Source organism: Mchenga conophoros, linkage group LG7 (genome assembly GCF_057382185.1).
Source record: "Mchenga conophoros isolate Kocher_MC1m ecotype Shallow Benthic linkage group LG7, M_conophoros_male_GT1.1, whole genome shotgun sequence".
NCBI classification, from domain to species: domain Eukaryota; kingdom Metazoa; phylum Chordata; class Actinopteri; order Cichliformes; family Cichlidae; genus Mchenga; species Mchenga conophoros.
Genome location: NC_140532.1, coordinates 63,322,829 through 63,376,802, shown reverse-complemented (window position 1 = coordinate 63,376,802; position 53,974 = coordinate 63,322,829). Strand labels below are relative to the sequence as shown.

The 53,974-nt window shown below is 41.6% G+C and overlaps 1 protein-coding gene across 1 annotated transcript; it reads left to right on the top strand.

Moving 5' to 3' along the window:
* The first annotated feature begins 4,626 nt into the window (after nt 1–4,626).
* On the top strand, nt 4,627–53,380 carry tead1a (TEA domain family member 1a). The gene is made up of 12 exons (XM_085280706.1): nt 4,627–4,982; nt 24,324–24,789; nt 31,130–31,194; nt 34,179–34,241; nt 36,651–36,782; nt 36,991–37,040; nt 38,437–38,498; nt 40,699–40,826; nt 42,486–42,659; nt 46,607–46,747; nt 47,136–47,288; nt 48,580–53,380. The coding sequence occupies exons 2-12, from the start codon at nt 24,585–24,587 to the stop codon at nt 48,691–48,693; spliced, it is 1,287 nt and encodes a 428-aa protein (XP_085136832.1). The 5' UTR covers nt 4,627–4,982; nt 24,324–24,584; the 3' UTR covers nt 48,694–53,380.
* Nucleotides 53,381–53,974: the final 594 nt, after the last annotated feature.

Below are 53,974 nucleotides of genomic sequence, written 5' to 3'. Positions count from 1 at the left end.
AATAATAATAAAAATAATAATAATAATGGATTGGATTTATATAGCGCTTTTCAAGGCACCCAAAGCGCTTTACAATGCCACTATTCATTCACTCTGGCATTCACACACTGGTGGATACAATGCATCGGTTTAAAGATTAATAAAAGTTCAATCTGCCTTTTTTAAAAAGATTCGATTTGTTCTGTTAAATAACTTATTTTGTGATCAAAGCATACAAAGCTTATCGTATCTCTTTTAGGACAAGTTTTGCTTTTTTCAATCTACTGTACTTTTGGGTATAATATGAACAAATTGTAAGGATTGTTTTCTTTTTCCCAGAGCAGAAAATGTATTGTTATGTTTCTCAGATGAAAGAGACTTTGGCTTTTCTGTTCCAATAGGAAGGTTAACTTGAACCCAGAGCCGGTTACCGTGATAACAGACTCTGAACCTAACTTGCTATCCTGGCAGGTCTTCAAGCTTCTTCAATAAACTCTGACTCCTCCCCTCTTGAACACCTGAACCAGCTGTCTGATACTCTGTTTCATTTCCTCATTCATATAGTTAATAGCGTAGTAAATATCGAGGCGCATGCATTTGCAAAAGTTTACGTCTTTTAAAACAATGAAATACCATTTACATGTCAGTTCATTAGTTTTTATACTCATAGAGAGACAGGAATCACTGGACAGCGCGACTCTGTAGACATGAAGGCACCTGCCAGGTTGTCTGCCAGCTCCCCTGCATTGAAACAATTACCCTGTTTTAACCTCAGCATCTGTCACACTGCAAATCCCCCAAATAAGTCTCACTAGGCCTAAAATCGCCCAGGTAAACAGTCGCTTATCTGTCTGATCCACATTTTTATCATCGCATAAGTTTTGTCCCTGCCAGCTTAAGATTTGATTTAAATACAAAACACTAAATTTTGTGCAAGCCTATACCTTTTGATAAGCTTTTTCTTCTCTTTTCTCTTTTAAATGTGAACTGGATTCCAGTCAACTTGATTAAAAAGGAATTGCCAACCTCAGAGTTTAAGGTTACACCCTGAATTTCTTTAACCTGCTTTCTGGAACAAGCTGCTGCGTTAGGAAACAGCAGAGGAGACTCAGGAACAAGGCGTAGAAACAACTAACAAAGACTGAGAGAGAAGATTAAATACACACCAAATAGATAATAAACTCAATCGACACAATAATTGTAAAGGGAAAAAACAGGAAGCCACACGTGGATCTAACCTTCAAAATAAGGTCAAGAATAAACTGTGAGGCAGAGACAGGGGTCATGAAAGCCGTTAAAAATGGATTAGTGGAAGTTTCATGGATGTAGATGAGGTGGAACCCACCTTACATATACCTGAGACTCCACACCTTTATTGTTTACGCTGCTACCCACAGACCACAAATGGGGCTCTTGCATCTTTTAGAGCTGTGGCTGCAATCAGTCTTTATTTTCTTGCTGTCATTTCGAGTGCAGAGAAAACCAAAAATAGAGACAGGTTTATTCACATGGATGCTCAGTTCAGGATTAACAGACACCTCGAGATGCTTTAAAGTGTGAGGTAAAAACCCTGCAGTATTCAGGGGGAAAAAACTACAATCAAGTAACTCCCTATAAGCAATCACTTTGCAATTGTGGGAAGAAAAAACTCTTTTAACAGGAAGAAACCTCTGGCAGGACCAGGCTCAGGGAGGCGCAGCCATCTGCTGCGACTGGTTGGAGAGGTTAAGAGGTAAAAACACAGAGCATATGAAGGCAGACTAAGGGAGAGAGAAGACAAGAATGTAATGACATGTTGCTGTGGTGAATAAACCTGCGTGGACTGAAAAAAGCCGAGTGGAGAAGTGTTTAGTACACAACGTGAAGCCTGGCAGCAGTCTGAGCCTATAGCTGCGTAACTAAGGGATGGTTCAGGGTCATCACCTGTAAGCCTGCAGTCTGAGAGTCTGGTGCTCTGTTAGCATAACATGGTACTGATGAGGTCTCTAAAATATGATGGGACTTATTCAAGAATTTTTATGTGAGACGAAGGATTTGAGTTTCAATTCTGGATTCAACAGTGAGCCAGTGAAGAGAATCTAACATGGAGAAAGAAAGACACGCTCTGTCTTTCTTGTCACTGTTAGCGCTCTCACAGCAGGATTCTGGATTAACTCGAGGCTTTTGAGGGAGCTTTTAGAACAAGCTGATAAAAAATGAATTACAGTAGTCAAGATTACAAGCAATTAATACATGAACTAGTTTTTAGCATCACTCTGAGACACAATGTTTCCAGATTTATTGATACTGTGAGAATGTAAAAAAAAAGCAGTCCGACATGTTAGTTTCATGTGTGCGTTGGAGGACATATTTTAAAATGACTCCCAGGTTCTTCACAGTGTTGCTGGAAGCTACAGTAAAGCCATCCAGAGCACATATCTGGTTAGACACAATGTTTCTAAGATTTTTAGGCCCAAGTATAACAATGTCGTGAATTTAGAAGCAAATTGTGGGCTATCCAGGCCTTTATGTCTTTCAGACGTGCCATTCTGTCATTTGGCTTTATAGATATATATAACTGGGTATTATTTTCTAATAATACTGCCTAAGGGAAGCTGGTATAATGTATATCGTGTTGGTCCAAGCACAGAACCCTGTGGAACTCTGTGTCTAACTTTTCTGTGTACAGATTCAAACCATTACAGAGCATTTACTTTAATAAAAAAAGGTAAATGTTATGATGAAGAGTATCCAGTGTTGCACCGAAGCCTAAAGGACAAGCACAGAGAGAGCTCCAGTTCGATCTGTGCTGCTCAAAGTACAGCGAGCGGGACCAATTTGCCTCTCCACAAAATTATTTTTAGCACCTCAAAGCAAGTTTCTAGGGAGTGGCACCATGATCTATTCGGATTTTCTGGTTGACAAGATCTGAGCTGTGATTTTAATCTTTTGATGAGAGAAGAAGCAGCTCCGTGCATATTATTATGTGTTCTTTAAATAACAAATGTGCAGCAGACCGTCACTTCTGTACGCAGGCGTGAAGAAGATGCAGGACTCCGGGCACACAGAGCGTTAATAAAACATCAGGAAACCAGGTGAGGTCAGATCAGAGGTCAGACGGTTGACCTTTAGGTCACCGAGCTGAATGGTTTTACTAGCTGCTCCTGTGTTTGCATTGTTCTGAGTCTGGGAACGAGCCACGCACGCCTCCTCTAAGATGTCTCAGAAACACACTGTGTACGGTCCACATGTGAATCAGCTGTGTGGCTGGGTGTGTATGGGAGAATTTGTTCCTGTGCACACAAACACAGACATGCTGCCATGTGGAATGCTTGTCTGCTGGCTTGCCTGGCTTGGCCGTGGTGTCGGGTTGCAGTAGGTGTTCCGGAGGCTGCGACCCTGGCATATCTGTGTTTGTTTTATGTCACAGCCCCTCCCTCTAGGGAGATGACAGTCCAGCAGAGCCCGAGGGGATGAAACCTGAGATAGGCAGAGCTTAGTAGTAAACAACAACTCCTTTATGAGGCAGAGGCGGCTGTCTGCCGCATTCGAAGATCTCATAGAGACACAAAGATTTTTTTTTTCTGGTTAGGGCAGTGGCTCCTAAAAGTGAGGTCAGGATAAGCCCTCTGGGGCTTTGTGCATAATAGAAAGCCAAAGAAGTTTAATCCCAATACTTGTTCTTTTAAAGTTATGAAGATTTAGAGTGACTAGCCTTCATAAATCCTGCTCCATTCGGTCTGTAACGTTAAACCAACACAAAGCAGCATTAACTTCAAGCCTCTGATAATGTTAAATTAGCCTAAATGTCAAGCCTGTGCTTGCTTGTCTTTTTAGTGGTTTGCCCCAGCTGTTGCTGTTCCTGCATGGAGTCCATCAATCTGTCAAGCATTTCCCCTTCAGTTCGCTAGCATTAATGGCACAGATGTAGCATTACTAAAAATGTGTAACAGGTTGTTCTTTCGGGGTTTTTAAAAAACACAACCCGTGCAACTACATATTATGTTTTATTATATGTGGACACCTCATTTGTAAATGACTAAGTGGGAAAAGGTTGTTAATCATCTTACAAATATATGTGTCAGTCTCTGCTCTGTGGTGCAAGAGCTGTGCGTCTTGATTTATAGTGTTTTTATTAGAATTTTACTTAGCATTGATTAGCAATTATGGGTATTTGTGCATTATAGCTGTACGTGGATTTTAAGGATGGCCCTAAGTTATAACTTTTCAAAATTCTTTGGTTCAAACATGTCCAAAAACACTACTTGCGTGATGGCTACATCCATCTTTTATTTACTGTGGACGCAGACTTTTGTAGTTGTGTGAGTACTCAGTCTGTTAGGTGAAATATTGCGTTTAAACTTAACTGCAGACCATTAAACACGAATACTCAAACCTAGGCTTGCATAACAGCAGACGAAAGTTACACACGTCACGTTTTTATTGATTATAAAAATATTTCTAGGTTGTGGTTGACTAACTTTTTGAGTCTCTGAATTCCTGCCACAAAGCTCCCATCCAGTGTTTTTCTCTTTCTTTTAGCGTCACCTTATCTGATTAGTTGTCAGCCCCGCACAGCAGACTGTGTTTTATCTCGACCCTCCTCCTCCTCTTCCTGAATAGAGTTTGGGCGCTCCACTCTTTTGTTGTTGAACGCAGCCTGTACAGTCCGGCCCCTTCCCCTTCCCCCTCGCTCTCTTTCTCTTTCTTTTTTTTTCTCTCTCTCCACCCATCCTCCCATCTCTCACTCACTCTATTTCATCCATCCAGGGTGACGCCAGTCCCTCTCACCCCGCCCCGTTCAACTCAGTCCGCTGCGTTCATTTCATTCCTGCTCCCATTCCGCGCATATTTCGCATCCTTGGAGAGACGCTGCGTATTTTACGCACTCAGCGCGCCCGATCCTTCCTCAAACCAAAACCGAGAGGAGACTCTGGAGTTGGCGGAGGGCTTCCCGCTGCTGTAGCGACTCCGATCCGGTGAAAAGTGTGGGAATTAATCCATAAAGAGGCGTATGAATCGAGGTAAGTTCCCTAGGAGGAGTCCCCCCCTCCCTCCCTTCGCTCTCTTCAGCCTGTAGCCTGAAAGCCCCCGGACGTTTCGCTTGTTTCTAAAATCCTGAAGTGGTCACTGAAGCTCAAATTAAAACAGTTTCGGCGACACTGGAATACAAATCGCCACAAATACACCTATTCTACACGCTGAACAAGTCTAACAAGCTTATTAATACTGCGCCGTGTTGAGCTTCAAAGCGAGGGATGTCGCTTTCACTACAGTTTTATTCCCCTTCCTTCCGACACCAGAAAACAAACCTTGTTTCCTAACACTTCTTTCTGTCGTAAGCTAAAAATCACGTGTTTTCTGTTTTTAAAAACGGGAATGTGTCCACGGGAGATTGAGAGATTGTGGATGAAAAGCTTTTCGCAGCAGCGCTGGGAGGCAGCTTAACAAAGCTGGGAGTGAATGGGGGACTTGTTGCATCGGCGGGGTTTTCTCTTTTCCTACACAGGCAGGCAGGCAGGCAGGCAGGCAGGCCCCAGTCACAGAAACAGGCCATAGGCTGATAACATGCACACAGCCAGTGTTTACCCAGTGGACAGAACACATTACACGCTCACTCTCAGCACCATCACACAGCCCGTTTGGGAGATCTGTTAACGCATTTACTTCTTATTCCACCTTTATAGAAAATGACTTTTATGAAGAGCTTTAAAGCTCTTCTTTATATATATATATATATATATATATATATATATATATATATATATATATATATATATATATATATATATATATATATAATGGAGATCTGTGATGCTGACACTCCTTCCACTCCACGCGTCTGTCAGTTTGGAGTAAAAGCTGCCTGCAAAAATTAAACACATCACAAATCACAAGTGTCCTTGTTCTCCAGCAGCTCCTCACATGAGCCTATGTAGTTGTGTTCTGTACTTCCTTTTTAATATTGATCAAAGGACTGCTCCTGTCCTCTATGGCTGGAGATGTGTGGCAAAGCAGGGCCAAACCACAATGTAATTATTGGAGAAAATTACAGCCTGTAGGATGAAACATAGTAGATGCATTAATTCTGTTACAGTAATCCTTCTGTTAGATGTCGGGAGGGCGATGTTGGATAAAAGGATTATATTTCAGAGAATATTAGTTTGGGCTTCTTTTTGAATAGAGTTGATGCGGCTAAATGAAATTGGGGATATTGGAGATGAATGTTTTGTTAATGTGAAGTTGTGCAACAAGTCCAGTAATTACAATGGAATCAGTGAGGAATGTAACTTGTAGCTGTTTCCATTATCAGTGTAATTTTCTAATTCTTGTCTCTTTTGTTTTTGTTTTTTTTAAAGATGTCTGGTGCTCTATTTCCCCACGTCACTGAATGTATCGTTTTGTTCATGAAATATATAAAAAACAAGGAGGGAAAGACTATTCTGCATATTCTGCCTTTTAAAATGGTCCAAATGATGAAGTAACACCTGACATTGTCGATCAAGCGGTGAATTTCATCACTGCCCCAGTTTCAGAACAGCCAGTGCCAAAAAAAGTGTGGGATGCATTTTAAAATGATCCGGAAAACAAAAGAGTTTTTCTGCAGAGGTATTCCAAATATTTCATTCCACCTTTTTAAAAGTGTGTGAACCATTACTTTGTTCAGGCTCTGTTTTGGCAGATGTGCAAATTATAACATTGGAATCATTAATGAAATGTGGATTTCTCCAAGTGGAGCAGGTTACTTTTAAAACCTGTCTTTAAGAGGGCGAATCTGAATGTGGATGCAAATTGCGTTTTCTATTCACGCTCATCCCCCCTTTAAAGTTTCCAACAGTGACAAATCAGGCCGGCCTGAATGTGTAACAGAGTAAGGTGTGTGTGTGTGTGTGTGTGTGTCATTGTCTTTGCCGTGTCTAGGCCCGCAAGTGTACAAAGCTTTGTCAGTCGCTCTGGGCAAACAGCCTCCACTTTCCTCCCCTCTCCCCCTCACTCACCCGTGCCTCTCCTTCTCCAGTCCGTTGACATCTGTTTTGAGTGCTCCGTGCACCTGTAGAGACCAGGGGTGTGTGTGTGTGTGTGTGAGTGAGGGGGAGAGGGAGGGGAGGAGGAGAATAAAGGGAGGTGCAGAATGCAAATCCAGGCGTTTGTTCGGGGCCTAAGCAACGCAGACTGACTGACTAACGACCATTTGGTGTGTGTGTGTGTGTGTGTGTGTACACACACATTTGTGGATGTGTGTGTTTGCCTCTTGCTGTCCAGGCCAGGCAGCCCCATTGTTGAAGCAGCAACAGGCGTTGGTGGATGAGGACGCACCATATGGCCTCTGTGTGCTTTAGTCACAACCGCTGTGTATGTGTGCATGTTTGTGTGTGTGTGTGTGTGTGTGTGTGTGTTTTCATCTACTTCACCAATGCTGCTGCAATATGGTGGAGTTTGGAGTGGCGCTGCTCGCTGCCGTCCTCCTTGTTGTTTCATCTGTCGACTCATTTCTAAACAGGAGGACAAAATCCGGCACACAGATTTTTGTGGAACTGGGATTAGGAGGAGTAATCTTCGTGGCAAATGAAATGATGTCTTGTGACGTCCCACTTGTTTCGTTTATAATTTCAAATGTAGTTGTAGTTCTTTTTTTTTTTGCCAGTGCAAGTTGTCATTTTGGCTGAATCAACAGGTGATACAGTAAATCCTGCAAATGAACGGATGCTGCTGGCTTGCAAGATGTTTGCTCTGCTCTTTTTTCTTTTTTTTTTTAAATTTCTCTTTAAAAAAAAAAAAAAGACACAATCTTCCTTTTAATTCTCACGATAAATTAATTCCTCCAGTGTCACTGCAGTCCAGTTTTTCAGCTTCCTGGTTTTTCATCGAGCAGTTTCTGTTGTTGTTGTAGTGCATTCTGTTCTGATGTCCCAATATTTAGCATGCAGCACGATACGCAAAGATAAACTCTGCCAAGAGGGGAAAAACTGTAAAAGAAAGAAGGGAAGGGGGGGGTGGCTGGGTGGGTGGGGGTCCGGGCTTGTATGTAATGAAATTTAGGGAGCTGAGCCGGTTTATTAGAGCAGCAAAGCTGTGTGTGTGTGTGAGTGTGTGTGCTGAGGGAGGGCAAAGGGGTTAGATGGGGAAAGAGAGGGTGGTTTTGGGGGTGAGGTTGTGAGGGTGCAGGCTTTGTTTAGGAGATGGGGGAACAATAGGCATCCTCCTGGGTGGGGTGGGGGAGTAGGGTGGAATAGGGGATGCTGGTGTGCAAGGGAGCCGGATGGGGGGTGGTGGTGGTGGCTGGATTGTGGCTGCAGGAGGCTGGCGGAGCCTGTGCTGGCTTGCCTGACTGCCCGAGCTCCTCGTCTTTCAGTGTGTCTCTCACATCCACACAGATGTGACTGTATCTGAAAATGTGTCTCTTTCGTTGTTTGTATCTGTGCCAATAATCACTTGAGTCACACAACAACACTGTTGTTGCACTTTGAAGATGATAAGAATGCTGTTACCGAACGTGTGATTCTGCAACATGTTGTAAGATACGGCAACATGTCTCTATTAGAAGCAAACAAGCAAAAATAAAACAAAATAGCCCATAAAAGCACATTCATACCCACAAGACGTGAAACCAGCTTTACATGGCTTTACTTTTTGCAGTATAATAAGCTAGTGATGCACTCATTGTGACATTCTGATGCTAATAACAGTTTTTTTCTTTTTACTTAAATTTAGTTTTTATTATTTGTAATTATCAATTTTTTCTATCTAAACTAATATAGCCCCATTTAAATGAAACAAAAAAACTATTTCACTGTTTTGATTCCTAAACATTTCACATCCCAAACCTGATGTGCCACAACAGCTAAATATTTCCCAGCAATATCAGTAAATGGTATGTCATTAGCTGATATTAGTCAACGATATCGTGTGATACATCGGGACACAGATACGTGATTTTGGGTCCTGTGCATTCTGGTGTATGCTTGAGTGGATCCTGAAAACATGGAGGTCAATTAACACCTTTGGGCTCTGTGCTGTTTTCCTTGAGTTTGTAGCTGAGCAGTTTTTTAAGCGATATGAGGCACACTGTCCTTCCAGAGGAGGGAAGAGTCACCGGGGAGTGTTGTTGCTATGGGGTCCTGTGTTTTCTCTCTAACATTGTTTAGGTGGTCATCAGCAAAACATCAAGATTTGCTGGCATTGCAATTTTCTGCAGTGCAATCACTTCACCTGTCATGGGCATAATTGCTGTGGCTGATCAGTGTACACTGATCATAATCCATGTACATTTTTTTTTACTGAACATACAAAGGCAGGCATGGATTAACCCTAATCCCTAACTTAAAAAACTCAATGAAGATCTCCACTGAAAAAAGTGACTTGGCTTAATCCTTGTCGCGGGAGCTGAGCCATTGTGTGAATAAACTGCAGAATGGAGCTCGTGTATAAAGACGCTGATGTCTTTGATATTCCCTTTGAGTCACGTGATCTTATTTTATTTGTAAAGCTTTTATGTTTTTGTTTTTCTTCTGCAAAAACGGAAATAAATAACTAGATAAAAATAGAATTTTTGCACATTACTTTTAAAGCTACATTTAACCTATACTGAAAATACCACCGAGAACAGTAAGTTCACATATTTTATTTCGAAAGTAAGAACAGAAATAAATACTGTAAGCAGGATCTCAGCCTTTCGGGGGTTTTGAGCACCAAGCAGAGGAATGGATGAGTCCAACCATCCCACTGTGGGAAGTCTGAATCAACCCTCACATTTCCTGACCTCAGCAGGAAGTGAAAAGGAAGTCTAGATTTCAACTACTACTTATGTATTTTCCCGGCTGGAAGAATTGACACGATAAACACTCCACAGAGTGGGCCAACTGCTCGCTCTGCTCTCTGAAAACTCCCACAGTGGAAAAATGTTTCCCTGCTGTTGTGCTCACGACCTCGGTTTTTGTGTTCAGCAGGCCTGATGGTGATTACTCACTGTTGTTTGTTCTGATAATTTCTTTTCACTCTGTGCAGAGTGTGATAAATTATTAAAAAATGATATATAATTACCTAATTGGAAACAAGTAAGTTTTCACAGAGTACGAAGTCTATTTCTCTTTTTCTTTGAACTTATATCCTTTTTATGGTAATTCAGCTAACACTGGTTTGTGTTTTAGATTTGCTATTAGCATTAGTGAACAGCAGCAGAAAATAGCACAAAAAAGAATCCTGTGGCCTTTTCATTTTTAAAAGATGAAATTATATTTTCTCCTCTTGCACATTTAAAGCTAAGCAATTTATAATTAAAACCTGGCTTTTAATTTTACTGTCTCAATATTTTTTTTATTTTTAGCCTTGACATGTAGCACCTAGCCAATTAGCCTAGCTAATGCTCGCAACCTCAAGCTAGATAATGCTAACGTTCAAATCATAAATTGAATTTGGAATGATCATCGACTTGAATTCCTTACTTGGAAAGTTGGAGAATCTCCAAGTTAAGAGTCCAAGATGGCGGCATTGAATTAGACTTCAGTAAAGCTATAAAACTTTTAGTTTGTACAGCCACTGTCATGTATTGTGACTCGCTAAATACTCCGTGACGCAGGCTTTATCTGACGTGCTGTAGCTGTGTTTTTCTGTGCAAAACAACAAGTTTCACGGTGTATTGTTAGCGAGACCTGAGTGGTGCGAACTCCATTTTTTACTTTTATGACATTTCTGCTGGAACGCGCTAACTCGGGAATAAAGTAATTTCCCAGTTCTGACTTCCAAGGGACACTTAGAAGTCATAGTATGACTACATGTAAATTTAATCTTTTTGTGCAGTTTATGTTATTATGTAAGTTTCAGTATAGCATTACATAGAAGTGGAAGGAGAGATAGGGAATGACATACAACAAACATCCATAAATAAAGCTACCAGCGCAAGGCTAGCTTACCTACCATGGGCTCTGAGCTTGTTACAGTAGCTCAGAAATGTCACAAATGAAGACTTTCAAACCAGTGCTTTGTTCTGCCTTACTTAATGTTGATCGCACAATGTCAGCTCTCCAGGCTGTATTTTGAAGCCTCAACATTAGAGATTTAGCTGCTGCTATGTTCCCATATTTGTATATAGTGAAATTAAGTGTAGCAGCAAGTCATAATAACAGTTGCCTCAAGGCGCATTATACTGTATAGTAAAGACACTTGGAGTATTAGAGGGGAAACGACAATCAGATGATTTCCTGTAAGCAGAACTTGGCAAGAGAAAAGAAACTTCTGGCACACCCAACCTCAGTGAAGGGCAAACACCTGCCATGACTGGTGTGGGGTGGAAAAAGGAAAGCGTAGGGAGACGATACAAAACCAAAACTAGTTTAAAACTCAGTTCGAGCAACAGAGACTATTGAAATGCTAGAATCTCAAATTTTACAAATTATTTTTTAGATCGTTCAAGTTGTCCTTAACTAGTTTTTTTGTTTACAAAGTTAAACTCTGGGAGGGACAGACGACCCTCTGAGAGCACAATAAAATGACAAAAATCATTCAAATAAAAGTTACCCTAAAAAATGATTGATGATTATACTTACTTTCAGAGATATGAGTTAATGGCACATTATAGTAGATTTTCAGTGAGTAAACAATTGAGCTGATTCAACATAAAGCAGCATTTTTTTAAAATTTAATTATTCCGCTGTTGATTTGTCCCCCGGATCACCTTAAAGACCATTTGTTCTGATCCTTTGTGGTCTGTGATAAAGTCCAGCTGGAGTTTCAGCTTAGGAGAGAGGAATCCAAAACAAACAAACAAATGAAACAGTGCTGACAAAGCACTATATTTAAATAAGGGGTGCGCAGCCGCCACAATCTCTGCCTCTTTACCTGCTACTGTCTAAATAAAGCAGTACCCAAGTTTTAATGGACCACAGATGGAAAACACAGTTCAGGGGCTAATTCGTTTTGTACGTGTGTTTTGAGGAGAGCGGAGCTCGTGTTGGCTTTAGAGGATGTAATCGTGGCAACGAGATGGGTAGATGGAGGTCACTGTACTCTTTTTCGCATCCATGCAGCCGTACGCTGTTCCTTTACTAGGTGTGGGTTAAGACTCACAGATGCACGCACATGCAGCACACGTGGTGTCTGCCTCGGCACAACGCTCCTGTGTTCACACTTATTAAACGGTGTTGTATTGCTGTAACCTCCCCAGGCCTCCCTTTCCTCTGGTGGAGGATATTGTCTCCTGCGTGTGTCTGTGTGACGTGTGACCCCACCCCCCTCATCCTCCAATTTCCCTCCACCCTCCCAAGGAAGAGACTGGATAATGACTCTGTCTGACTCAGCAAAAAAACCAACCTAAAGCTGGTGGATGAGGAATAACGGTAAGGACGGCGAGCAGAGAGGAGAGCTGCTAGCTGAACCTTTTACCGTCATATTTCAGGAGGAAATAAGCACTTCACTGTATCAGTGTGCAATCTGTGACCAATTACTGCGTGTGTGCATAAATGGTAATGCCTCCGTGAGAAGAGATGGTGAAATAATGAGGAGCGCATGCTGTGAATCACAGCCTCTTCACCACTCATAATGCAACTTTCTCTGTCTTACTCAAGTGCGTATTAGTGCCGAGAAAGAATAAAAGATGCTTTGCAGGTTTCTTTTCACTGATGCAGCTTTATTATTCAGCCTGATGAATATGTCTTTGTTTTGTTTTTTTTACAAAATGAAATCGGGTCAGAACTAATCAGAAGAACTGGAGACGTGGATAAAGGTTTTTTTTTTTCAGTCTGTCTTCAGCAGAATGAACTTATCAGTAATGGATTAATTGAAATCGTGACCAAATTATATCAAAAAGTCTGAACTCGGACACGTGCATCAATGCCAAGTCAAAAATCACATGTGACGGAGTAGAAAACTGATTAAAGTCTACATTAGAAATGGAACCAAGAATAATCGGCTTGGTCTGAATGGAAGGCATTTGTAGGGTCTCATATGGATTATCCATAAAAGTAGGTAGCCACTAGTGAAACCAAACAAAACACCTTTCCAGCTTCAGATCACGTGAGAAACGCTGCTGAATATTGTTAGTATAATGAATTTAATTAGTACGATACTGATTTCTGTTGATTGCTGTTCAATGCAGGGTATCTAATGCTGCCGTTCTTACAAATATCTTAGATGAAATTTTATATCCTGTCTTCTGCGCCGTGGTCATTTCAGCCGTTTGATATTTGGGTTTCGTTCACTACAACTTTCTTATTTGTGTCTTATGGGAGTGGACGAGCACAAAGGACAAGATCCCTATCAAAGCAGTCATACTGTGATATTGTCATACCAACGCATTCTCACCCTTGGGTGCTACAAAATACAGTTCTGGCAAGTAATGTCATTACACCTCTCTTTTGGTGTCGGTTCCTTGATGCACCAGCTACAGCTGTGTGTGTATGTATTTCTATAGATGTATAAAGGTGCTGCTTTTGTGACCTACAGAGGCTGTACTAAGAGGCTGTGCAGATGGGAGTTCGTCAACCATGAGTTTGCGGTTTGTGTCCTTATCTGACTCTTGTGTTTTTGCACTTTTTTTCCCCCACTCGCTGATTATTTTTTCAGTTTATTTTTTTTTTATCACTTTTTACTTTGACTAACACTCCGTGGTTGGGGTTAGTCAAAGTAATGGAATGATCCTAGTTTGGGTAGGATAACCCCCTCCTAAAAGGATGCCTTTGTAGACAAAGGCACACCAGCAGTGTTAATTGTAACCTCTGGAATGAGAGTGGGCTGGTCATACTTTCTAAACTGCAAGAGAGTTGGTGTAAAAAGGGAAAAAAGCAGAGTTTTGTATTCATGTGGTCAGTATGTGTATTCAGTTCAAATCCACTCAGTTTAATTATCAAGTTCTTGGATTGGAGTTCCGGTGACGTCCATCAGTGCTGGAAAAAAATCCTTTCTCCCTGTAAGTTTTTCAGTTGAATTCAGTTTTATTCATATAGCTCCAAATTACAACTACAGTTGCCCAGTTGCTTAAGGGCTTTGTATTGTAAGGTAAAGACGCCGCAATAATACAGAGAAAACAGAGAATTGTTGGCTGACACAACAATCAGATCACTCCCTATGAGCAAGCGCTTTGGTGACAGTGGGAAGGAAAAACTCCCATTCAACAGGAAGAAACCTCCAGCAGAACCAGGCTCAAGTGGGGATGGCCATCTCATGCAACTAGTTGGGAATGAGTGGTGGAAGATGAGACGAAGACATGCTGTTTAGTTAGTTGACTGCTGATCACGTTATTTCACTCGATTTGTTAGTGTTTGGCACTAGTGTACAATATATCGCAGTAACATTTAATATTATTTTATGCCATCAGTACATTAAGGTAGGAATGTACCTGCTTAAGCAGGTGCTGCTCAAGCCAGAAGTAGACAAAGGCTTGCATCCTTGAAAGGTTTTATGTGTAGTTTATCCTTTTTGACCCTTAAAGACATCCAGTCTCTAAACCTTCGATGCCCTGGATAATAGATGTATGAGTTAAGACTTTCTGTTCTGTGTATTTGTGTTTGAATGTCGATTCTTTTTTTAACATTTTAAAGGTTTCAACCCTTGGTTTCAGTTCTTTAACTCTTAACATGGGCTGTTTATCTGCGTGGAAACAATGCCTCCTATTCATTGCCTGCTTTCGTTCCTTGGATGTCCATATGTCTGCATGTTCGCAGCAGATATCTGCTTGTAGAGATTAGGATGACCTTCACTCTAATGTGTGAAAAGCAAAGTAAATCTGGTTGATTAGAAGTATAAAATGCACAATGTTCTGTGCTCATTGCATGAATGGCATGTGCTCAGTGTTAAGGAAAGAAGGGGGAACCAAAAAACTCATAGTGAACTATTCCCAGTACATTTGAGATGCCATATATTAACGGTTGTAACACAGTCACAGTCTGTTATTCTGGAAGGTTCTGGACCAAACCTTTGAATATGTGACTGTCTTCCCTCTCTTCTATAGTTATGGTTTTATGCTTGTCTCTCTGTGTTTTGTCCTTTAAAAAAAATCTTTGTTTTTTTCTGTTCTCTTGCCTCTTGCCCCCACCCACCCCCACCCCAGCCAGTTGTGGCAGATGGCCGACCCTCCCTGATCCTGGTTCTACCCGAACTTCCTGTTAAAATATAGTTTTTCCTTCCCACTCTGTCACCCAGTGCTTGCTCCTAGGGGACTGAGTCTGTAAATTAAAGTTCAAGCTTTGAAAGTAGTGCAGCACACACAATGTAGATGTTTTTTTTTTCCACAGTAAACACTTAAATTTTGAGATTATTTTTAATTGTAGTATTCTTTTTTAATAATTAGAAAAAGAAGACTTATAGCGCTGTGGTGCAATGTTCCTATCTGTTAACTTTTATTTATAAGAAATCTCCAAATGACTTACATTTTTCAAATACTTGATTCTGAGACAAACAAAAACAAACAATCAAGCAGACCCCCCCCCCCCCCCCCCCCCCAAACATTCTTTGGACTCATTTACATATTTAACTATTTGTAGCAGTGCTTTACATAGTATTTATGTTTATTTTTACAGAGCATGGGGTATGTTTTAAATGGACCTAAGCACATACATGACCACAAACAGTTACAAAACTTTGTAAATCCTCTTTGACACACAAACAGTTTTAGAAGAATCATTTCCAAATATTTTCCTCACGTGTAACAGTAGTAGCCACTGCGACCTGACCTGATGTCACTGAACTGGAGTTATTTGTTTTTGTTGACCAGAAGTGCTTGGCATGTGGGACAACCCCTCCATTAGCCTGTTGTTTGGGATATGTGCGTTCACCAAAATGCTAATGCACCCTCAACTATGGTCACTTCTGATCACATGGTAGCAGCCAATATATAACCGTTAGCGTCCACTAATAAAAGGGTGTATCAATGGTAACATCCATCCTTTATATACAGTCTATGAAGCCTACTTTAGCAGGCAATGCTCTGGATTTTTACACAAGGACAATAATTCCCCATCACACAGATTAGAGGACAGGCAGGTAAAGGAATGCCTAAAGTCTGAACAGATTGTGAAATATTCATTGGCATTTGCATATCTGTTGGATGAGTGCTAGGAAAGTTCAGTACTGCAGCCCCCGGTCTTTGTAACATCCATGTTGTAGCAAATCCCACCTCAGATGTTGCAAAGTCCTTATATTCAAAGGTTTAATTTACTAGAGTAGTAGATATGTGCATGCATTAGTAAGAGAAAATAGAACTACATTTTTCTCTTTTTCAGAATTGTTCCTATAGTGATGACCAGGGTGGAAGTCAGGGACGGACGGCACATCAGCTCGGCCCAGAATCACACATTTAAATACATTCTGACTGCTTGAATAACATGAGGTGTACTTGAATGATTTTTACCTTGGGACCTCTGTAGTGGAGGCTATTAACATAGGAAGATGAATGAAGCACCCCCGAGTCTGCTTAGATATTGAATGCTTTAGTCACACTTGCATACTTGTAAAGAATGAATATTGTGCCATATGGTCCTTGAAGTAAAATAGCAATATTAAAATAAGCAGAGTACAAGAAATGTCATCCCTGATGGTGAATAATTCTCTTTGGGCCATATGGGCTACAACATTAAAACATGGCTAAACATTATAAAGTGGAACAATGTTTGCTTTGAGGATTATGGGAAAATCCTCTTTTTATAAAAAACGGTGTGTGTGTGTGTGTGTGTGTGTGTGTGTGTGTGTGTGTGTGTGTGTGTGTGTGTGTGTGTGTGTGTGTGTGTGTGTGTGTGTGTGTGTGTGCAAATGTTGGAAGCAGTTGAAACAGATGCCGTTGAGTGGTCCAACAGAAGAATGAGTGAAAGGAACTGCCTAGGCTGGGATAAAACATTCAACTTGTATAGCAACACGACCTCCTGCTGATGCACACATACAAGCACAATTACACACACAAACAGGTTTCTTCTGATAATGCAGACAATCGCACGCCAGTAAAAGCTTCCATCTTCATTATAACCTCCATAAACGTTGCATATTTGCAAACACACGCATGTAGCAGGCCTGTGGAAGAGCTGTGAGAATCAAGTGAAAGTGGAAGAAAGGCGACACACGGGGAAAACATGAGAGTCCGAGGCAGCTGCAGGATTGTGGCTGTATGCCCCGTGTGTGTTCTCCTGAGGGCTGGCACTGACACTATGAAGCCTGCTGTCCTGGCTCGAGTGGCCCGGGCCTGCCTGGTGACAGAGAGACACGCAGGGAGGGGGGGGTGCCCGGGGTGCAGAAGAGTCGCCCAGTAGTCAGAGTTGATTGTTGTGTGACTAATGTCTCTCTCCAGCGTCCATCTGCTACTGGGCCCCTTTCATGGCTCACATGAGCCTAACTGTAGTTCTTATTCTTTAACCTCTCCTCTTCATCAAAACCTTCGTCCACACAAACATCAATGTTAATATCAAACTACTGGATTCCCTGAGATACAGTGGCTGTATTTAGGAAGATTAAGAATCTCAAATGGGTTATTTATTGTGACAAATATAACAAAGTTTTTACAGTGAAAAAGATTTTTTTCCCTTTCTGCAATTTCTGAGCAAGTTTATATTTTAGTCCGAGATAATGGATGCACAGTGATGAAACCAGAAGTTCTTCACGGAGCTTTACACCAAGTTCGAGGTCAGTTTGCAGCCGAGAACCAAACCCAGAGAACCTTTCATGTAGAGATTAAATTATCCTCTAAATACAAATACTTAGAATTTTACTTTTAAAAGACTTAAAGTTGGGGTGTGCCATTGTTACTTACACACTGTGCCGTCTTACATGGAACTTACAAATCTCACAGGCCTTATTCACCACTGCACGGTCTATGTTTGGCTTTTAATGGCTGGCTTTGTCCTTCTGTAGACTCACATTTCTTATATTCTTATTTAGAGGCTATTCTTGGTCTACTTACTGACCTACAGCACATTCTTCTCCTTCTTACCCATAAAGCCCACACCGAACTTTGAAAATAGACTTTCTGATTTGCAGATCTCTCTGGTGCAAAATCATGTAAATCTCACATCTCGGTAAATAAATATAAAGTTATTTTTACTGACTTTGACACAGTTGCTTCATTCTGCAAATGATATGAACAGTGCTGCATCTGTTGGGCATGTTGGCAGTATAATGTTAGCTTTGTTGTTCTACCTGGCGGCTATTACGTATTCGTGTTTAATACCACGTAATCCCTACACACCGGGATATACTTTGCATAATTTTCTCATGTATTCCACCACAGTAGATGATGCAATCTCATGATGTGGTTGAAGTGCACACTAGTGTTTTTCCCCCCCCCCCAACATCAACCAAAGTAAAACATGCATCCATCCAGGACATCATATCATCACCCAGGTTTACCAAAAAGAGGAAACTTCACAAACTGAGGATTCATCACAAAGTGCAAACGTGTCTCCTGAACTGGAAGGCCAGATTAGATTCAGTGAAACCAAGATGGCAGGAGGACACAAGTCTAGAAAAGGCTTGGAGTGGCTCATGATCTGAAGCATTTGTTTATGATTGTGGTTTGTTAAACTACAGTTGAGCCCCGTGTACAAAAACGGCTTGCGAGGACTCGCGAAGATGGAAAAATTTGGAGAATCTCATATCGTTTCAGCCTTTATGCCATTTTAACCAGTTAACAGCTGGTGGATGAAGCTCCAGTTTATGCAAACGTGATCTTGTCAGTTTGGGGTTTTTTTGCCTTATGCAAAAATTCCTCTCATTAGAACATTTGCATGGTTTCTTTATGCTGATGAGTGTACCGTAATGGAGTAATTCGTGTGAGATCGGAACCACAGTCTGTCTTCCTGTAATGCTGACGAGTACAAGCTTTTAGCAATAATTTAAGTACATTTTTACTTGAATGGGTATTTACACTATGAACCCCAAGAATGAGGTTCACAGACCTCATGTGCAGAGAAGTGAAATATAGCAAGTATTTATTCAGGCTGAGCTTGGTATTTAAAGCCTGTTGCACAGTGATAAAAGTGGTAGTGTTGAGTGTTTAGATGCAATAGAGGTTATAAATGTAGCTGTGAGAATTAAAACGCCTTTGAATTTAAGCGTAGGTGGTCTATTGTCATCACTTCAGCATAGGGTCTTTAAAGAGGTCAAATGTTTTCTGAAGAGCTCTCCAGAAAAATGCAGAAATATTTTCAGATGAAGAAGAAATTCCACATTTCTGTAACACGTCTTAAACCTACTGGTTTGAGAGCTTCATCTCCAGTCTTTTTTTTCCTGGGTGAATCTTTGAATGCAGGAATGCTTTTATGCTGAAATATTATTTAAACTTTCCTTTTTAACCAAGGTTATGGGGAACAAAGAGCTCAGTGACTACACGGAGGTAGCAGACGCTGATACATTTTATTAGGGTGTCAGAATGGGGCGAAACAGTTTGAATACGCTGCTTAGAGATTGTAATGATATTTGATTACTGACAGCTCTGAAGCACCTTTATTTTATTTTATTTTTGATCTCCTGTCCTAAGCAATGGGTCGGTCTTCTGATTATTTATTTTTGTAAAGAAGATATTTCAGTTTGACCATTGGAAGTTAATCCTCTGCTAACAGTTCACCTGTGGAGTCCTTCAGGTCTCTGTTCATGCCGCAAATCTCAGAAAGTTCAGTTTTCTATGTGTGTGACTAAAGGCAGACACGTGAACACCCCATAGCTCACGGTCGGTTCACTAGTGGACGTACACTCAACAAAAATATAAACGCAACACCTTTGTTACTGCTCCCATTCCCCATGGGATGGACGTAGAGACCTAAAATTCATTCCAGATACACAATATAACCATCCCTCCCAAACAGCGGTCACAAATCAGTCCAAATGTGTGGTAGTGGGCACATCTGCTATATTGAGATAATCCATCCCACCTCACAGGTGTGCCACATCAGGATGCTGATCTGACATCATGAGTAGTGCACAGGTGTACCTCAGACTGCCCACAACAAAAGGCCACCCTGGAATGTGCAGTTTTGTCTCACAGCAAAATGCCACAGATGCCACAAGCAATGAGGGAGCGTGCAATTGGCATGCTGACAGCAGGAATGTCAACCAGATCTGTCGCCCGTGCATTGAATGTTCATTTCTCAACCATAAGCCGTCTCCACAGGCGTTTCAGAGAATATGGCAGCACATCCAACCGGCCTCACAACCGCAGACCTCGTGTAACCACACCAGCCCAGGACCTCCACATCCAGCAGGTTCACCTCCAAGATCGTCTGAGACCAGCCACCCAGACAGCTGCTGGAACAATTGGTTTGCGCAACCAAACAATTTCTGCACAAACTGTCAGAAACCGTCTCAGGGACGCTCAACTGCATGCCCGTCGTCGTCATCGGGGTCTTGACCTGACTCCAGCTCGTCGCCGTAACAGACTTGTGTGGGAAAATGCTCACATTCGATGGCGTCTGGCACGTTGGAGAGGTGTGCGCTTCACGGATGAATCATGGTTCACATTGTTCAGGGCAGATGGCAGCTGAGAATGTCCCAGTTCTTGCATGGCCAGCATACTCACCGGACATGTCACCCATTGAGCATGTTCGGGATGTGCTTGACCGGCGTATACGACAGCGTGTACCAGTTCCCACGAATATCCAACAACCTCGCACAGCCATTGAAGTGGAGTGGACCAACATTCCACAGGCCACAATTGACAATCTGATAGACTCCATGCGACGATGTATTGCACTGCATGAGGCAAATGGTGGTCACACCAGATACTGACCGGTTCTGGGTCCCCAGACCCCCAATAGCGCAAAAAACTGCACATTCCAGGGTGGCCTTTTGTTGTGGGCAGTCTGAGGTACACCTGTGCACTACTCATGATGTCAGATCAGCATCCTGATGTGGCACACCTGTGAGGTGGGATGGATTATCTCAATATAGCAGATGTGCCCACTACCACACATTTGGACTGATTTGTGACCGCTGTTTGGGAGGGATGGTTATATTGTGTATCTGGAATGAATTTTAGGTCTCTACGTCCATCCCATGGGGAATGGGAGCAGTAACAAAGGTGTTGCGTTTATTATTATTATTATTATTATTATTATAGTATTTTTGTTGAGTGTATGAGTGCTTAGGCGACCCACTAAGGCGCCGTGTCATACATCAGCTGTTGTCTTCACCTCCTGTTGGTGTTTGTAAATTTCACCTGATACTCATTTTGCATCGCTAATGGTTATTTCGACTGTGCTAAACTTCACTGAGATTCCACAATCTCTGGTCACCACGTTGCTGCTTGTCTCTTCCTTTTTCTAAGCCCCTTTACGGTCCTTTCTTGTAAGAACTATAAAAGAACACAAATAAGAGAATCCAGGTTTCATCTTAAATAAGAAAGTTAATTTTGTCTTTTGTCTTTAATTTTGTGTTTCCTTTTTCTTTGCAATGGCACAAATAACGCTTTTTAAACTTATAAAATCTACTAAATGAATCCATATAAGAGACTCAGCCAAATGTGCTTCATTACTTAAATCCTGCACAGAACAGAATTCTTGTTAAGAAAATCCTCTCGTCTTGTCCTGAATTGGGTAAGATGAGCAAGATGGATGGAAAATGCTAACAGCTCCTCAAAGGTCAGTTGATTTATACATGTTTTTATTAGTTCTTTAGTTTTAAAGATAAAGTAATTTTAGCTGAAAATGTAGCATTAAAATTTAAAATGCACGTCCACTGGTTACTCTTCTAAGAAGTATTTTTCGGACTGTATATTTCCGCTGTGTTCATTTTGACAGTACATTTTGATTTGCGTTTTTGTAGTCTTTTGACTAAAATGCTCTTTAGTTTCAGTCAAATTTAAGTTGTCTAAACTTATGAAGTTTAAAAATTTGAAGTCTTTCAATTGATTAAAATACAAAATGTTTTTAATGGTGAGAGTTTATAAAATGTCTTACTTCCCTTGACTTTAAATGCAGAATGTGTCCACATGTTTACTCTCTTCTCTTCCTTCAAATCGTTGACATTTTGTAGCGTAATCAGTTCTGATTGGATCTCGTCTCTCCAGAATATTTCCATCTCGTTTTTATTTATCGACAAAAAGTCATCATAGTTTTTTAACTTGGCTATTATGTTGTTTTTGTGAGGAAACAAAGAGTCACTGATGAAAATTATGACGAAAAGTAAGAAAAGTCAACAAAGTTCATGCTGGTTTTGTGCTGTGCTGTGGGTTCATTGTCTCTAAACAGCTGTGAGATGCAGCTGGAATTGACCTTAATCAGTAGTAGAAATCAAAACTAGTCATTTTATCTTCTATTTATTATAAAATATTGCTCAGTGATGCTTTAGACCTTGATTTTAATAGGCTGCCAATGTCAGTGACTGACTCTGATGGGCTTTAAAAAGCACTTTACAAACAAAAATGAGTCTAGTGTAATATTGTGCTATCACCTTCTGTTAGCTACCATATAGAAGCAACATATTTAAGCGTAAAGGTTGAAGGTTGACAACAAATTAACAAGAACTGACTTATTTAAAGAATGTTGCCATTGACGTATCAGTGAAATGACTGTAACGTGAAACTAGACGATCACAGCGTCTGTATTCTGACTTCAGCACGAAAAGTCTCCCAGAGACACCGAAACTTGTAAGAAATCCAGCTGCTGCTGCTCATTGGTGCGGGCTGCTGGATGAATGAATCTTTGTTTGAATGGGGAAAACTGCTGGAGAGGGATGGGCGGGAAGAAGCGGGGAAGAAAGCCACGATGGGAAGTTGGAGAGGAAACGGAAACGAGGGTGAACAGAATGAGCATGAAGAGAGAACCTGGGGACAAACTCTAGTAAAACCAGCAGATCCCTTTCATTACACATGTCTGTAATTCTCTGCCAGCGGATGTTTTCTTGTGGATTCGCAGCGTTTTCCTCCAGGTGTTAAAAAGCCTCAAGCTGAACGCTGGTGTGCAGACGGGGTTAAAATGTGTCCAAAATGTTGCCTGCTGTTTTACATGCTTCAGTTGCATGTGTGCTTATTGTCAAATATAATTGTGTTAAGTATAGACACACACACACACACACACATATCTACTTCACACTGCAGGCTTGTTCGGGCTGTGGCAAGGGGACAGTGCATGGGAAGTGTGAACAGTAGAAGACCAGACAAAATGACATGTGTTCGCCCAAGGGGCTGGCACAGTAATTGTGTGTGCGTGCGTGTGTGTGCGTGTGTGTGTGTGTGTGTGTGTGTGTGCATATGGTGGTGGTGTTTGAGTGTGGTGTGTACTGCGCCAACCCTGCTGTTTACCATGGGGGATTTTAGAAGAATTGTAGGCAGCTGGCAAGCCCCTTCAGTTTGTCTTTTTTCCCCTCCCTGAGTCTGTCGCTGTGTGTAGTAGTAGCCTGCCCCTCACACGCTTGCACTCCTTACGTGCATGGATTTGATGTACCACAACGGTTTTAACAAAATAGGCAATTTCCTTCATGAAAGGAAGCAATACTTTACCTCTTGCAGCTGGAATACAGGCTTGCTACATGTTGATCGGAACTTAAAGCTACATTAAAAAATATTTTCCTGGTTTAAAAAAAAAAAATCTGACTTAATATCAGTGTGAATCACAAAGCAGGCTGCAGAGAGAGAAGAATGGCACCCCTCCATTATGTTTGTCCCATTTTCTGAAATGAAATTCTGGGATGTGGTGATCACACCTGCACAATGCAAGCTGAAAAGCAAAATTTAGCAGTGAAATCCGTATTTGTCTCCTGAACATGACCGAGAAGCTCATTGGATGCAAGTCGCTGGGTGATCAGTTGATCCTTTCCTCTGGGCTTGGGGGTGTAATTGTATCAAAACTTTGACTCTAGTTTCTTTTGTCCTTTTCTTGCTCTTTTTTGTGTTAGTTTTTTGATAAAACATAGGCACAGCCACAGTAAGACTGCTCGCTGGAAAAGCGAGGCACCCTTATGAAGCCTCGAGCTGATTTTGTTTTTGCTGTCGCCGTCTTGGTGCTTTGGAATCGGACATGACAAGCGAGAGGCGCATCTGTCTGTGGAACAGAACTCAATGTTTTATTCAAGAGTTTGATCGCAGTGAACACTCTCCTGATCGCTTTCACAGAATAAGGGATCAGAGGGACGTTTTTCCAGAGACTTCTATACAATCGGGAGTCTTTTTGGAACCAGAGGAATCGGCCCCTGCTGGTCAGTGTTGGCTTCAGTTTCCAGACCCTAAAGCTGCATCCGTCGTTTACAGTCAGTGGTTATAAGCAGACCCCTACTGTACCAAACAGTAAAATTATTCGCAGTTTCAATATTAAAAGGTTTTTCAATAGCGTGCCACTTTGTCTTGTCTTATACGTGAGCTTGTGTTGCTGCAGTAAAATTTAATTTGCATATATGGGAAGAATCAAGTTTGAATATTAATGACTAATACGATACTTTTCTTTGTTATTCCTCTTTTCTTGTAGAGCTCTGAGGTTGGATTTTGGAGCGGCTCACTCACTTTTCTACAGTTCACTAGTCCTTAAATTTTTATTACTGGTAGTTACCATTTGGAGCTACCGTCAGTTTCTAGTTGGCCACAGCTGGCCGTTGTTACTGGGAGTTAATTATTACCATTATAGTTCATTTTAGCTTCAGTTTATCACTAGACTTTTAATTACTTTATCAACTTGGCATCAAGGCATTTGCACTGACTACACATCAGCTAGTTACCGTTAGCTGCCAGTATGGAGCGCAGTAGCTGGAGTGGCAGTGAGAGTCCAGGGGAGGACATGGACAGACTGAGTGATTCTGGAGGGGACAAGACCATGGATGGGGATCCCGAGGGAGTTTGGAGCCCGGACATCGAGCAGAGCTTCCAGGAGGCCCTGGCCATCTATCCGCCCTGTGGAAGGAGGAAGATTATACTGTCGGATGAAGGGAAGATGTACGGTGAGTGATGGGAAATCAGGGCTGGGTATAAATCAGTACAAGTTACTGACACTTGAAAAACTGAAAAAGGTCTTTTTCTCATATCAGTGTAGATAAACAATGAAAAACAGTTTTACTCCTCGCTTAATAAATGTTCCTATTGCTTTGGACTGCGAATTACAGGAGCTGTTGTGAAAGTGCGATGCACCCCGTGTGCTTTGTTTTGGTTTCTTCACGAAGGCGCAAACAAGCAGAGGTCACTTCTTTGTGTTGTTCTACAACCGTGGGCCATATTTAATAAGTGTGAATAAATTTGATAGTTCGTCACTAATTCACACGGTATATGTGGTAGAATGTGATATAAACGCACCGAGCGACTGGCCGAGCTGTTGAAATGTTCGCTGTTGTGTCAGACGGTGCGAATAACGACATAGACGGCTGTGGCGGAGGCTTGTCGCGCAGGGCAAAGTGTCAGAGATGCAGGGGGAGGAAAGAGCCGTAAAAGAGAGGAAATAGAAGCAGGCTATAGGTGCGCAGTGTGTGTGAGCGTGGGACTAAGAGAGAGTACTTATATGTGTGTGTGTGTGTGAACTAATAGAGTGATGAACAGATGGTTCTCTGGCTGCCACCAGCTGCGTCCCCCCCTCCCTTTCACCCTGTTGTTTTTCTTTTTTCCTCTCTTTCGTCGTATCGCTCTCTAGTGAATACTTCTTGAGTTTTGGGAATCGAGAGAAAATCAAAATAAGTATCCTAAATATGAGATAGTTATTTCCTCTATCATCTAGGTTAAAGGTCCCACACAGACTAGAACGCTAAATATGAGCCCCGAAAGAGGGCGGCCATATTTGTTTGTCCCATTAGTGAGGTCAGGTCCTGTTCATGGGTGATCTGGCTTACAGTCTGTGTACCAGTGCGTCTCTAGGGTGTTTGGTTAGGTTAAGGTCAGGACTCTTTAAAGCACCTTAAAGTTATACTTTTAAAAACTTGTGAATTGTCCCAACGTCACAGTTTCCTTCGGAATTTTTGCAATTTTAGCGAATCGTCTTCTTTTTTTAGCTTCATGTTGTTGTTTTGCTTCAGCTGTCCTTTTCTTTGAACCCCAGAGACACAATAAGAAGAGTTTCTAAGCCTGTAAAGCAAACTTATGTAACATTAATGCTATGATAATCTATGAGGAACATGATCTACTATAATTAGATGTCTTAAACCAACAGTACTAATGTTCTGTGTGCTGGTATAACTCAGTGGTTGAGCAGGTGACTTATTTGCTAAAAGGCTTCTGGGTTCGAGTCCGCCCTGGGCCATTTCCTGTGTGTTGTTCCCCTTGCTCTCTCTCTGCTGTTCTACTGTGCTGTCCAAAATAAAGGTGAAAATAAAATTAATACATTTTCTGATGTGTAGATCCGGCCACGTGTGTTGTTATGGAGGGCTATGGAACAAAAATAATCTCGCTGCATTATTTGGCTGAGTTGTGATGCAAAAAAAGCCAGCCAGCTTTCAACAGAAATGAGCTAAATGTTCTTTCACATCCCCTGGTCATTCATGGATGCACTGCTGCTGTTCTCTGAATAGAGCAGAAACAGAGAGAGGTGTACCCAAAAAACCCTAAACGCTACGGACATGCACAGATTGGAAGCAGCAGCGCTCTCCTGTCGCGTTGATGCTAAACCTCGCGATCGACCTCCTTTGTGTTCCCGATCAGTTGCCGATCAATCAGACTCATTCTGTTCTCTGCCTTGGTGGCATGTTCGGTTGTTTACCTTGTTGACTCTGTGTGCAGGTTGTTGACACGTTTATCATGGTGACCTAATCGAGTTAGATGGTGTCTGTTTTCAGAGGCAGAGCAGGAAAGGCGAAATGGCAAGAAGGGATGAGCAGCATTTGGCCACAGAGACCAGGGGTTTTAATCATTGCCTACAACATCTGTGCAAAGCGGAATTATAAAACAGTATCTCGTTTATTGTAATTTTTAGCTAATGGAGCTTGCAGGATTGAATAGGCTCTTATTTTATTTCATGCCTGGTGTGTAATCGGGCTCTTGAGGCTTTGTTGAGTTTGTTTTGTTTTTTAATGATTTTTCTGCTTTTTTTCCTGCTTGCACAGAAGCAAAATACAAGCTTAGTTATTAAAGGCAAACTTAAGCATCTTTAAGGGTAGATTCGCTTTCTTTGACATTACATTAAGGCACACTGAGTGGCTGGTAAGTTGTCTTACAGTACAGAGGAGAAACGAGTAATACCTGATAGGCAGGGGACTACTGCGGTTCTAGAAACACCCCCCACAGGGTGGAGGAAAATGGAGTGAAACGTAAAAGAAGAAGAAACGGGTACAAAAAGTGCCGGGATAAACTTAGTGGATGAGAAGCTTAGAAACATCATAATGTGGGTGCATATAACAGGGAATGAAAAGGCGAATAATGGCTCTATTATCCTTGGGAAAGATGCATCAAAAGTACAATATAATGACCAGTGTCTTTGTCTCCTACATATCCTATAGATCTACTGACTAATACACAGAACGGCATCTGTCTCTTCAGCGGCGAGCATGCTCAAACCAGCTATGTCACAGGGGGCTTTACTTATCGAGAATAACAGTGGAAGAAGTATAGACTGTGACACATGTTGGCAAAAGTTTTCCAGTCACATGGTGTCATACACACCTACATTTTCTTCATTGTAAAAATGTAATCGTCTTAAACTGGAGGTTGCATCCTTCATTGGGGCTGAATGGTTTTGGTTCTTTCCAGTCGACATACCAACAACGTTGCAAAATCAACTTCAGCGAAACCAGTTACTCGACTTATATGACTCATTTTGAAGATACTCTTCATCTTCCCCTAAGACAAAGGGCTAGCTACCCTTCTGCCTTTGTCTGTTCATTTCGAAATCCTTTAGATGGCGAGGAATTGAATCCTCACGTGCCCGATGCGTGACTGTATTTTTTAAATGTTTCTTCCTGTGTGTGCGTTACTGTACCCCGCCGATGTATCTATATTGTTTTTTACCTTCTTAGGGGCTGTAACCTACCCAAGTTTGTTTTCCAGTAATAATAAAATACAAATCATAAGACTCACTAAATTTCAGGCTCACTGCCGCCTACTTTATGTGACGTTATTAAGAGAAAAGTTCCTCAAATCGCCGCTTTTTTCAGCTACATTTGTCTTTATTTCTAATAAATCACATAAAAGTAAAGAAATTTCTTTTTAAAGGATAATTCAGTAGAAAACAAATTTACTCTTAAGCCAGTGTCTGGTCAGATTAGTGTGGTTTTCACTATGTGATCAGCAGTGCTGACAAGCTTTAAGCACAACACCCAGATCTTATCACCTTATGGTGAACATGTGCGTGAGCACGCGTCTGCATTAGCATTTATTTAAGCCCTGTTTGGCAAATGGAAATCTGGTAGCCTTCGCTCTCCTTTTAGCTGTCTCCACAAACGCTTTTAAAAGGAAATATCTGTTTTTTTTAAGCTGCTAAATGCTCTCCAGCTAGTCCGTGACTTCAGCCGTCAAAGCTGACGTGTGCTGCTGCGAGTAACAGGATTTATGAGACCGAAGGAAAAGAAAGAGACGCAAAAACAAAGCAAAGAGGAACCGCCGAGTCCTGCGATCATTCCCCCACAAATAACGAGTCATCTTAGACCACTGTAATACGGAAAAAACATTTTTAGTCCACGTTTAATTTCAGTGTGCACTGTAACTAAATTGGAATAAACTGGTATTAATACTGAAATTTTGGAGTGGTTTCAGAATGAAAGGAGAAAATGAATATTAAAGGCTTTATTTGTTGTCAGAGTTGAGGGTTTAAGTCTTTTACTGGTTCTATCCTCACAGCTTCTTCTTGTTGCATGTTTTAATCATCACATTATTCCGTTCCCTGACACCGGCAACAAATATCATACTATTATCAGCACTTTGAAAAACAATATTTACACGGTGCTGGGAACACTCAGTCAACACTTCTTGGTTCCTTTGAAACAAGTCGGATACCGTGATGCGCTACATATTACGGTCGTCCAACATTAGAGTAAGTCGATGTTACCAAATCTCTGCAGGTGGCATCACCTGGCAGTAAAAGATTAACAGGATTTGGTTACTCTTTAAAAGAACTGGCAGCTTGTTTGTAATAAATGAAAGATTAACTTCAGTCTGCACCAACCAGGATTTCAGGGATTGTGCCTTGGAGGACAAAGGGAAGAGCCTCAAATGAGTGCAAATGCAAATCCTAAAGGTTTAGCACTTTAAAAACTGCTTTTTGGATGTAACGAACAGAAACTCCCACAAAGCTGCTGCGAATCCAGGCTCTAGGCCAGTGTTTGGCCCCTGTGGTCTCTGAGGTCTGTCCAGGGTACACAACAATACACACCACTCAACTCCAGCCTTGTTAGCGAGCGCGGTCAGCGAGGCCTTGACCTTATTCTGAAAGGGGTTTTGAGCTATTCTATGAAGCAGCTGAAGCTCTTAATCACCCCACTAAGAGAGCGACGGCGTAACAGTAATGTACTGCGGCTAGCGGACAGGAAAGAAAAGGCGCATTTCTAACCACACAAACTGCAGGAAGCGTCTGATTTAGCTTCTCCTTCTCACTCGTTCTGCCTCGTACCACCTCGTATTCACTTTTGTATTGTAACCCTGTGTCGTCGTAGCATTACGTCACCAACCCGGCTCTTGTTTCCTGTGTTTTCTGGAACTTTTTTCGTGTTCTCAAATCAGCTCTAAATGGTTCAGAATCACATAACAAACATGTAATTTCATTACTTTTCTTTCTTCCCAGTTTGTCGTCTCCATTAATATCGGCTTGCACGCGGTGGCCTCAGCCTAGAGATAGGGAGCTGGGGGGAGCACGGGGGTTGCTTCTGTTCGTCATGGTTAATGACCATCTGACTTTGGCCTTGAAGTCTTTCACTGGGCGAGTAGAGAGAGATGGAGACAGAGAGTGGAAGAGGGAGGGAGGGAGCAGACGGGAAGCCCATTCACTACAAGAGGGACAGAGGAGGGGGGAAAAGGAACAGCCAGAACACAGGATGGATGGATGGCCGAATGAAGGGAGGGAAGAAAGTGTGTTTGTGTGTGCGTGTGTGTGTGTGTGCTGGAGAGTTTTTGAAAGAGAGGGAGGGTGAGAGTGAGGGATGTGTGCCGCAGGGTTAGTGAAGGATGATAATTCACCGTTAAGCCTCCTAGAAAGACCAGCTGGCCCCTCTGGAGTCAGATGTCAGCCTCCACAGCCAGGACTACTCAGTGTGTGTGTGTTTCTGTGCACGCGTTCACAGCACGCACTCATGTTTGCGTATACATCTATGTGTACTGTGTGTGTGTGTGTGCGTCTGCGTGCTGTCGTCAGTCACAGCTTTTGACTGCTCGAAGGAAAACACCTGCATGGTGAGCTGTAGATTTTATCAGTCTAAGCTCCATATCTCAGTGAGAGTGGGACTGCTCAGAAGGTACACACACACACAGACACACACACGCATGCACACACACCATCTGCTAGTTAGTTAGGGCTATTGTTGCAAGCCATTTGGGTAGTGTGTAGAGGTTTGGCTTTGTGCTGATCTTGACCATCAGTTGGCCAGCTGGCCCGACTTTGGTTTTCCACTTGGTTGCAACAGAGAACAGATCGGGAGCGAAACCAAACCAAACCAAACTGAACCGCATTTGCTTGTTAGCAAATAAAATTACAGTCAAATTACATAATTTCCTGAAATCTGTAAAATGGTCTGTCGTCCTTAATTCCTAAGGACTGTAAAGCTGTAATATAGCCAGGCGGAGCAGGCCTAAGTTAATATGTGCAAACGACCCCTCCCCTCCCCTTCGCAGTTTCTCTGGATGTAAAAGTTGTGTTTTTCTGCTTTGTTTCTCACTGCCTCCCTCTCCCTGGCTAATCTATACTAGCCAGGTCATGCTGAGTCTGCTGTGCTCCCCATTGAATGGGTTGAATTATTCAGCATCGTAAGCGTGCGTGCGTGTGTGTGTGTCTTTATGTGTGCGTGTATGTGTGCACGCGTAAACACGGGTACAGCTGGCCTGCTGGCTCCTTTAATCAGGGGACGGCCGGTCCGCATGAATGCCTGTATTGTTGGGTCATGTGTATTCAGGGCCGTGGCGTGTGTGATTTTATGTGCATGTGTGTATGTGTGGACGGCTCAACAGGGGTATCGGTGATTACAGCGTTTCTATGTGAAACTGCACGTCAACCAGGCCGCTGGGTCAACAGCTCTAAATCAGCCACTAAGTTGTTTGTCAGGGTCATATGATTTCTGCGTGCGATTGTCCACGTAAACGAAAGACCGGTCAAATGGGGTTTAACATGCATGTGGGCATGCATAATGTTTCATTACTATGTTCTGTGTCTTGTGCCTCCAGGTCGAAACGAGCTGATAGCCAGATACATCAAACTCCGAACGGGGAAGACGCGAACAAGGAAACAGGTAATAATGGGAGTGCGCTTTAAATCTAGTCATGCCGCCTACAGTATGGATCGCCACGTATCCCATTATACAAAGAGTAGCTTGGAAAAAAAAAAAGATCTCCAACTGTCGGAAAAAAGCACAGAGATTTAAAGAATATTGTTTCCCCGATTAGCTGTTGATTCAGCAGTGCAAAAAAAGCCCATTCAGGTGCAGCTACAGTCAGCTATACTCAGTGTTGGGGAGGAATAGTTTTCTATACGAGATCGCTGCAAAAAGTGCAGCCTTACCTAATGTCCACCTACTGTTACTCATTTATATTAAGATTTAAACATCTAGTTGGTGTTGGTATGGCGAATAACCTTCAGTAATAGTAATAAATCACATTCATGTAGTTGTAAGAAGCATGATAATATATTAAGTAATCCAAAGTATTCAGAATACGTTAATCTCATTGGGTAACGTAACGGAATACGTTATAAAATACATTTTGGGGCATGTACTCTGTAATCTGTAGTGGAATACATTTTAAAAGTAACCTTCCCAACACTGGCCACGCTGGTTACTGATCCTGATTTTACTTGTATCATTGTTACCTCGAGGTAAAGATGCGTGTGCTTAGTAAAGCTCCGGTAAGTGTGATAGTGCAGCTGGAGCTGTAAGCCAACATGCGCAAGCTAACCTCTGATGTAACTACAGTGGGGCAAAAAAGTATTTAGTCAGCCACCGATTGTGCAAGTTCCCCCACTTAAAATGATGACAGAGGTCAGTAATTTGCACCAGAGGTACACTTCAACTGTGAGAGACAGAATGTGAAAAAAAAATCCATGAATCCACATGGTAGGATTTGTAAAGAATTTATTCGTAAATCAGGGTGGAAAATAAGTATTTGGTCACCTCAAACAAGGAAAATCTCTGGCTCTCACAGACCTGTAACGTCTTCTGTAAGAAGCTTTTCTGTCCCCCACTCGTTACCTGTATGAATGGCACCTGTTTGAACTCATCATCTGTATAAAAGACACCTGTCCACAGCCTCAAACAGTCAGACTCCAAACTCCGCCATGGCCAAGACCAAAGAGCTTTCGAAGGACACCAGGAAAAGTATTGTAGACCTGCACCAGACTGGGAAGAGTGAATCTACAATAGGCAAGCAGCTTGGTGTGAAAAAATCAACTGTGGGAGCAATCATCAGAAAATGGAAGACATACAAGACCACTGATAATCTCCCTCGATCTGGGGCTCCACACAAGATCTCATCCCGTGGGGTCAAAATGATCATGAGAACGGTGAGCAAAGATCCCAGAACCACACGGGGGGACCTGGTGAATGACCTGCAGAGAGCTGGGACCAAAGTAACAAAGGTCACCATCAGTAACACACTACAACGGCAGGGAATCAAATCCCGCAGTGCCAGACGTGTTCCGCTGCTGAAGCCAGTGCATGTCCAGGCCCGTCTGAAGTTTGCCAGAGAGCACATGGATGATACAGCAGAGGATTGGGAGAATGTCATGTGGTCAGATGAAACCAAAGTAGAACTTTTTGGTATAAACTCAACTCGTCGTGTTTGGAGGAAGAAGAATACTGGGTTGCATCCCAAGAACACCATACCTACTGTGAAGCATAGGGGTGGAAACATCATGCTATGGGGCTGTTTTTCTGCCAAGGGGACAGGACGACTGATCCGTGTTAAGGACAGAATGAATGGGGCCATGTATCGTGAGATTTTGAGCCAAAACCTCCTTCCATCAGTGAGAACTTTGAAGATGAAACGAGGCTGGGTCTTCCAACATGACAATGATCCAAAACACACCGCCCGGGCAACAAAGGAGTGGCTCCGTAAGAAGCATTTGAAAGTCCTGGAGTGGCCTAGCCAGTCTCCAGACCTCAACCCCATAGAAAATCTGTGGCGGGAGTTGAAAGTGCGTGTTGCTCTGCGACAGCCCCAAAACATCACTGCTCTCGAGAAGATCTGCATGGAGGAATGGGCCAAAATACCAGCTACTGTGTGTGCAAACCTGGTAAAGACCTATAGTAGACGTTTGACCTCTGTTATTGCCAACAAAGGTTATGTTACAAAGTATTGAGTTGTGTTTTTGTTATTGACCAAATACTTATTTTCCACCCTGATTTACGAATAAATTCTTTACAAATCCTACCATGTGGATTCATGGATTTTTTTTTCACATTCTGTCTCTCACAGTTGAAGTGTACCTCTGGTGCAAATTACTGACCTCTGTCATCATTTTAGGTGGGGGAACTTGCACAATCGGTGGCTGACTAAATACTTTTTTGCCCCACTGTATAACTGTAGTTTTACTGACGACCAACCATCCTTTTATATTATATACACGTGCATTTTGGACCTCATATTGTTGACTATGGTTATGTTCCATTGATGGATTTTAATTGGAGTATATGTGTATTATGTCATATTGTGTGCCATATATAATGTGTTTATTCTGCAGTTTCATTTCATTTTAACATAACGGTCGTCCAGTCAAATAAACTGTGTTGGAAAGTGTTGTGTTTGTTGTCACAACAACCAAATGTGACATCTTCTCTGTGCTACTAGAAAGGAAACCAGGAACGTATTGTCCGACTAACTGCCTAGCAGCTGCGCTACTGTTACAAGTTGAGCAATGATATAAATACAGGAGAATGATAGATTATACCACCCGTCTGTTGAGAAACACTAACTGGGTGTCTGGATTTTTATTTATTTTTAATTATTGCATGTCAGTGAAGTGTAATCTTAGTATCTGAGCTCTTGGCCCGTGTTCCCAGGTGTCATTTTGCTTGCTCAAAAGATGTGCATAGATGGGTCTATTCACTGTTGTCAGGGGAGGTAGGTGTGTGTCTGTGTGTGCGTGTGTGTGTGCACCCTTCCAGTGTAGCAACAGTCCTTTCATAACCATGGCAACTCACTGTTTGGTTCTTCCTCCTCTCCTTCCTACCCTTCAACCCCTCCTTCACTTCGTCCTCTCCTCTCGTCTCCTCTCCCCCAGGTATCCAGTCACATCCAAGTATTGGCCCGAAGAAAATCCAGGGAATTTCAGTCCAAGCTAAAGGTAAGAGACCGCACAGAAACGTTTCCAGAAAAATCCTCTGCTGCTCAGGAAGTGTTGCTGTTTTTTCTTTTCCAGTTTGTTTGCTATAAACACAGATGATTAGTGAGGATTTGCTGTGATGACTACAGTGGATGAACAGAGTGAAAACAGCATCATCCACACAACTGCAAACAGATTTTTCTACGTTAACATTAAGAAATGGAATGAAAGAAAAATCACTTTTTAAAATTTGGAGTCTCTGAAGCTGTCCTGAAGAAGCAGTGGGAATCTGTAGCTGGCTGCTTTGCTCTTTGCTTGTTAATGTGACGCTATAGCTGGGAGGACGCCTGTCACGTTGACACCAGTTTCCTAGGTGTATAATTAGGTCTGTTTAGGTTTTTCACTCTCTCATGTTTCCTCCTCTTCCTGTCATTCTCTTGTATCCATACATTATTTTGTCCTTGTCCTCTTACTCTCTCTCTCTTTGAGTCTGCTAATCTCGTGTCCTTAGTATCTTGTCCTTCTTCACCCCTCTTTCCTTTTCTTCCTCACAGTTGGTTGTAATTAACTTTATGTAAAGCAACAAGGGAGCGCTTGTTTTCCGAGAAGAGCAGTCGGAATGAGAACAATTGTTTGCTTTCATAAAAGAAACAACAGATGGTTAATTGAAGTTTATAATAAAGGTTATTCAAATTCATATAGATCCTTTTGTTGATGATACACTATATGTTTAGGAAAAATTGTGCATGTCTCTAGTGTTGCTTTCTGATTTATTTATTTATTTTTTACCCCCCTTAACAATTTTCTTATTGGTTACACATCTAATGACAAAAAGCTTCTAGTGGGGTATAAGTGACGATTGAGAGCAAGTACTTCTTTATGTGTCTATACATTCATTTCAGTTCTTGAATATTATACCTTTTAACCCACAAATAAGTTGGTAATTGTCAACAAAGGAGGTGGAAAGACCTCTTTAACCGTAGACAATCTTACATGAGATCACGCCACTGATGATGCTCGCGAGTTTGTAGGGCAGGCAGCAACTGTATGCAGGTATCATTACACATGCAAGATTTCCCAATTGGTTGTGAAGATGGTTATCAGCTTAGGCGTCAGCGTACGTGGCCAGGGATTGAGATCGACTGAGCTACCGGTACTGCTGGCTGAGCTTGATCTTTTGTTCTGCCAAAACCAATGCTCCGGTGAGTTTCGGTGGAGTTTGTCCTCTTTGCCACCCTCTGTGCGTAACACTTGACCATTTAGAAAACCGAAATATTGTAGAAAAGTGGGAAGAATGGGGAAAGTGTGAGCTCAGTGTAGATCACATCCCAGACCATGAGACCATTCAAGATACAAGATCATCAGATAGTGTGTCTGCTGTCCGAGTAACATTTGCTGCTTCGCAGATTTAATACATTTTCTGATCATCTATTAAAAATCAAACTACGTATGCGACTCTTTGTGTGGATTTCACAATACTTCCTCATTCAACAGGAACAGGATCATTGGTGATTTTGAAGGAATGAGTTGAGGTCAAGGTGGTTATCATACCCATATGGCTCCTGGTATTTAATATGAAAATCCAGCATGATTCCCATTTCAGTGCCTCCTATAATGTTATTACCTCCCCTAGGAGGAGAGATTTCTCTCAGTGCCAATTAACTTGAGTGAAGCAGCCAATTAGTGATTCTCCAGCTATGGCAGTGGCTCTAATTCCATTTCTTTCAGCTGTTTCATGAGTTTCATGCTGCCTTTTTGTTCACGTTATAAATAAGCCCACACCATCAAGCTTATAAATCTGCTATATGTTATCGTTTGCCCCGAGGCAGCAGCTCTGATCAGCAATGTTCACCGCGCCGTCTGAAGCACATTCAGCTCTGCTGTACACTTTGTCCTCGCCGCTCACCACTCATGTCGCCATGATTTTCCCTCGAGGCCACAAGCAACATCACCACACCCAAATGACACGCACAAAAAGACAAAGCCCTGTCCCCTGAATCGCTCTGAAACGTCACAGGGACAGTTTTTTACAAAGCAAGAGATTTAGATACGAAAGAATGTAGTCTGACCCTGATAAGGGTGTAAAAGAAGCTCCTGTAATTGTTCGCTTGGAGCTACACGGTGTTTTGTTGGCAAATGAGCTGCTCCATGTTGGGCAGTTTACTTAAATTGCTGTACGTTAATTTGTGCAATCAAAAAGTAGCAGGAAAGTGGCAGCCTGATCACATCCAGTCACACAGGGACAGTGTTTTCCCCTCAAGCTTTAATATTTAAGATTCCATTATTCAAGACAATTCAGATTCTTCTTCTCAATTTCATGAATTTTCCGGCTTTTTATGACTCACTGCTGATCTGCACAAGCTGCACGGTAATGACAATGTTCAGAGGAATGACGATGTTAATGAGTGTGTGGTGTTTGTTTACATGCAGGACCAGAATGCCAAGGAGAAAGCTCTGCAGAGCATCTCCTCCATGTCCTCTGCTCAGATCGTCTCAGCCACGGCCATACACAGCAAGCTGCTGCCTGGGATAGTCCGTGCCAGCTTCCCTGCTAATGCACAGGTAATACTTGCGTACACACGTGCATACATACATGCATACATACACAGATGTGCTGTATTTATTCTCTGTGAATAAATACAGGGAGTAGGGGATGAATAGAAATAAAGCAATCTGAAGTGGCAGTGCACAAAAAACATGCAGAGATTGCATTGCATGCATGGTTTGCATTCTCAGTCCAGTGTATTAATGTGCATGTGTGTCTTTCCAGCTGTGGCAGGGGATGATTCCTGGAGGACAGTCCAGCTCCACCGCAGAAGAGTGAGTCGCAGTCACCTTACACGTTCTCATCCAACTTTACATGTTTTCTCTTTTGTCCATGCTTGCACAACTGCAAACTATCATGCATATTATGCCCTTTTGTAGTAAAATGAAATAACAGCAACTGGTCTGCAGGTGTGGGATAGGATTTGAGAAATAACTTGAGATCAATTCACGACTTTATGGAAAGATTGCGATGATTTGAAAGTAAAATCTGTCGATAAAGTTAAGAATTCACAAGCAAACACTTGGGAGATTTTCGTTTTTAAGTCAAGGAACTTGATAAGCTGTCAGTTCTCCCAAATCAGCGTATTGTTTTCTTCTAAATAGGCCCAATTTACAGCACCGTGAAGCCGGGATGCTTCTGATAGTATGCTCAATGTGGTTACAGGTCATTCTAAAATCACGGGTAATTTCTTATGGCTTAATCCGATTGCCAAGAAGGCTAAAATTTGATTAGTTCATCCACTGGAGGCATAACACATGTCAAGCACCGGCAGCAGCACTGGTGTGAAGAGGTTGTTACACCTTTGCAAAGTAACACAATATAGTTCGTTGACCAAGAGAAAAAAAGACCTATTTTTCCCCCCCAAAATCTATGAGATGTCTTCTAAATTTGTAAGTTTTTAAATCTTAAACTGCTCTGTAATTTCCATTTTCACCGACAGTGGCCATACTAACCACTAACTGTACTAAACACAGTGAAACATGCACTTTGTTTCATTTAAGTGAACTTGTAAACCCTCACATCAGGAGTTTTTCACTCCTCTGACTGTAGACATTATTACTGAGTACTCGCTATGTTTTTGAAATGTCAGAGAGGGTTCATCCCATTTACTACTAAGTGCTTTTTGAAATATGACAAGCCAGAACTCAAACACACAAAGATTTCTCAGTGTTGTCAGTCTGGATTTGGCTTAAAGTTATTGATGCATTTTTTGCAGCACACAGAATCATAACAAGAGTCTCGCAGACACATCCAGATGCATGCAATCAGAATAAATGAATGGATGTTTAAACAAGGTGGCAATTCAGAAGTCATAAATCTGATTAGTTTGCAGGAGTGACACGTGGAATCTTCCAATTCCTTAGAAAATAACGGTACATTTGATTTCCAACATGGTTAAGCTGGTTTCTTGGCCTAGTTTCTGTTCACATGGCTAGCTGCACCAAGTTCAAACCCCCTTTTCATTTCATCACCTGCTGCTCTTACGTTCCCGTGAGATGATGATAATGGTTGGAAATAGGGCTGGTATAGCTTTTACTGAACTCGGAGCTGCTCTTGATCTCTGTGCTTCTACTACTGTTCATACAAGACGCACAGCAGACTTCCTCGCTGTATAATGTAAGTACAGTGACAATGCTTCCTTTCTGCTTCTGTCTCTGTTTCTCTCAGCATCAAGCCTTTCTCTCAGCAAGCCTACTCTGTGCAGACAGCAGGGACCACCACGATCTCAGGTGAGACGGACCACAGCGCAATTATCTTCTTTTTTTTAAAGCGGACTCGCAGTCCTGTCTCCTGCCATTTAGACCGCTGCCTCACTACAGGATGGTTTTTGAATCTGTCTGAACACCTGGGTCTCCAGCACTCCCGCTTTTGTATCGTGAAGAGGTCGTGAGAGGGAAAAGGTGTCGATCTGACTTTTCTTACGTCATCTGTACTAAAAGTTTGTGTTGCTTTTTCTAGAAGCAGCTTTGAAAATATCAGGTGGAAAGTGCAATTCCTGGGAAAATTGCACTTTGATTGCTTGGCATAGCTTTTGCAGCTTGCGTGCAGCTGCTGAGCCTGTCTGTTTACTGCCTGAAAATGCTAGTAATTTTAATCTTGGAGCCATATACCCTTTAATACAAGGAGTAGCAGGATAGCAAGCAGCGTTCATTTGGTCCTGTCAACTTAAAAACTCTGTGTAACCTCAGAAAACCATTATCAATAATGACCTCCATTGCCGCTGAGTGAACTCCAGTGTTGAGGACATTAGTGTGCAGCTCGTGCTCACACATTGACTATTACTGCAAAAAGTCAACTTATACATCTGCCATTAAACAGCTGGCAAGCTATCCAGATAGAAATATCCCTCGGATATGATTTTGCTGCCGATAATGTTAGCAAGAAAGACAACTATACCCAGTGACGTGTCCATAATGTAGTGCTGCTCACACCGAAGTTGGTTCCTCTTGTTACAACCTTTATCCAGAGGAGCTGCTTTGAGCCTACAGTCTGGAATCTACATCAGACGACATTATTAGTTCGACTGGCTGCATCAAAGAATAGATCCAATTTTGTGATGATACGAGCCAGGCCTGTATGCTACTTTGAGACCAAGCCTGGGATACCTAGTGACCTAAAAGAAATGGTAAATGGACTGTACTTGTTTTCTATTCAATTTAAGCTCTTGGTGTTTTTCTACTCCAAGCCTCATTCACACACACATTCACAAAAGTGCTTTTTCTTTGCCTAACTGAAAAAAATGATGCATCAGGAGAACTCGGGGTTCAGTATCTCGCCCGAGGATACTTGACATACAGGTGTCAGAGGAGCCAGGGATCGAACCACTTTTCCAATTAGTAGACAAACCACTCTACCTCCTGAGCCGCAGCCATCCACAAAAACTGCTTAGTATAAAGAAGAAACACTTTAAGGTGACAGGGAAGAAGTGAACTCCCAGAGGAGAGTGAGAGTCCACGTAAGGGTGAAGCTGGAGGCCACACGCGACCACAAGAGATATGTGGCGAGGAATGAACAACGTCACTGAGGTTAAGATGACAGACAAGCAGCGCACAGCCAGTTTCTTCAGCAAGTTTAGGTTTAGCGTGGCCTCTGTTCACCATCGCTACATGATGGTACCAACTGAGAAAGTTGGAGGTGGTCTCATTTTTAATATTTTTATTAAATATATTACCTAATTTTTATATTACGATCCTGTCAAACAATGAAAAACTAATGAAATGACAAAAGTTAGTTTTATTGGCTGACCTGTTGATTGCACACACCTTGTTAGCTTTGCTGTTTCAGAGTGGAAAACAACCTCAGCTGCGTGGCCTGTCCTCTCAAATGTGGAACAGGGCACCCAAACTAACGAGTTCCTTAGTGCGTGCTTGACTTGAAAAAGTTACAATTTGACAGTTTGTCAGAAAATTAGGTAACCACGGCCACTGGAAATGCCCCAAAACATCTCTAATCTTTTATCCACTCATGACAAATCAGAAAAAGACTGAGCCAGAACTGAGCCAGCCACATGACTGACCACAGATGAGGTCAACAAAAGTTACGTTTCATGAATTTAAGAAGGCGCCGTGTCACTTGGCTCACCCGGCACTGTTGAGCTTCCTCTCTTCAGATTGGATGATGGGGTGTGCTAGTTACAATAGCATGAAACTAAGTGACGAGAGTGGCGAGGTTTTTGAAAATGGAGCGAGTGAGTTTTGAGGCAGCAACCGGGGGTCTCGCTGTGGCCCCTGCATTGTTACCCCTTTACATATACTGTTGTTAACCGCTTTTTAGTGCCTCGCCTTTACCTCAGCCGGCTTTTGTCCTCGGGCCTCCAGTAATGGCTTAAAGTTTTACACGTTTACATTACTGCTAAGCCCGTTAAAAAGCACGATTGAACATGTTGCAGTGGTGAAGTGGGATTAAATGGTGTGTGTGTGTGTGTTCAAGGCTATGAACCTCCCAGTGCAGCCCAAACGCACCGAGAGCCGGCATGGCAGGGTCGCTCCATCGGCACCACCAAACTACGACTGGTGGAGTTTTCATCTTTCCTGGAGACACAGAGGGACCAGGAGGCAGTGAGTTACTCTGCACACATGCACACATATCCAGCACCAGACTACAATAAGCACTCCCTATTGTCCCATAAACAGAGATGACAGATAACCCCACAGCAGAGAACAGCGTTAAAGCCCTTTGTGTGTCGCCTAGTATGAATAACCTTTGTAAAGCTCTATCTCTCTGTCTGCTCAGTCTATCTGTCATCCTGCCACGCTGCGTACTCACTGCCATTTTTCTACCTTGGGCTCATAGACAGCTGGCATTCATCTTGTTGCTTTTTGTTTGCTTAGTGGGAAAAAAACTGTTGTACAGTGACTTTGTTGTACAGTGAAATAGATTCTGTTGTCAAACGGCATCATTTACATTAGTGGGAATAAATGGAGTCCTTAAATGTAGATCCATCCCACTGAAGTCACATTTAACATGCAGATTTATCAGTAGGCAAAGACAAAGTTGGGTAAAAATGCAGAAAATTATGTATTTTTTTTAACCAACCAGACTAGCAGATCTTTCTATTAAGTTTTTTGCCCTCTGTGATCTGTATAGCTGGCCAATATTGCATTAAACTGTATGATTTATTGTGCTGCAAAGCCAAACAAACTCACACCCTGTCTAAGAAAAGCAGGTCAGAGAACAGCCCAGTAAAGTTGCCGTGGTCCTGTTCTGAAACTGGTCAGTGGGAGTAAGTCAGTAAAGCCTCTATTTGAGCTCAGAAATAGAAATTTGAAGTTTGCTTTCAACATAAGCGTATTAATCAGCAGCTTACATGGATACTGAGATTACAGTTGAATTATTAGCAGTTTATCCCTCAGTTTAATTTTGTAGTTTTAGCCATAACTTCTAGCAGCTATGCTTGCATTCAGTTTGTTATAATTGATAAAACCTGACTTAAATTTAACGATTAAATGATAACCACACATTTAGGTTCCTAATCTTTTGGACAAAGACAGTTTTTGCAGCTTTGCCTGTGCAGCGACTGCAGCGTTTGACTTTAAATCAAACAACGAAGATCTGACTGAAGTGCTTTCAGCTTTAATTCAGGGGAATTAACACTAAATTTGCATTAACTGTTGAGGAATTACAGCCATTTATACACAATCCTGTTTTCAGAGGCTCAAAGGTATTATGAGGATTTTTTCACTGCTTGGATGAAAGCCATTTGCAGTCTGCCTGAAGTGGAGAACCCATGGACACCATCGAGTGTTTCCTCCCTTGAGATGCTCTGCTAGACCTTTACTGCAGCTTCCTTCAGTGGCGGCTTGTTTGGGTGTTTTCTCTGCCATTAGTTCAGTAATGAACAACATGATCTGCTGGGTTGAGATCACAGCTGGTGATAGAAACATTTCTGAGGGTTTTTTGGGTCCTCGGGGGGAGAGAGTAGCTTGTCTCTTGGTTGCAGAACTTGACAACCTCGATGAACGGTAGCGTCTCAATTCATGCTTAGAGTGTTCTTGACTGTGTTTCATGTCTTTTGGTTGTGCTGTGATGACGTGCAGTCTTTCTTTTAACAATCCACCAGATTGCTGATCTAACTTTATATTTTTCTGTTTCTCTGTTAGGTTCAAAATTACAGTGAAAAGTTATAGCAGGATCCTTGAAGTAACTTTAGGCGTACCCAGTGTGTTTATCTCCACATTTCTGGCGTCCGTCTGATTCAAATGTTTCTCTCTTCTCAGTACAACAAGCACCTTTTTGTGCACATCAGCCAGAGCAGCCTGAGCTACAGCGATCCGCTGCTGGAGTGTGTGGACATCCGGCAAATCTACGACAAGTTCCCCGAGAAGAAGGGAGGTCTGAAGGAGCTGTTTGATAAGGGCCCACAAAACGCCTTCTACCTGATCAAATTCTGGGTAAGCAGACAAACTTTTAATCAGTTTCCTGTTTACTTGAGTTTTTTTTTCCAGTACCTGTCAAATATCTTAAAAATATTTCTGGACTAAGGTTAATGTTTTTTCCTCCTGAAAATGCTTTGGACGTCACCGAGTAGGGTCAGCAAGAACCGCATTCCATGCACCTCTGCCCCCACCCAGGGAAAGTTCCCTTATTTTTCTACGCAGCACTGTGTGTGTGTGTGTGTGTGTGTGTGTGTGTGTGTGTGTGTGTGTGTGTGTGTGTGTGTGTGTGTGTGTGTGTGCTTGTGTGAGTTCCATCTGTCCACCTGGAATATGGAGGTGGTGGGTTGATGAAAGCGCAGATGCTTTGTTTGAACACCTGCTCACCTCCAGACTCACAGGTAGCTGTTTTCACCTGTGTGTGTGTGTGTGTGTGTGCTGACTTTACTGTCCTTTCTCAGAACTCCTCTGTACCATAGGACTTCCAAAAATCCGACTCTCAAACTAATAATTTATAGCCTCTACGAAAAAAAGTCAGTAACAAAAAACCCAGTAAGATGACAATAATTGGATCTAAGTGGGCGCCTGTGGCGTTATTTTTGTGCCACTATTCTGAGTGCACGTAAAAAAAAGTTTGCAGGTGCAAGTGTTGTATTTTGAGGAGAAATTTATTTTGAGTGAAGAAAAGCTGAATTTGAGTGAACAAAATTCATTGCTGCGTGCAAAAAATGTATTTCAGTGTTTGCTATTATCCAAACAAACGCACAATAGCAGCCCCTCAGTTCGGTCAGTTTTTGCATTTGCACTCGCTCGCAATGTGTTGCTCGCACTCTAAACATTTCTGCCCGTGCGCGCTCAACTCTTTCTCTACACCGTTATATTTGTGCCACAAAACCAGCCAATCACAGACTTGGATGCAAAAAAATCTGATTGGCTGTTTTGGTCTCCAATCAGCTCGAAATGACAAAATGCAATATCCCAGAATCCATTTCGTCCAAAACTCAATCGAGGCAGTGGCGGAGGAACACAAAGTGGCGGAGTTTGAAATATTGCTCTTTCTGGGTCTGAAAATAAACTTTTAAGATATTTTCATGCGAGAATGGTGCTGTGTAAACTTCTAATATCTGCTCGATTCATCAAGACATCACATTTTTGCATAAGTGCTCTAACGTTTTCGGAGATGCCTGTTACCCACCAGCTGACCGCATAGCTGGACTGGAACCGGCCCCGGTGAGCCGATGATGATTTTTCATTTTTATGTTTGTTTGTTTTTGTAACTGTATAAACAATGAAAGGTGGTGGATTAGCCAATTCGTCATGATCAACTCTGGGCTGGACCAATTACAATACATCCGTATTGAGGGGAAAAGGAACGCGATTAGTCCCGGACTTCAGCTACAATGAAAAAGACACAAAGCTGGAGTTATTCTGTCTTTACGCTGTGAGCTGCCTCTTCTTCTCTCATCTTCTCCCCTCTCTCTCCTGTTGCTACTTCAATCATGAAACTGATCAATGATCAGCTGATCGTCTCTCTTGTTTGTTTATCTCCCACTTTGCGCCAGAAACAGGAAACCAGCAGATGTTGCGCTAAACAACAACAGCAGCACGTTCAAGCTTGATCAGCTGTTGTTAGAATTTATTTAAAATTAATTTCTAGTATCAGCTGATGTTTGCTGGAGCCACAGCTGTAAAAGCTGCTGCTCATCATATCGGTTTGGAAACATGAAGGTGAAATAAATCATACATATATACCAACAAGACAGTGTACGTCACTGTCACAACAGCGTTTGTTTTAATTCAAAGGCTTTATTGTTTTTCCTATAATACCTGGTGGTGTAGTCGGTGATTTTTTGTCAGTTCAGCCTCATATATTATGTTTAACCTGAGTGACCACCCGGTCAGCTGGTGGGTAACAGGCGTTGCAGGAATGACTTTTGTTCACTCAAATTCAGCTTTTCTTCGCTCAAAATAAATTTCTCCTCAAAATGCAACACTTACACCTGCAAACTTTTTTTACGTGCGCTCAGAATAGTGGCACAAAAATAACGCCATAGGCGGACGCTTTCAGCTATTGTGTTGCTGTTTTTTGGAACAAGCTACTCTCTTCTCAGTTACATGTGTGCATACATTCAACAACAGACCCCAAACCTTTTTATTTACACAGATCTTCGCTTAATAGGCGTTGGCGTTGTTTTGTTGTGCAGCTTTGACTGCCTTAAGGCATTGCAAACATACACAGGTTTTTATGTCTCTATCTTCTGCGTCAGGTGGATTGAGTTTACATGTAATGAAATGTGATCTATAGATAAAAACGTCATTGTCATTTGCAATATGAATTAAATGTGTGTAAAGGTGTAGTAAGTAGTTTTTCTTAGAATCATCTCAGATGAATGGGTCAATTAAAGTAATTGGATTTGGTGATTGACAAACTGAGCTGTTGGATGCTTTCAGTGCTCACGGTGGAAAAACATACTGGCTTTTATCTTCATGTTTTCAGACAGTACTTCAGTCTGATGATGCTATGTCATAGTTATTATGCTGTAGCATTGTGGTGGCCTTTGAGTTGATGTTCTGTGACCGTGTGGCTACATTGTATTGTTAGTCGCTAATCAGAGTAGTTAAAATCCTTGCCTGGAGAAGTAAAATAAAGTGGATATTGTGTAATTCTTTTTAACCACAAGCATTTCGAGTTGGATATCAGATGTTGTCACAGCCCTAATTCGTAAGCAAGTTAGCTTAGTAGGAGTCACACTGATTTGCTAGCTAGATGAGCTCATGTTACAGCAGACGATCTATTCTCGACACCTTTTCCTCTTTCCGTCATTGTCATAAATGTAATTCTAAAACGACACCATCCTCTTTGCATGTGTTACACTTGCACTGCTTCAACATGAGCAGAAATCCAAGGCTTCCTGTTAGTTGCAGCTGCTAAGCTCCATGACTGGAGAACTCCTGTTCTGGGGTGGGGCTGGTCAACCGACAAAATCACTGTGAGGTGAGGAGGTTGTTGGACAGTAGAAATAATCCAGGAGAGGACAGGAGCCTGCAGGCTTGTGAAGTGGTGAGGTGTGCTTGCAGCATGCGAACAAATAAAGAGAGAGTGTGTGTGTCATGTAGAGAGCCTTCCCTTGAATTTAATTAAAAAGCTCTCAGATCTACCACAATGGAGTGTGTTTCTGATAATCTGCAGCTTTAATAGAGCACGGTTTGATGTTTGTGTGCACGTGAATGGATGTAAATGTAAGCGAGTAAGCATATGGTGTTTGTGTTTGTGTGTTCTCTGAGCCCCGAGACGCACGGTGCTCCTCAGAGGACTCATTACAAACAGTACAAACCCTTCCTCGCTCCTCCCTGCCTGCAGTCCAGGTGCAGCGTGTTCTCTCTGCTCTGATTAAACATTTTTCTGCTTCAACTTCAGTCGCACAAAGTTGTATAAGAAAATGTTTCTTTCTTCTGTTTCCCCCCTGTACCTGCCTCTTTCCTGTCTCATAAAACACCTGCATAAAGGTTTGGTTCAAATAAAAAAAAAAAACAAACAAATGTGGATGTTATAAAGGTCAATCCCCACATTTTACAACAATACATTTTTTCTTCTTCTAAAGATTACACAACAAATTGCATTTTAACTGTTTTATGAGGTGATTAAGGAGATAAACATGCATATGCAAGGTTTCAGAACATTTTAGTGCCCAATTAAAACAGCACTCTGCACTGATGGATGGAGGAAGAGTCTCGGAGATGATTCTTTTACTTCATGTACTGAAAAATAAGGTTGCACATTGCATTTTCATGTCAGTTTCAGCATCATAATCATGGATCTGCTCGTCCTCTGGAGACCTTTTATGGTGCAGTACCAGCAGAGGGCACTGTCGGAAAACTTTAGCTTCAGAAAAGCAACAGGACTAAACGTGCTTGTTTTCTGTGACCTGATGTTTGCGTTGTCGTCTTTGCTCTGTGGTTTCCAGGCGGACCTGAATTATAACGTGCAGGACGACCCCGCAGCCTTCTACGGTGTGACCAGCCAGTACGAGAGCTCGGAGAACATGACAATCACCTGCTCCACCAAGGTCTGCTCCTTTGGCAAGCAGGTGGTTGAGAAGGTTGAGGTGAGGACTGAGGATAACTGCTAAATAGAAACATGTGGGGTTTATTCACACAGCAGGTGATTTCTGCATTCAGACTGAAAAAATATTGATACTTGCAAAATGTCCTGTAACTCCCTATGTGGGCTTTAAAACCACCACATCCTTCATTTTCTTCACCTTAAGCCCTCGATGGCATCAAATAATCCCTTATGACACTAGCAAAAATGATTATGTCAGGCCTGACAGTTTTCCACAGCTGCACATAATGTTACACAACCATTTTCAAAGGCTGAGCTTTTCGCTAGAAAGCTGCTTTTGATGTGTAAAACTGATGGAGGTGCCTTTCATTGGTGCGTTGTGTAATATTATTTGGCTAAAGCATCTTCCTTTGCTTCCCCCTCTCTCACAGACGGAGTACGCGAGGTTTGAAAACGGGCGTTTTGTCTACAGAATCAGTCGTTCGCCGATGTGCGAATACATGATCAACTTCATCCACAAGCTCAAACACCTGCCGGAGAAATACATGATGAACAGCGTGCTGGAGAACTTCACTATTTTGCTGGTGCGTCTCTCTGTGTGCTGTACTGTTTATGTTATGCAAATATATATTTACCACCTTCCTTCTCTCGATGGGTGAAAATGTTACACTAATGCAGTTAATCCAAGTCTGGGACGTCTCTTCCGCTTTTCCTCATTCTCTGTTATATCGTTACTGTTATCATGGCGATTGCTTATATTAAACATGAAGCTTCAAATAATGAGGTCAACATATGTACAGGTAATCCCCATGAGATAAAAGCTCCGGTTTCATCCTGTCTAAAAACTGAGTTTTTAAACTCTTAGACCTCTGTGATGTCAGAGTCATAGAAGCTAATTATTAATATCCTTAATATGATCATCTCACACTGACAGCCAATCAGTAGAAAGCTGGATTACAGAGAGGGAGATTTTAAAGGGAGAAGAGCTAAAACCGCTTGCTTTAGAGAGTGGATAAGGTAAAGACTGTATATCAAAGATGTACAGTGTGGCATTAATGACGGACCCGACCACAGGCTTGTGCTTTTCAGCATCTCTTTATTAACTCGGTTGCTGTTAAACACACACGAATGGCCTCAGCTCTCCCGCTGCCAGCCGCACGCATCACCAACAACAATAACCCAGGACCCAGTGCAGATCTTCCAGCCGACGACGCGTGACTGCCGATGTTGTGCACGTGCATCCATCTCCCCTTTATATACAGTCTATGGAATGAACTTGGGGGCAGCACCAAGATCCAGTACAAAATAAACAAGAGTGATTTTAAACTAATGCAAAGCCACCTTAGTGGAGTCCAAGAATAAAAACATGAAACTGGAAATGAGCAGCGTAGGTCCCCTTTAACACCAGCCGGTGCCAGGTCTCTGTGACACTACATTCACTGGGAATAGATAATGAGAATCTTCTTCAGCGTCTGTGCAGAGCTCTCGCTGCTACTTTATCCACTTTTTTTGCAAAAATCACACAACCCCAAAACAAATGGGATTAACCAAACTCTGGTTTTCTCCATAAACCAGCACCTTCAGTGTGCTACTAAAACTGTGCATGTGAATTTCTCAGTGGCACCTTTCTGCATTGGTAGACCTTTTAAAGTGCTTTTGTTCAGGTGCTGTAATTGTTTCATGTGCTTTGTATAAGCATATTGTCTTCTATATCCTACAGCTGTGAATACATGTTGAAATATTAGTTGTTGGCTTAAGGAGGATAAGAGTTTAGAAGTATACTTGTGCAGTTCTTGATCTCGAATGATATATGTATACGAGTGTGCTTAACCTTGACCTCTTGTGTGTTCTTCATTCCCGTGTGTGTGTTTCCAGGTGGTGAGCAACAGAGACACTCAGGAAACGTTGCTGTGTATGGCGTGTGTGTTCGAGGTGTCCAACAACGAGCACGGAGCACAGCACCACATCTATCGACTCATCAAGGAATAACACACACACATATACACACTCACGTTGAAACACATGTATGGCCTTTGCTTGGTGTTTTTTTTTTTCCTTTTTTGTGACATCAGAGCTAAAAATGTCTCTAAAAATTAGTTTCAGCCAAACAAATTCGTGAAAAAAAGAAAAAGGCTGCATTTTCACTGAAAATAACGGGGGTAAAAATATTTTTTTTAATTAACACCAGATGTGACACCGCAGAAACCTCCTCAACAGGAGCATATCCACACTAACTCCAAACCTGGTGATCGGTAGCTCATTAGCTATAATGATAATAAAAAAAGCACAGTGGCAGTGCAGCCATAAAAACACATCAGAATCGACCTGGTGCATTTCCCCAAGAACATCCTGACTCTGATATCACCAGGGGATGTCACGTCTCCACTAATTGGTTCCTTCTTCTCTTTCTCCCAGTTTTTTCTCTTTTCTGTCTTTTTTTTCTCTTTCCTATCTTGATGATGGAAATGAAAGTGGTGTTTCTGTCATGAGTTTTGGTGAAAGTCGACCCAGGGAGAAGAAAGAAAGAGAGGGGGAGAAAAACAAAACAAAAAAACAACAAAAAACAGAGAGAGTGAGATCTCATAATTTCCCCCCCGTGTGTTATCTGTCAGGAAACTGACAGGCGCTGAAGGTCAGACCCTGTGTATCATCAATAAGCAGAGAAAGCTAGAGGAAATAACACTACTGCATTATCATATAGTAGAATATAGAGGTGGATTTGTACAGATGGACACTGCAAATTGTGTGAGCTGAATTCTTATACAAGAGGTTTGTCCCAAAGAAAAAGAAATCAAATTTTTACCTTTTTGTATGTTTTCTTTACAAAAAAAAGAAAAGAAAAAAATCTTCTAAACTTTGGGGAGTTGTTTATTGATAATAGCATAGAGATTCTATTTTAATTCCACAATCACTATCTAAACCTTATGTTAATAATAAGAAACTATAAGTGAAATTGAACAATTCAGGTAGCTTTTTTTGTGCAACAGGTGACTCTTTATTTTGCTTAAAAGACTAACGAAATTATAATCCTCAAGATTTCAGAATCCTGTTTTGTGGGCTTTTATTGTGAAGCAGCAGCTGTAGGAAATGCCAGCTCTGTGGGAGAACGGCAAACGGTGAAACTGACGTCACTGAGACGTCATTAGAAATGCTAAAACTGGATTCCATAAATGGATTCAACGTGGAATTGCAGGCTTCATCCCAAACCGTGACAGCTGTCAACCAGAGGGGTGATTAACAGATAGAAATGTGATTACAAACTATGATCAACTATTAATATGAGTTTGCAGATCTTAAGGATTATAATCTGAAGCATACTCTGGTCTACTGAAAAGCACTGTGAATTTTAAACCTTATACATTGCCATTCATGGTGTACACGTAGGGAAAAAAGTTTTACTGCTGTTTTTATTGTGTAAATTACTTTTGCAACTTAAAGGGGACCTATTGTGTTCATTTCCAAATTTTCATTCTTTTAGTCTCCTAGAGTAGCTTTGCATGCGTCACAGTTCAAAATAATCCTCCTTTATCTTATTTTGGTCCTTGATGTAGCCCTTCAGTTCATTCAATGTCTGAGTCAGCCTCCCATTATTAAACCCAACTTCTTCTAATTGGCCACTTCCTGCAAACAGAAGGCTCAGCAGGTGGGCGGGGCTTTTGTACACAGAGGGTTTTTTTTGTTTTGTTTTGTTTTTTTGCTATCTGAAGCAGAAACCTGAGCTTTTGGTTCACAGGGATTACTTATACATACCCGGACATATTATTTAAAATGTTGGCCTAGTTTATTCCAAGTGTCCACCATTTTAACTTTATATATGATGGAAAACAAGGAAAAGTATAATATGTCCCCTTTAATGTTATCTTAGGTAAGTGTGATGACCATGCCCATACAAGCAAGCCTGAATATTACATCCATATTTAGATGGGACAGCCCTGACCAGAAGCATTCTCACCTCAGTGTCAGGGTTATTTTAACTCTAGATGACACAGTTCCCCTCAACCACTACAACACAGGTTTTTCTGGTTATATAATATTTAAAAAGTAATTTATGAATTTTAAAAAACCAAAAACTCTCGATGGAGTGTACTGTAGCAGGTGTCGTCTGGTGGTTTGTCTGTGTCATGCCCAGCAGCATGAAGTGCCTTTGGCTGGAAACAGCATTAGACATTTCTATTGTGTTTCCCAAAAGTCCTGATAATTTGATGTTGTAGGTGGTGCATGGGACAAAAAAACAAAAACATTTTATTGTACAGGAACATTTTGGTCCCACATGCCCCTGTTTTCTGTGTCCTGGGATCAGTTTATCCAAATTCCATGTAAAAGTGGTTCTTTAATTTAATTTGTGGACAGTCCTGATTAATTTTTCAATTTTTTCTGATGTCTTTGGGATAAATTCTTGTTCATGTGGTATCTATTGGCAGTATTTATTCCATGTATTTGCATTTGTTTATTACATGTATGACGGATTCATGTAGACAGAGCTTGTGCACTAGATATTACCTGGCGCCTCGTTCATAAAATGCAATTGTTTGGACTTGTCACTGTTTGGACGACCTGCTCTTACAAACCTGCTGTAGAATCATTTTGATTATCTGTTTTATATAGACGCTGTTAAAAGTAGTGGATGCCATCAATTAACTTTTTACAACTTTAATATCTCTGTCTGATACAGCTACAGCTAGCAGGTTAGCTTAGCTTAGCATAGCAATGAAAGCAAGTGGAAACAGTGCTCATAATCCCTTCTAAAGCTAGCAAATTCACATATTATATTGTGTTTGTTTGGTATGTTTTAAAAAAAAAAGCATATAGTCAAGTTAGGCAGTTTAAAAAATAAGAAGAAATGCTAAAAGTCAACCAGCTCTCAAATCATCTTGTCTTGTTATATATTCGCATACCTATAGCTGGTTAGCTTAGCTTAGCGTACTCATAATTAGCTTTTGCAGATTTTCTGCAAGTTTGGCCCGTATTCCCAACCACTGGTGTTTGGAAGGCTAGTTTTAAAAAGTAATAGATTAATGAATTAAAACTGAGTCAGACTGCCTGCTCTCAGACTTGTTCCAGCAGTCCAAGCATACTTTTGAGAAGTAGGCAGTTTCACTTTTAGCTTTGCTGTTTCCACATGTTTTCATGGTGTGATAAACTCATGGCATTAGCAGCTTTCACACAACAAACCGAACAAGAAATGTATTTGTTAGAGTGCCAAACTGATTCTTTCAAGTTAGACTGAAAAGGCAGCTATAATAAGCTACACTGACTAGGTTTACCGATTTATCTGGATAAGCTTCTTTCTCTTGGAATTAAAATCCATGATTTGTAACTCATTGCAGCTCTTAAAGATTTCTTTTTTTTTTTTTTTTGTTTACATGTGGGAATCTGTTTAAACACTAGAAGGTCGGAAAAATGAAGCAATGTGAATAAATGAGGCCCAGAGATTTTTATGTTTTAATAAGAAAACCTTGATACAATGATGTTGGCCGAAAATGCTTTGCGGTACAGAAGATCCAGTAACTTGTAGGAACTTCAAACCTCAAATGACACATCTTTGCTCAGAAATGGCCAGCTGTTCAAAATTTAGCCTCAACAAGTTATGACTCACACGTGATTCACGTCTCCTGCCTTTGTGCTGAAATGGATTAGTGTTTATCCAAAACCACTAGGTTTTGACTCTGTTAAACTAAAGACCCCTGTGGGTGTCTGTCGGGATTACAAACCACGCTTTCCCCCCTCACACTCGTGAATCATCCCGCTAGGAAATTCCCCTGCTCTTGACTTTCCCAGACTTGTGGCTCACACTCCAGTATTTGTTGTTTGTAGACACTAGGCCTTCTGCAGGAGGATGGACACGTAACGTGCAAGTGATAGCCCAACAAAAGCTGCAGCTATGACCCTCTGTCCAAACAGTATCTAGCACCTGCTTACCAAAGACAGTCATGTGACACAAAGTAAAGAGGAAAGTGATTTATTAAAGCTCGCTTAATGAACATAAAAAAACAAAATCAAAAATGGACGCCCCTTACCATCTTGGCTGTCAGGAAAAGGCTTCTTTAAACTGTGACTCATTAAAATGCTCTAACTGTCCGTTAAACATTACAAGGACTCAGCTGCACAGCTTAACTGTTAACTGTCCATTTGCTGTAATCAGCTGGAGAATATGTGGTGACAATGAAATAACACTAAAGCAGTGAAGTCTAAAAGGTCGTTCAAAAGGTCACAAAGTCCAGTGAAGCACTGAGTTTTTCAGTCATCGTCGTCTGTGTTGTTAATGTCGTCTTGTATGTGCAAGTTGGATATTATCTTCTATTACGGATCACGTGAGGCGCAGAAATCCTGTCTGTAATCAATTCCAAAATGGCCTTGAATCTTTTTCGCTCCGGTGCAGCACGCGTGTGTCGTGCACCGAGGGGTTTTTGATAAGGTGCTTTGTATAAAAGTGACAATAACGTTTATTACAGATGTTGTGTATATCTTTGATATTCTAATGTTTATCCTATTTTGTGAAGAGAGTACATTTAGGAGAAATCCAAAAGCTAGTGATGTGTGTCTATTGGTACTGCACAGGGTCTGATCTTTGCTTTGTAACTTTCTCCCCCCTCATGGCTAAAGGTATGTTAGATATTTTCTAGCTTTGTAGAGACTTTGTACGCATATGCTATTCAGTTTAAATAAATGGTCAGTTCTAAACTGTGCTCGTGGGTTTTGTGTTTTCTCATTAGTCTCATCTCTGAACTTGCTGTTATTGTTGTCATTAATTAATTTAGCTTGAATGCATTCACATGATACATGCAGAATTCTTCTTTGCATACAGAATAGCAACGGGAGGTTTCAGCAGAGCTGTTATAGATTCGTATTTTCCAATTAGTTTTATTGTCATTACATTTCAAGTATTTATGGTAATGGTAAATGGACTGATTCTTATATAGCGCTTTTCTACTCTCACGGAGTACTCAAAGCGCTCTATACAACATGCCTCATTCACCCAATCACACCCATTCTCACAAGCACTTAATCTACACTTAGTGCTTTCTAACGACATTCATACACATTCATACTCCGATGGAGAACAAGTTGGGGTTAGTATCTTGCCCAAGGATACTTGAAATGCAGACTGGAGGAGCCAGGGATCGAACCACCGACCTTCCGATCAGTAGGTGCCCTGCGCTACCTCCTGAGCTACAGCTCAGTGGTGACAGCAATATTTAAAGCTTAACCCCTTTTTGTAACCTTTTGATAAAATTCAGGATTGAGGTTAATCAAGTCGTTGTTATAAGTT

Bases quoted from the DNA above. Each gene is read 5' to 3' on its own strand.
- tead1a (XM_085280706.1), top strand. From the start codon at position 24,585: ATGGAGCGCAGTAGCTGGAGTGGCAGTGAGAGTCCAGGGGAGGACATG. The intron at 34,242-36,650 runs GTAAGAGACCGC...GTTTACATGCAG, and splicing joins AATTTCAGTCCAAGCTAAAG to GACCAGAATGCCAAGGAGAA. The intron at 42,660-46,606 runs GTAAGCAGACAA...TGTGGTTTCCAG, and splicing joins TCTACCTGATCAAATTCTGG to GCGGACCTGAATTATAACGT.